Source organism: Homarus americanus, unplaced genomic scaffold (assembly GCF_018991925.1).
Source record: "Homarus americanus isolate GMGI-L3 unplaced genomic scaffold, GMGI_Hamer_2.0 scaffold594, whole genome shotgun sequence".
Taxonomy (NCBI): domain Eukaryota; kingdom Metazoa; phylum Arthropoda; class Malacostraca; order Decapoda; family Nephropidae; genus Homarus; species Homarus americanus.
This window is the reverse complement of record NW_024717891.1, coordinates 51,491-110,000: the sequence shown is the minus strand read 5'-3', so window position 1 is coordinate 110,000 and position 58,510 is coordinate 51,491. Positions and strand designations below refer to the sequence as shown.

Genomic DNA, 58,510 nt, shown 5'->3' with positions numbered 1-58,510 from the left:
TCGTGTTTCTCCCGGGCACGGCTTGCTGACCTGCCAGATAGCCCCCAGTCCTAACAGGCCCCAGTACTAACAGACCCCATTGATAATAGACCCCAGTACTAACAGATCCCATTACTAACAGGACCCATTACCAACAGGCCCCGGTCCTAATAGACCCCAGTCCTAACAGGCCCCAATGCCCACAGGCCCCAGTCCTAATAGTCCCCAGTCCCTAACAGGCCCCAGTACTAACAGGCCCCAGTCCTAATAGACCCCAGTCCTAACAGACCCCAACCTCACCAAAATAGACCCCAGTCCTAACAGACCCCAACTTCATCAAAATAGACCCCAGTACTAACAGATCCCATTACTAACAGGACCCATGCCAACAGGCCCCGGTCCTAATAGACCCCAGTCCTAACAGGCCCCACATCTTAGGACCTAAAATGTAAAATGTGCCTATTTCACCGAAAACCTGCAAGGTGACTTTATTGTAACTGTGTGTGTGTGTGTGTGTGTGTGTGTGCGGGTTTTTCCTACAGGCTGTGTGTGTGTGTGGACGGCTTGTGTACATGTGCGTTGATTAGTATTCTGTGTGAGTGTGTAAGTGTGTGAGTGTGACAGACAGATAGACAGATGAGTCAACAGTTCAGTAAACATTATCCACCTCTCGATATTGAACTGCTCTTGATGGAGGTGTCAATTCACCCCCAGTGTTTACCTCCTCTCTACAGCGCTATAACCTTTGACCTCTGACCTCTGAACCCTAAAAGTTGAGGACCTTGAGGGGTCATTGTGGTGAGTATATAAGAACATCGAAAAATAATATCCACTGTTTAATATCTAACCATTTAAAAATCTGGGCATTTTTTCGACCACTCTACTCCCGGAATCCATTAACTTGACCTACTACGACACTACGAAGGCCACTACAAGGGGGGGGCCACTGTGTTGGAGAGCCTGCGTCAGGAGGTGAACCTACAGGGTGAAGGTGTGGAGACAATTACATCGTCAGACTGTGATTACATTTCCCTTGTTGACACCACTGTAGATTAAAATGTCTTTGTTGTCATTGTAACTAAAACAAAAACAATATCACCACTGTCATAAAAATCTTCATCGTGGTGACAATAGTATAAAACTGTATGTATATCATAGTCAAGACGCTAGAAATTATTTTTACCTTCACTGAGTTGAAATATAAAAACCTTTCGTTGCCCTTCTGAAAGTTTGCTGAGGGCCAAGGGAGGGATATTCCACACTGCGGCGAGGCGAGTGAAAAGCCTACGGTCTGAAGCGACTATCCAGACCTGTCCTCCAGCTAGGTAGAGTAAAAACTGCTGTAGGATCAAACACGGGGTGATGGTGGGTTGGGGGAGGGAGGGAGGAGGAGGGAGTGAATGTGGAAGGGGAGGGAGGAGAGAGGGTGGGTGGGAGGGGAGGGAGGGAGAGGGAGGGAAGGAGGGGCAGGAAGGGAGAGTGGAGAGAAAAGGAGAAGAGGAGGGAACGAAGGAAGGCCCGTTGCTGGCCCCTCTGTCTCTCAGTCATCACGGTAGTGGATCCCAAGGGCTTTCGACGGCCAAGTTGGGTAAAGACAAGATAATACCCGGAGATCCAAACGTTCACACGACAGGAATTCTCCCCAATATATGGATGTTAGATTGGTAGGCAGGTGGGTGGGTGGACGGTAGGTGGGTGAGTGTGTGGTTGGGTGAGTAGGTGGATGATGGGTTGGTCGGTAGGTTCGGGTAGGCAGGTGGGTAGGTGGACGGTAGGTGAGTGAGTGTGTGGTTGGGTGAGTAGGTGGATGATGGGTTGGTCGGTAGGTTCGGATAGGCAGGTGGATAGGTGCAGGACGGAATCAATCTTTGCACCAGGCGAATCCTTCCCTCTAAAATTGGCTGTTTTATCGGAATCAAAGTCGACACTGAGGTAACAAAACGTATACCTATATCATACAATGTTACCTAGGTATCATGAACCTTCAAGCTGTAATATATAACTTTGTGTCTCTTGTAGCATTCTGTAGATGGTACTATTATATATGTTAAGTTCAGTATTACATAAACTGTAGATGTGCAGTGGGCGAGTGGCTATAGAGCTCACCTCTGTCATACTTGGTTCGTACTCAGGTCATCTCAATCAGCCACAGCTGTAGATGGGTTGCTGCTAACTTTACTAGTTGGGGAAGTGGTGGCCATACTATACACTGCTCACCACACACGGTCCCCCTGTGTGCCGAGGCAGTACCAAATTCAGTGTGTTGTATCTCACCCTGTCTCCTAACGGGTTTGTCAGTCAGGCATGTGGACCTGCAGCTGAGTGTGAGTAACAACAACAACAACAACAATAATATCAACAAATACGGAGATACAAACTTCAATGCATTTTCACATATAATATTACCTACAGTCTTGACATGTAAAGTAATGAGCAAATATTTAAACCAGACTTAGCAGCCTCGTCTCACACTACCCTATCTCTCTCGGGTAAACCTTTCATGTTGACTGGCAAAGCTTCTTGAGCTGGAGAGAAGAAGCTTATCTGTGGAGTAAGATATCTGCAAAAGTTGTCATGTGGTGTTTGCGGGGCTGCACACATGTCAGTGGGTGGGGTGGGGTGGGGTGGGAGTAGAGGTGGTGGGGAATTGGGGTAGATTTATGGGGGAGGTAGGATAGTATTCAAAGTCAGGGGAGGAGAGAGAGAGAGAGAGAGAGAGATAGGGAATGAGATATAGAGATAAACAGAGAGGTTTGTGTGTGTGTTAGAATACTGTCAATGATGCGGGTGAAGACGAAAAAGAGGAAGAGGAGGAGAGGAAAGAGGATAAAAAACAGGAACCTGCGAAATGAGGTAGGAGGAGGAAGAGGAGGAGGAGGAGGAGGAGGTGGTGGAGGAACAGGAAGAGGAGGAAGCCGAAGGAGGAAACAGAAGGAGGGGGCAGAAGGAAGACCCTCATCACTGTTCTTCCCAATTCCTTCAGTCTCTCGTTTTCTTTCCTACCTCTCCTCTGCATGGACTGATATTATTTCAAGGTTAGTGCTAGAGCCAATCAGGACAGCCATTGATCAGAACAGGAGCCTATCAGAACAACTACCTATTAAGACTAGGATTCATTAGGACAGAAGGCTCTCTGACCATCGGCTATTCTCTCTCCCTCTTGACTAGCAGTTCAACTTTATCGAGCTGTTTCACTCCCCTGTTCATCATCATTAAACGCTCACTCGCCCTCTCACGGCCAATTAGCCCTGCTGTGGTTGGCTGAAGGCGACGACCTGCTGTGGTTGGCTGAAGGCGACGACCTGCTGTGGTTGGCTGAAGGCGACGACCTGCTGTGGTTGGCTGAAGGCGACGACCTGCTGTGGTTGGCGGCGACGACCTGCTGTGGTTGGCTGAAAGGCGACGACCTGCTGTGGTTGGCTGAAGGCGACGACTTGCTGTGGTTGGCTGGGCGACGACCTGCTGTGGTTGGCTGAAGAGACGACCTGCTGTGGTTGGCTGAAGGCGACGACCTGCTGTGGTTGGCTGAAGGAGACGACCTGCTGTGGTTGGCTGAAGGGAAGGACCTGCTGTGATTGGCTGAAGGAGACGATCTGCTGTGGTTGGCTGAATGCGACGCCCTGCTGTGGTTGGCTAAAGGCGACGACCTGCTGTGGTTGGCTGAAGGCGACGACCTGCTGTGGTTGCTCATTGCTCTGGTGGTATAACTACATATGATTGTAAGGCTGAGTCGTTGATATTACTGCTTAACTCTGTATCTCTACCTGATTCACTGTATAACTGAATCACTTACTCACTGAAACCACCGTACCACTGACTCCCTGAATCACCACACCATTATCTCATCATCACCATCTTTCATTTCCTGTTACGACTATTAAAGACGCTGCTACACTCATGAACGTGGTTGGACTTTAATGTAAATTATCTCAAGGAGGAAGATCAAAGCAACTTGAAAGAGAAAGCCAGGAAGAGACAATCACAGGCAAGACGAGAGACAGAGAGAGAGACGGTAAGGGATTAAAGCAGTTTCCTTTAGTCCCCAATGATTATATTTAGCCAAAGAGACTCTACCACCAGGGGCTCCTCCGTCCTGCACACGATCACAGGACAAACACACGAAGGTTGATTGGAATTTCTTGCTCATTATGTTGGTTCTTTTTGACAACATCTAATTAGAATAAATCAATACACGTTATTGGTTGGTTATATTGATTTTATATTGTATAAGGTGAGTTACTCGGCTACACACACACACACACACATAGACACACACACACACACACACACACACACACACACACACACACACACACACACACACACACACACACACACACACACACACACACACACACACACACACACACACACACACACACTACATTAAACAATACATTGATTTTTTTCTTAATTATTTAGTTGAAAGAAGATTATAAGATTCAACTTAGAAAAAAATAGTAATTACATGTTAAAGTTATTGTTAATTCGTTGGTTTAAAATGACTATTATTCTGTTGGTGTTATTTTCTTCTTATTTAGATTAAGAAGATAACACGATCCCGACACGAGGAAAGTAAACATAATCTTAAATGGATCTTGGATTAGAATATTATCATTAAAAGATAAAGATACGGCTGATTTTGTTTCTTAAAAAGCTGAATGAATATTTTCTCTGCTTCCCAAGTTGCACCAGTGACCATTTAACCCCCTTCCCACACTCACTCTCCTTCCCTCCCTCCTTTTCTCCTTCCTACCTTTCCTCCCTCTCACTTCCTCCACCTCTTCTCCCTTGCTCCCTCTCTAACCCCCATCTTGAATCTTTCCTCCTTCCACCCCCTCTTCCTTCCCCTACTCCCTCCCTCCCTGCCTCCCTCTCCCCCTCTCTCCCTCACACCCTACCTCCCTCCCTACCTCCCTACCTCCTTACCTCACCACAAAGACACTCTCCCAACACCCTTTACAGCCCTCGTAATTGAATAGAAATATAATCATGATCCCTGAATAAGCTATACGCATTCACTACTGTTATTTTCTCTCCATATTTATTTGTATGTGTCCTCGTCTTTGATAACACTCAGCGACTCGTTCATGGTAGGAGGTGGTGGTGGCCATTTAGAGTTCTCGTTCCTACTTTAATCTAACCGCCGGGGGTGGGGGGAAGGAGCCATTGTTGTGTGCTAAGCGAGAAACACAAGCGGGTTATCATCACCACCTTGCACTACTCCCCGACGCCAGATAAGGCACGGGTTCGGGGAGGCTTTATGTGCCTGTGTGTTCTGTTTTGTTTTAACTTTCGTATGCTGAGAGGCTGTATGGCTCTATGTATGAGAGAAGGTGGTATCCTTTCTAGTTCTTAGATGCTGTGTGGAAGTGATTGTTTGTTTTAAAGTATAAATAAGCATCAAGAACTTAGCCAGCTGTATTGTACTCGTTCTCTCTCTCTCTCTCTCTCTCTCTCTCTCTCTCTCTCTCTCTTGTCGATATTGTTTCTCTGCATCCTCTCTGCCAAGGCTGAAACGAACTATATACTGACAATTTACGATGTTGTTTTCTATCTTCCTGTCCTGAGAAAGTTTCTTATTTTGCTTTCTTTTTTGTAGTTTCTTTTTTTACTTTAAAAAAAAATTATTTGACTTTCTATTTCCGTTTTTTCCTTGTCCTTTTTCTTTTTGCTTTCTCTTCTCTGGGATTTTTTATTTGTTCTTTTTTCTTTCTCTGGTATAGCCTTTTTGCTTTCACTTTTGCCTTCTCTATCTCCTTTTATCCTCTTTTCTGTTCGCTTTCTCTTCGCTTTCGTACCAATATTCATAGTCAGGTTTGTATATGCGTAACAATCACTCACCAGGATCGAAAAACAATATTCACACTTTCTAACCTCAATTTTCTTTTCCTTTCTTACACACACAAATACTTTCTTTTTTTTCTCTTTTCTTGGGTTTTGTTTCGTCTGTTTTGTTTTCGTAGAGATGCTGAGCTCGTCAATATTTCTTCTCTGTTCTGTGCTGCCACCGGGTGAGAGGAACCGGAAGTAAGTACTCGACATTTACAGCGCCATTTCCTTCCGTCTCTCTCTCTCTCCTCTCACGAATTCTTGTCATTAAAGTCTTCTTCCTTCTTTTAGTGTACTGTATCTTATCCCCTGCCGCGAAAGACAAAGTTCCCGGGGGATATACAGTACAGTACCTGCTGATGATGTCTGTCAATCCGTAGCCAAAATATTCGGCTTCCGTTCGATCTATTTCCATAATTTTTTTGGGATGATTTTGGTATCCGGAACGTATTTATGATATGGTCTTGCTAGAGTTTGATAGTTACCCGTGAGTTACTCGTGAGTTACCCGTGAGTAACCCTCTCAGTTACCCGTGAGTTACCCGTGAGTTACCTCTGAGTTACCAGTGAATTTCCTTTGTGTTTTAGCCCTGAGTTACATGACAAGACAACACAAGACAACACAACACAACACAACACAACACAACACAACACAACACAACACAACGCTTCGTGTGTTAGTGAATTATGTTCATTTCCTCAACATAAAAGAAGAACAATTTAATTCATGGCTCCAAATCACGACAATTACTTCATTATATAATACTTATTTTTTATCAATTTTCTCTATCATCTTTAAAACAAATATTCTTTCATTACATATCATTACACTTTTCTACATTACTTCGTTCCTTTAATAATTCTCCTTATTTTCTTTCTTTCTTTCTTTCTTTCTTTCTTTCTTTCTTTCTTTCTTTCTTTCTTTCTTTCTTTCTTTAAAAAAACATCACATTCTATTTATTTTTTCCCATGATTATCTTTTGTTGCTGTTAAAAAAAAAATCCGTGGACAATAAAATAAATTTCCTTTCCTAATAAAACTTTCATTTTTTCACTGCTGCTGCTTTCATAAATAATCATAATTACTGTATTACATTGTCAATGAAAGTAGTTGTTAGATGTAATTCAATAGACTTTTCTTTAAACTTACTCTTAATTTTACCTTAGTTGTTGTGGTATAAAGTAGTTGTTAGATGTAATTCAATAGACTTTTCTTTAAACTTACTCTTAATTTTACCTTAGTTGTTGTGGTATAAGCGACCACCACCTCGTCAACACTACCGCTGGGGTAAACAATTGATGGGAAGATTTTGTTTTATGATTATACACCTCAGAGCTCATTTACAAGATTTAGATATATAAACCTCAAGAATCATTTACAATTCTTATGATTTTTTTTACCACAAGAGAATTTATTTACAATATTTTTATACACTTATGCTCACTACCTTGTCATAGTTGATCCTATGGTTAAGTTTGAGGGAGGAGAAGGATGGCGGGTGGGAGAGGAAGAGGGAAGGAGGGAGGGGAAGGAAGATGGAAGGCAGGAGGAGGAGGAAGAAGAGGGAAGGGGGGAAGGGATGAGTGAAGAGAGTAAGTAAATAACGTGAAGAAAGCAGGGAGGTGAGGGAGGGAGGCAGAAAGGAAGTGAGGGGAGGTGAAGGTCATATATTTACACTGTGAAGGTCGCCTCACCCACACACCGTGAAGGTCGCCTCAACACACCCTGAAGGTCGCCTCACCCACACACCCTGAAGGTCGCCTCACCCCACACCTGAAGGTCGCCTCACCCCACACCCTGAGAGTCGCCCTCACCCACACACACACACCCTGAAGGTCGCCTCCACCCCACACACACCCTGAAGGTCCGCCTCACCCCACACACCCTGAGTCGCCTCACCCCACACACCCTGAGTCCGCCCCCTCCCACCCCACACACCCCTGAAGGTCGCCTCCTCCCCACACCCTGAAGGTCACCCTCCACCCCACACACCCTGAAGGTCGCCTCACCCCACCCCCGCCTCACCCACCCCTGAGTCGCCTCACCCCACACACCCCTGAAGGTCGCCTCACCCACACACACCTAGTCCCCTCACCCCACACCTGAAGGTCTTCCTCCCACCCACACACCCTGAAGGTCGCCTCCCACCCACCACACACCCTGAAGGTCGCCTCACCCCACACACCCTGAAGGTCGCCTCACCCACACACCCTGAAGGTCGCCTCACCCACACACCCTGAAGGTCGCCTCACCCACACACCCTGAAGGTCGCCTCACCCACACACCCTGAAGGTCGCCTCACCCACCCTCATGTTAACTCACATATGATTCCTCGTCTCCATCTACCTATAGAGACTGTTGTCCCTATAGCCTTTAAATTGATATTATCGTAGGTCCCTCGCTCATAGGACACCTTTATTCCTTGAACTAATGTCATCACCTTTATCTCCCACACACACGCCCTTACATTACCCACTTGTTTTGTTTTCTCACCCCTCGTAAGCCGGGTTGTTATTATACTCTTTTAAAATAAGTAAACATAGTTCCTTCTCCTGCATATTCCATTTTCTTCCTTCTTTCTCTCCTTCCCTTCTAAAAGAAAACCATTAGCCTGGTGCTGATAGACTACCAGTGACGCACTCCACCTATAAGGGACTTAAACCTGCCACGTAAAGATGTCAAAAGGATTTATCATTTCTTAAATCTTCAAAGGCTCCCTCGTGAATTTTTTTCCTCTAATTGGAGGTGTTCAGTCCCCTTCACCTGTGTGGCATTTACAGGGGCTCCTCAGGTTTGGTGCAGTGTGGTAGCGCTGTGTTTGTTTACATTCGACAGAAGGAAACTCGCAATAGTAAACATAATGTGGAATCAAATTAAAACAATATTAAAACAGATATTTCATAGATAATGATTTGTGGAATGTTTATATAACGAGCCCCTGTAAACACACTAGTGAAGGGGAATGTACCTGCAACTGGCCCGCTTATACACGAGATTAACCGTTTTAAAATGAATTCCAAACAGCTCTGAGACTCCTCCACCACACCTGAACGTGCTCACTCATTCCCAATTACGAGAATAAAGAAATAGTGCAGGAATCTTTAGGACTGTGGCGCCTAGAGGATAGAAACAATTCACATAGGTGTTTCTTTTAGCCTGTCCATCACTAACGCTAACCTAACTTAACCTAACGCTAACCTAACCTAACTTAACCTAACGCTAACCTAACCTAACCTGTTAATGTTATCTTTATAAAATGTTTCTTCTTTCTGTGACTTTCTTTTACGTTCTCCACACACACACACACACACACACACACACACACACACACACACACACACAGAGCCTTACTTCAGCTTAGCCCACCCAATCTCCTCATTGTTGTTGTTGTTCATGTAATTGATGTTGTTGTTGTTGTTACATAAACTTAACGACAGCGGAACCAATCTCAATCTTCACCAATTAGAAAGTAATGGAGAAGTATGGGACGTTGTTGCTGCTATGTGGAGAGAGAGAGAGAGAGAGAGAGAGAGAGAGAGAGGCATTGGAGGTTGGGAAGGAGGAGGTCATCCCTAGAGGCTATAGGTCAGAGACTTCACACACCTGCTGCCACTCCTTCAGGTGATCCTTAAGGAGTTTCACCGCCCTACAATAACACAGTTCCTCCGCTCATACGTCTCCCATGTAGGTTAGGTTAAGTTTGGTTAGCGTTAAGTCAAGTTAATTTAGGCTAGATTAGGTTAGGTTTGGTTAGCGTTAAGTCAAGTCAATTTAGGTTAGATTAGATTAACCTGGTTATACGTCCTACACAACTGACCTCCTACACACCTGACCTACACACCTGAACTCCTTCCACAACTAACCTACACACCTGACCTTCTACACATCTGATCTACGTACCTGGTCTCCTACACACCTGACCCCCTACACACTTGGATTCCCACACACTTCACCTACACACATGTCCTCCTACACACCTGACCTTCCAACACAAACCAACACACCTGACTTCCTATACCTCCTACAACCCTGACCTCCTACACACACCTGACCTCCTAGGATGCGCTATAATGAGGGGTCGGGTCTTCGGCGCGGACGACTAAACAGAATCAATGACGGTACAACCTTGCCTCTCTCTTTCTCTCTCTCTCTCTCTCTCTCTCTCTCTCTCTCTCTCTCTCTCTCTCTGGCCAGGTAAGAAGGAATACGGGTGATAATGCCTTGGTAATGAGCCGTTGAGAGACGCTACACCACTTGCCACTCAGGACATGAGAGATGGTGGTAGTGGAGGATGGGAGATGAGGTGGGAGGGTACTGAAGGAGAGAGATATGGGAGAGAAGGTGGATACAATGGACGGAGGGAGGGAGAGAGAGAGAAGGAAAGAGAGGAAATGGAGGAAGAGGAATTTAGGAAGAGGGAAAGAAAGACAGATGGAGGGAGATAAAGAAAGATGGAGTTAGGCAGAAAAACAAGGAAGGAATGAAGGAAGGACAAAGCAAGAGAGAGGAAATATACAAACATGAAATAAACTCGAATAAAGAATAACTCATCCGAAAAATTAAAAAAAAAATTAACCCCAAAAATATGGACCATGATTCTCACTCCCAAGACTACGAGGTAAAAAAAAAAAAACTTTCATATTATCCAGACAGATTAAGAGTTCCCAAATATCGAAATATCCAGGGCATGAATTTTGTTTTTTATCACAAGTTCTGATTATCTTCAACTTCCTCTGCTGTTAAGATGACGGACGCCTTGGAAGCAGGGTTTCTAAAAATGTATTTCATTAGATTATGCTAATTTGTTAGTATATATTTTTCACCGAGAGAGTGTGTATACTTTCAAATATGTCTTTTACCGTTATACAAATTTCCTTAAAGGTCTCATCTAAGTGAGCTCTACGTTAGGTAATTCTTGATAATTTCTAATGAATCTTTGTATGATAATTTTTAATAATTCTTATATGAGGGTTATGTTAACTCTTGAATTATCGTTTAGCTCACCTCAATAATTCTATAAATAGCTTCGTGATGACTCCTGAATACACTCTAAATAATTACATCTATTTCTGTATTCCTGGATAGACTATTACAGTATACCTGAAGAGTTGAAGGTGTGTTACTGTATCCCGTCTACACTGTAATGGAGTACAATAAGGGAACACACTTACTTTATAAATAATCGCCCCAGGAAATGTGTCAGTGGAACCCCTCCCCCTCCTACTTCCTTCCCCTCCCCCATCCTCCCTCCCCCTCCCCCGCATCCCCCTCCCTCCATCCCCCCCTCCCTCCCTCCTTCCCCTCCTTTCCCCAGCCTTCCTCCTCCCCTCCCCCACATCCCCTCCTCCACCCCCCCCCTCCCCTCTTTCCCCACCTTTCCCCATCCTCCCTCACCTCCCCCTCCTCCTTCCCTCCCTCCCTCCCAAACCCGGGGTGCAGGGTTCATGTACGTTCACACCCACATATACACACACAGTACGTACACACACGTTGATACACACCCACATGCACACACGCATATATACAGTATATGCGCATACACACGCACGTTGATAAACAAGTATACTCTATACGTATTTGAGTCATTAAGAGCACTCACGCACACACACACCCACACGCACGCACACACACATACATACATACATACATACATACATACATACATACATACATACATACATACATACATACACACACAGACACATAAATTATTTTATTCACAATATCAACGTAAATGAACTCTAGTATTCATATAGTTAGTACGTAATATTACACAACTTTTACGACAGACTGTAATAGAAATATATCTAATAAAAAAATAATGTATTCATTGTAACAGAAATATGTCAATTATAGCAGTAATATATCCGTTATAACAGAATATATCCGTTTTAACAGAATAAATCCGTTAAAACAGAATATATCCGTAGTAACAATTTCCGTTATAACAGAATATATATCCGTTATAACAGAATATATATCCGTTAAAAACAAAGACAGAGAAAAGTACATTGGACACATAGAGGGAAGCAGCCACTCCTAGACGTATATATTGTTGTCAGGTAGGCGTTGAGCCACACCCACCTTATACACTATTCATGATAAGACCCATACAAAGTGTTTCCCTCGTTGGATATGCGGCTTTGAGACGTCCCCGAGGTGCTCGTCTATATGACACCTGTAATCCAATAATCCAATTCCATAGCATATTTATTTACTACTACTACTACTACTACTACTACTACTACTAGTCTATACTACTACTACTACTACTACTACTACTACTACTACTAGTCTATACTACTACTACTACTACTATACTACTACTTTTTTCTCTTTTTTTTTTAACGTTTCCTCCAGCCTCCCCCAATAGCCACACCTTCGCCTCCATTTTATTACCTTAAAATTAAATATCCTAATACATAAGTAGCTATCCTAGTTGTGTTGAATTAGTTGAGCTGCAGATCTATGCGGCATTCAGTGACTGTAGCCTCATAGTCAATATCTGCAACTGTTGTCGGCTTTGGGGCCGAAGCTCTAGTTCCCCTGAGGCAGAGAAAAGCCGACCGAAGGAGAGAGAAGGACAGTCGACATTTCATCCAGGCTGTAACATAACTTCTGGGCTGCTGCTTTTGTTCGGAGATCACCTCCTATGGAACGGTCTACCAGCCCAAACTATGGAATCAAGAACAGACCTGGGCTTCAAAATAACCATTGACAAAAATTATCAAAAACAATTGGGGATCCTACACAGACCACTGGCATCCTTCCCTCGGTATGACCACCTCTAGTGAGTGGCCTTTAGGTAACTCAGATAAGGTCAAGATATCCTTCTAAGTCTCTGCCTTCCCCTGACTCTCACCCATAATTTTATTCATGGATATCTCTACCATTATCCCTTCATTCTGTGTTATTTGACGGAAGAATTTAATTTTCCATAAGTATCCAGATTCCAGTAATCCTCTTATTGTTCTGACTGATCTCTGTTCTTGTCTCTTCACCTCTTCAAGTTCTCTCCTTTAATCTTTTTCCTCTTTCCTCCCCCGTCATCACGTCTTCCCGGTTTTCCTTTTACCTCTCTAACTTACCCTGAGTATCGGGTTTATCTCTGCAGTAACTTATCTTGTTAGTAATAGTTCGGTTCACTTCCTTATGACGGCACAACATGTTTTCTGATATGCAATTTGTACGTTAAAATCGCACACACACACTACTACTACTGTTTTGTTGTCACTCATAATCGAGTATGATAATCATCCAGCTATGACACAATGATATGACTTATTAGGGATGTCACCTTTGTTGGTGAGATCTGAGGTGACTGGAGAGGCTGATATGAGACCGGCAGGGTCGTCCACAGATGTTGTGCGTGTGGGGGGCTACATCTACTGTAGTGTGGGAAGGGCGGCAGCAGCGTCTTTCCTGCACGTTACGGTGTGGAGTGATCGTCTCCCAGGTGAGGGGTTCGATTTGGCACTTTTTCAGGTTTGTCTTAAGACTATCCTTATAGTATACCTTTTCCGTTGTCCGCCAACGTTAAGTTTACCATTTGTAAGGTGTTCATGGATAATGGTAACCTCGATGCTCCTACAGTTGGTGTCAGGAAGAATACTGGCAATTGTTCTCTTGTCTTCCAGCGAACTCGGAGGATGGAACGTAGACTACGTTGGTAAAAGTTTTCAAGTGCCTTGAGTTGCCTCCTGTATGTGACCCATGTCTCGCTGCCATACAGCAGAGTGGGGAGGACCACTGATCGAAATATGTGCGTGTGTGTGTGTGTGTGTTTGCGTATGTGGGGCGAGACCTTTCCTGTGGGGTATATAGTGCAACACTTCTGTATGCTTAGTAGTTTAGAAGTTTACCAGAAACAGACTTGTTCCCATAAAGACAAACAGTTTTATAGGCATCTGAGGCGGATCTAGGAATGCGGAAGGAAGTGGGGAAGATCTAGTGCACGGAAGCAGTGATTTATGTCAGGTAAACAGGAGGGGCTGGGAGGACCTAAAAGAATATGTTTTACTTCCACGTGTCAGATCTTTTGTACCTTCTGCTTTTATTGTAATACTGTACAGGGTGTTCCACAATTAGCACACCAAAGAAAAATTAATGTTCTATTTTTGTTTGTTGTTTTCTGTTTTCAGGCGAGGAAATCATAACAAATCAATTTAGATGCCAGAAAACGAAGATTCACTATAGTTCTTTTAGATCAAGGGTAATTAGTAAAACAAACACACATTAAGTCACTGTGTCGCTTGTCTCGTTCTGGTCAGTTTCCTATAGAAAGTACCTCCTGGATCTCGTCACTAGAGACAGGAAAACAACTCTCCTCAATGTCTGCGTGTGTGATGGTACGTATAAATGTGAACAAGATAAGCAATACGACTTTACTGTACATAACAATTAAACATATGGTACTATAAGTATTGATGTATAACTTATATCTGAGATCAAAATAGAAAAAAATATATATATAAGTTAAACATAATGCTGTAAACTGGTGTAGATTCGGAATGTGAAGAATATTAATGGGTGGGAGGTTCCATTGCAAGGGGGGTTTGATCGCAAGGGGGGTTTGATCATAAAGGGGGTTCGATTATAAAGGGGTTCGACTATAAGAGGGCTCGATCATGAGGTGTTTCGATAATAAAGGCCTCGATTATAAGGTGTCCGATCGTAAAAGGAGGTTCGATTATAAAGGGGTTCGACTATAAGAGAGTTCGATCATAAAGGGGTTCGATTATAAGGTGTTTAGATAATAAGGGGGATTCGATTATAAAGGGGAGTTCCAATACACCTTGCCCCCATCTTCCTATATACCTGAGCTCCCTCCCTCCCCCTTAGGATATAAACAATATAATATAATCAAAGGCAAAAGTTTTTATTTATATTAGTCGCTTCCACAAAACATTACTACCTCCACATCAAGCTGCCCTTCCTCTTTCTAAGCATCTTAAGTCTTGAAACACAACAAACCCAAGACAGAGACATAAATCACATCATACTATTACTTCAATTTCAACAGCAAATATTTACGGATCACAATAATGAGTGTTCACGTGTTCAGAGGAAGAGGGACGTGTTTATACTCTGTGAATATATCCATGCCGACAGAATTTCACGTCTTCTAGTAACTCACACACAGTAAATCCACTCTAGTCTGCCCTCTTGTTCTCTCTGTCTATCCCTCCACGACAATAAACTCCACGACTCTGACAGGTCCATGCGTCTCGGTCCTAATATTTATTCTCCTACACTTGGTGCTGAAGAGGGGGTCGACAGACATGGAGGATGGAGGCGTGCAAATATGTTGTAGTGATGCGCTTTTGTTCAGAGTGGTGCGTTTCTGTTTTGTTACGTCGTGTCTATACTTCTGATGTTGTTTTTATGCGATTTATTATTATTATTATTATTATTATTATTATTATTCTCGAGGGTTGCTGAACTGATCGCTGTCTTTATTGGTAAATATGGTGCGTGGACCGGGACAGTACACACACACACACACACACACTCAGACAAACATACAACCACACACACACACACACACACACACACACTACTGACTCACCTACATATGCATGGGCGCACACAAACACACATATTCACTCGACCGCAGGTATAAATTGGGTTCCACATACTTACTAAACCGTATCCAAACTGCTCGTGAATCCATGAGTAAAAGATCATATCACGCTTAACACTGTTGAGGTTATCACTAGTGGTTAACGAACTCCTTCACCGTGACAGAATCTAGAGAGAACTTACTGAACCATAAAATCATCCTGACATTAATAAGAGAAAACACAGATTATCGACCTCTTTTGACCTCTTGTTGTGATATAGTGACTAAGTTTGGTTAAAATTTGTTGTCATTGGTCCGAGTTACCGTATTGACAACATTCGGATGATAGGATGGACGCATGGATGAAGAAAATCACTATCCACATTCTTACCTCCCTTAACCAAGACCTGCAGGAGTCAAAACTGATACAGTGTCCCCTAAGAAATGCCTTAACTCGTTTTCTGTCATGCCTTTGTGAACGATAATAGAATCGAGAAAATTATTCACTATACTGCTCGTAAACCAAGAGAAAAATACAGGAAAGGGGGAAATGGATTGGACATATCCTCTGGACGACCGGAATGCTGGGATAAAAATGGTATTAGAATGGGGTGACTAAATTGACATAGGAGAAGAGGAGTCATGATAATCGATTAGATGATGAATGGTAAAGACGGCAGAGTGCACAGGATTTCAGGAGGAGATGGGGATTAGAACAGAAATGTTGGGGATTCGAACAGAAAAGTTTGGGATTCGAATAGAAATGTTGGGGATTCGAACAGAAAAGTTGAGGATTCGAACAGAAAAGTTTGGGATTCGAATAGAAAAGTTGGGGATTCGAACAGAAAAGTTGAGGATTCGAACAGAAAAGTTTGGGATTCGAACAGAAAAGTTGAGGATTCGAACAGAAAAGTTTGGGATTCGAACAGAAAAGTTGGGGATTCGAACAGAAAAGTTGGGGATTCGAACAGGGAAGCTTTAGACCTAAACAAAAGAGAACTGGCAGTCTGAATGGAAAATAAGTCAAGATTAAACGGAATAAATGTGGATTTGAATAAAAAATATACATAGTATATTTGAATAGTAAAATGTTGAGGATTCCCATACAATAAAGCATAAGATTCAAACAGAAACAGATTAAGTTTGACTAGGTTAGGTTAGGTTAATTTAAATATTAATAAGCTGGGGGATTACCTTCATATAATCCAAAATAACTGTGTCTAATTTCCTTTTTCATTACCTAAACCTGATTAAAATTTATTAATATATCGCTAATTTTTTTGTGTATATTTTTGTTCTCGTTATATTTTTTTACAATCAAGTTATCTGAATTTTTCATATCATTTAAAAGCAAAACTCAATTATTTTTGTTATGTTGCAGTTACTCGGAAACATTTAATTTATTTCTCTATTGAATTGTTTGTTGATTTTTATTGGGTTTATTTATTTTTTTTTATTTTTTTAATACCCAGTGAAATATATTTTAGTTTAATATAACAGTTACAGTTCCAGATTGGTTAGGTTAGGTTAAGTTAGGTTAGGTTAGGTTAGGTTAGGTTAGGTTAGGTTAGGTTAGGTTAGGTTAGGTTAGGTTAGGTTAGGTTAGGTTAATAATAATAAAATATCATCCCAAAAAATAGGGGTTTTTTTTACGGCGTGACATTAAAACTTACTATTACCATCGTGTATGTGATTACTTAACTCCCGTACTGAGCTATATACTGTAGTTACTGTACTATGACGTGAGTGATATACTGTAGGCTGTAGCGGAAGAGAAGCCAATACCGGGTCACTATGAGTCACTTCTATTCCCACCGTCGCCTCTCACAATCCCCTCCCACCCCCCTCACATCTGATCCTCCCCTCCCACCCCCCTCACATCTGATCCTCCTCTCCCGTCCATCACACATCTTTACCTCATCTCCCTTCTCCCTAAACGCCTCTCATCTTTCCCTTCCCTTTCCACACACTTCTCCCCCTCCCTTCCGAGCCCCTTTCCTCTCCCCTACCTCTTCGACTCTCACCCTTTCATCCCCCTTCCCTCAATTCCTCTCCCCCTCCCCTCTCCCCACTCCTCCTAACCTCTCCTCCTCCCCCACGCATCTCTCGCTCCTCCATCACACCTGCTCACAACAGATGCGGGCTGACCCAGAAACCTCACCTGTCTAATATTACCTGTTACAAAAATATTACCTTAATTAGTGTTCCCATAATCCTTTAAAACCTTTGCTGATAACGATCTTTAACTCAAATTATATGAATTAAGTGAAATGCGATAACGAAATGACTCGTCTATTAGTTCCGTGAGTCAATCAGGGTAGAAACAGACAAGCCATACTGGTGGGTGAGATGAGTAGAGTAGCCCAGGGCGGTGTCGAGTTAGTTACGGTGTGACTCGTGTAATAGAAGCACCTTTAGGTTATCGTCGTAGCCTCCTCCTCCTCCTCTCCCTCTACAGTACTTCACCACAGAGTTATTCCACCTGGCTTCCTGTGTGCTGTTATGACGAAGATACAGGAAGAGAGATGAAGAATGTTTATGATCGTTAAGCATTAGTGTTAGTCGGTGGTCGGTGGTGACGGAGGCGTGAGTGAACAGGACAAGCTTAGTGGATATGTAAAATATTAATTCGTGTAATTTACCCGACAAAATTGAAGCTTTATCGGGAATATTTTAAGCTGAACACCAGAGAGCAGCTACAAGAACAGTTAATATTACGTAGAAATTTATGTGGATAATATAGAAGATATATAAACTATCAAACCGTTTTTAAAACAACTCAGCTCCAAGGTTCAATGTCAAGATGAAACTTTTGCCGTAATAATAAGAAAAAGACTACTTCCAGAACATGCAATAGTGTTCCAGTGTCTTACTAATGACTTCCTGTGTTCTTGGAGAGAAAAAAAAAAGTCCCCTTGTGCTTCGTCCCTTCTACCACCACCCCTACCCTACCTCCCATCACCCCCAGCCCACCCCCTTATACCTCAACCCCTCCCCCACACTTCCCCACACCACCCCCCATAAAATTCATATCTTCCGAGATTATGTGTAATGACCTTCGTGGAACAATGTACAATCTGCAGATAAAATCACGTACTGGTGAGCTGAAGTGGCAGAAGGCAGTAATTACATGGAGAAACTTCCCCCTCTCTTATACATGGAAACAGACTTCCTACACATGACTGCCTTGCCTGCTTGCCTGTCTGTCTGCTTGCCCGCCTTTCCTGCTTGTCTGCTTGCCTGCCTCCCTGACACGGAAAGAAGATGATAATGACAATATCGTGAGGAGGTATATTCGTGGCAGTGTATTGTGATTTACGTGACATTTCGGTTCGTGACAGACGCTGTATCCCGTCATGACTCACTAACCTTATTGCAACACCGACAACGACAGAAAATTATATGAACTGGAACCGTGTAATGAACTCAGTAATAAGAGGGACGACTGAGGTGAATATTGAGGTCACAGACAATATATGACTGAAAAAAAATATATAAAAATTTTTTTGGTTCATGTCTAGTGTTGGTGATTATCATATGACAATTAAGAGTGTGGCAGTGGTAATATATAGTCTTTAATGACCTAATTGTAAAGGACTGACTGTAACCGTGTTATTAACCACTGTAAAGTCACAATTAACAACCCCTCTTTTTTCATGAATTACTATTTTGTAGTTCAGGTTACAACCATTACAACCTGGGATATAATAACACTACCACAACTACCACTACTACAACTACTACCAATCCCTTACCCACCACTATCACCACATCTGCTGACCCAAGATAGTCTACTTATTTTAGATACAAATTTATCTCCAAATCCTTAAATATCAAAGAAACGCCTCTTATATTATTCTCAACCTCGCATATTCATTAAGGCAACATAATCATGAATATCACCACCACCACCACCACTAGCACCACCACCATGGCTACTAACACCACCTTCGCCCCTAACACCACCACCACCAACCTCTCCTCCATGATCACCGAGAATCGCATTTCGTCGCCTCAGGAGGAAACGCGATATAACACCTTGAAAATAGAGATACGACCTTTGGACCCCTTCGAGCACTGGTCTGAAGGAGGCGATGTAGAGGACTGGGAGGTCGTCGGCTACTCCATTGTGATTCCTGCTATCTGTGGTATCGGGATTATCGCCAACGCCCTCAGTCTGGTCGTCCTCCTGAAGGGCGCTGACCGTCTGAAGGAGTCGCTGTATATATATCTAAAAGGCAAGATGTTTACACTTTTATCTCCCCCTCTTGAGTACGTAAACAACATCCCCAGAGTACAGTGAAATAGGTCAGTAAGATATCTTTATACCCCCTCAGTACGGTAGCTTAACCACAAGAGTACCAAGAGTATACTCATGGAGTTAAGTAATCGTACTCAAGGAGAAAAATTTTCATATTTTGGGGTCAAGTTATGATACTCAGAGGGTTAACTCATCGTATTTAAGGGTGAAGTGTGTGTGGAGGAGGTGTGATGAAGTGTGTGAAGTGTGTGGAAGAGTGTGATGAAGTATAATGAAGTATGTGGACAATACACCTAACCTTTGTCTCTCTCTCTCTCTCTCTCTCTCTCTCTCTCTCTCTCTCTCTCTCTCTCTCTCTCTCTCTCTCTCTCTCTCTTTATATATCTGTCTTTCTGTCTATCCTTCTGTTTTTTTTCTCCGTCTCTCTATCTACTACCTGTCTATCTATAACTCTATCTATCTAGTGTCCAGGTAATTTTGACCGCAACTGTACACAACAAACGGATAATTTACCTTTAATATAACAAAAGAAAGAACCTTAGTGGCATTAAGACTGAACAGGTGTGTGGTCTTAACAAGGGGAAGTTACCATAAGACCATTGGAAGTGGTGTGAGGGTAAGGTGACAACGGATGAGGGAAGGGAATGGAAAAATATAAGGGGAGAGAATGAGGAAGAAAAGGGGAGACTCAACACCCGTCTGTCTGTCTGTCTGTTTGTTTGTTTCTATGTCTGCGTCTGTCTGTCTGTGTGTCTGTCTGTTTCTATGTCTGTGTGTGTGTCTGTTTGTCTGTCTGTCTCTCTGTCTGTCTCTCTGTCTGTCTGTGTTTTGATGTCTGGGAGAATTAGTAGTGGTGTCTGGGAGGGCTAGGGGGGGGGGGGGGCAGACAAAGGAGATGAGGGGGCCAGGATACCGGAACTTAACGACTGCGGCAGGGAATTAGTTGTGCTGATTGGATACTGTCAAGAAAGTCTGGAACTATGGTGATAATGGTGATGGTGATGGTAGTGGTGATGATGATGATGATGATGATGATGATGATGATATTAGCTAGATTTCTTTTTTTTTTGGGGGGGGGAGGAATGTTTATTGTTATATTCCTAATACAATAACTAGATTGTATGCACTAGCGAAGAAAGTTACAGGGGTTAGGTTAGGTTAGGTTAGGTTAGGTTAGGTTAGGATAATATGGATGACATTCATTCTATATTACACAGATTAATAATAATAAACCCTGCTGTATACAGTTAGTTGGTACACCCAGTCGTGTTGTGTGTACTGTACACTCTCCCCGGACACTGGACGCCTCTCTCTGAGCGCCCTGATGGATAACACTGTCAAGTGGGGGGAATTAAACTGGTGTCTCATGTACTGTTAATGCCGGGAGGCGACTCTTGGGAGGAAGACCGAGGCGAGCGAGAAGTCTGAAGCAATGTACTGTACCTCCTGTTCCTCTTCCTCCGCCTCCTCTTCCTGTTCCTGCTCCTCCTACTTCTGTTCTTCCTCCTCCTCCTCCTCTTCCTACTCCTCTTCCTTTTCCTCCTCTTCCTACTCCTCTTCCTTTTCCTCCTCCTCCTACTCCTCTTCCTTTTCCTCCTCCTCCTACTCCTCTTCCTTTTCCTCCCCCTCTTCTTCCTCTTCTTCCTCCTCCTCCTCCTCCTCCTCTTAACCTGGAAACTAATGCTCCATTGTGTATTTCTTCTTCTCCTTCATCTATGTCTATATCCTTTTTAACTAGTAATTAACGCTTCTTTGTTCTCTTTGCTACACACACTTTTATTGATCCTCTCCTTTGTCCGTGTCTCTATACCTACACACCTCTTATCTTGCAGCACAGTTCTTTGTCTCTCTCTCGGTAATTAGCTAGACACTGTTGACTCGGTGTAAATTTATATGTTCTTCATTTGGTTGTTTGATCGTGTGTACCCTTTTGGAGGTCACGTCTATCTTCTCTGTTTATCTACACACACACACACACACACACACACACCTTTATAATCGACATGCTAACCCCAATGCACCTCTAGGTTGCTTTTCCTACCTCTTCACCCCCTCTCTCCCTCCCTACCTCTCTCCTTCCCTCTCTACCTCCCTAATGATACCTCTCTTGATCCCCCCCCCCTTATTCCTTCCCTAATGACCTCACCCTTAATCCCTCTCCCTCTCTCCCTCACAAGCACCACCAAATCCCTCGAGGCTCACAGTAGGCACACAAGCAAGCACGACTGATACAGCTTAGAGAATTCCCAGAAATTCTTGCTTTGATTTTTGTTTTTTGTCTTTGTAATTAAATATACTCACCTAATTGGTTCTTTTAAGCTACGTCACATAGATGGAGTCTCACAGGTTCGTAAGTTGAAATTTCCTCGTAAATGGAGATACGATGATATACCAAATTGGTTCACTTAAGCTACGATACAAAGATGGATTCTCAAAAATTCGTAAATTGGATTTTTTTTTCTCTTCATGTAGATGGAGATGTTAAAAGGTACTTAACCATCTAGAGCACAAAGATAAGGTATACAAAATGGCGTAATAATGACACTGAGACTATACCCTAACTAGATACGATGACTCAGCTTCAGTTTATGGCTCAATATCAACCTGAAGAGTCTTTGAGGCGCCAGAACTAACTACGACCAGCAGCCTTGACCTCCTCACCTGATGGCCCTCACTGTAGGAAACTTAACCAGCATTTTTTATCGCTTTATCGCTTTTATCTTTTTTTTATGAACCAAGAAGAGAGAGAGAGAGAGAAAATGTTTAGCTAATGCGTCATCCAAAGTGGGTAAGGAGGATAGGAGGAAGAAGAAGGAGGAGGAGGAGGAGGAGGAGGAGGAGGAGGAGGAGGAAGAAGACGATGAAGAAAGAGCAGGAAGACGAAGAAAGAAGAAGTATTACGAAGAAAACCCTCCTTGATGGGTCGTCGTCAACGCTCGCTGCATACACTGAGAACCTCTTGAGGGTGGAAATGTGCTCACCTGATGCGTTTGCTCATTAGTAGAAATATCAACTTTTGTTTTTTTCATTCATTTAGGATAGCGAGATATCCTATAGGAGGAGGTGGTGTTGCATTGGAGGAGGGGGGGGGGAAGTTTGTGGGTTAGGTTAGGGGAGGTGGGGGGGGAGGGGAGAGCCTATTCAATCACATTCTTAAAGTCAAGGGAAAGGGGGAGGGAAAGCAACCTCATCCTCACCTCCGTTTTCCATCTCTACAGCAAAGGGGAAGGGGGGTAGATATAACCTCCCTCCCCCTTCTCCCCCTTACAATAATAGGGAGGAGGTTAAAGACAGAAGGGAGTAAAGAGGAAACGACAGCTTGGGGGTCGTTACAATATCACGTCGTCCCAGATTGTATATAAAAGCGATAACATCTAGAAATTTTTGTTGTGTTGTGAGAGATGCCATTCTTTATGACCAATGGATTCCAGATATCTTTGTTTGTTTTTCTTTTCACTTCGTTCGTTCTGCCTAATTACCTTAACAAAACACTTTATTTATGTTTTGACTTTATTAATTTGTTTTTTATTATTATTGTTGGGATTTATTATTATTATCATTATTATTATTATTATTTTATTTTTATTTATTTGTTATTTTTATTATTATTATTATTATTATTATTATTATTATTATTATTATTTTGTTAATACCTCGCAGAAAATATTAACATATTTATTCACAAAAAAGATATTAACCTAACCTAACCTAACCTTACAATGAACAATATAACATTCAACATATTAATGTCCCTTTAGTATGATGAAAATTAATTATATTCCTGTAAAAAAATAAAAATAAATATATATATGATGCTTCCCAGTGAGAGTGAACAGGTAATATAATAATACTCGTTAATTACTGAGAGTGAGTGTAAACCTGTGACATTATTATACCTGGAGTGGTATTATAACATTATGCTCTCTTGTGTTTTATTAATTATCAACTTTTTTTATTTTATCGTTTATATCTTCATTTTTTTTAGTTTAAGGTTTGATAGGATTAAATAGTGATGATTTTATCCAATATCCATCCATCTATCTACTTATGTACCTGCTTACCTGCTTGCCTACCTACCTACCTGCTTGCCTGCCTGTCTGTCTGTCTGTCAAAAATGTCTTAACACACTTCCTCTTGCTCGAGTCGACGAATGTTTATTGACTTGTGCCACTACCCCTTCCTGCCACTACCCCTTCCTGCCACTACCCCTTCCTGCCACTTCACCCCTTCCCCACTTCACTCATCCTTCCCAATGCTCCCTTCCCTGCCACTGGTCCCTCTCACACACCCCCCTTCCTACCACTACCCCCTTCCCAACACTACCCCCCTTCCTGCCACCATTCCCCTTCCTGCCACTTCACTCCCCCTCTCCTGCCACTACCCCTTCCCTGCCACTAATACCCCCTTCCTCACACTACTCCCTCTTCCCTGCCACTCATTCTCTTCCTGCCACTACCCCTTCCTGCCACTATTCCCTTCCTTGTCACTACCCCTTCCTCCCTGCCACTACTTCCCTTCACTACCCCTTCCAGCCACTACCCCCTACTACACGTTTCACTCTCGCCATTACCTACTGCCCTTAGACAGGTGTTATCCCAATACTCAGAAAACTCAACGCTTAAGGGAAGGAACTTAAAAGCCTAAGTTTGTATATTTGAGGACTAGATAATGGTGGTGGCAGGATGGTGATGGTGTGGTGTGATAATGGTGGTGGTGGGGTGATGATGAGATGGTGGGGGTGGGGGGGATGGTGGTGATGGTGATGGTGATGGTGGGGGATGGTGATGCAGGTAGTGGTGATGGTGGTGGTGGGTGGGGGGATGGTGATGGTGGTGGTAGTGGTGGTGGGTGAGCTGAATAAGGTTGTCTCAGTAAAATGTATAACACCAAACTCTTGATTAACCAAATTTTTATGGAGATCGTGAGGATAATTGTGAGGTCTCCTACACGTGTGCTGTGTGGTGTGGTGTGGTGTGGTGTGGTGTGGTGTGGTGTGGGCATTATCACCGCAGACACTGGCATTACGGTATTTAAGGCCAAGCTAAACACCGATAGTTGACTGAACCCGCATGTGAACCCAGTCCCGAGCACGAATTCGAAATTAATCCAAACCCGAACCTGGAATCAAACCCAAATCTCTCACACAAAAGCCAATGACTGGTTAGGTTAGGTTAGGTTAGATTAGGTTAGGTTAGGATTTACTAAGGGTAGGTTAGGTTAAAGTGTGTTATGTTAAAGATAAGTTAAGGTAAGCTATGTTAGAAGTAAGTTAGGTTAGGTCAGGTTAGTTTATGGTGGGTTATGTTAGAGTTACGTTAGATTACGTTAGATTATACATGGTTAAACTCCTAGTATGGTATTGAGTAAGTCTTTGATAATATACCTTTATACCTGATGGCTTATTAGGGGAAATACAGCTACAAAACTTCCCTCACTGCACTTGACATTTTTCAATTCCCAAACTGAAAGGTCAGGTACCCATTTATAACTTGAGTGGACTGATGGTACCCTGGACGTGAACCAATGACCCTTACTCCAGGAAACGAGAGGTTTAACCACTCGGCCACCGCAAGCCATTACTGTAATAACCCAATTTCAACAGCAGTAAAGTTAGAAATCATGAAATTTGGAGATATTGAATTTATTGCATGGTATATATATATATCTGTTGTGGGAGCGATATGATTCTGAGTGTATGTAGTCTCTCAGGTAACTCTCAGGTAACTCTCAGTTAACTCGAGTAATTCTAAGAAACTCTCAAGTAACTTAGGTAACTCGGGTAATTCTTAATTAATTTTCAGGTAACTCTTAAATAACTTGGTTTTAACTTCCATTTTTTTTCTTCTGTTTTCTCTTTCTCTACCATTTCTTATTACTTTTTCTCACCTTTTTCTTCTTTTTTCCATTCTCCTCCTTTTCCCCTTATTCCTCTTTCTTTCTCCTTCCTCTTCCTTTTTCCCTTCTTCCTCTTACATTTCTCTTTCGTCCTCTTCCTATTCCCATCTTCTTCTTGCCTTTCCCATTCTTCCTCTTCCTATTCCCATCTTCTTCTCTTTCTCCTTCTTCCTCTTCCATATCCCTTCATTCTCTACCATTTCCCATTTCCCCTTCTGCATTTACTACTTCCTTAACATTCACCTTTTCTCTTTCATTTCCCTCTTCTTCATCTTCCTTTTCCCATCTTTCTTCTTCAGCTTCCTTATCCCTTTCCCACTTCCGGTTCAATATCTCGGGTCATAAATAGCATGAGGCGAAACGACCTCCCAAAACTCTTAGAAATGACCCATCCATTACCACGAGGGAACATCCTAGAGTGAGGAATTCTTCGACAAATTTATTCCAAGAGGCAGTGAGCGCAGCCAAAGCCTTTAAGTCTTCTCACAACCCCACAGCATGTAGACTCGATTTGAAGGTTCGTACTTTCCATATCAGGTTCGTAAACTCGATTTCAGGGTCGTGCAGTGGATTTTTAGCTTCGTAAACTCGATTTTAGTGTCGTGTTTTGGATTTTAGCTTTGTAAACTAGATTTCTGGGTCGTGTACTAGATTTTAATTTCGTAAACTTGATTTCAGAGCCATGTGCTGTATTTTAGCTTCGTAAACTCGATTTCAGGGTCGTGTACTGGATTTTAACTTCGTAAACTCGATTTCAGGGTCGTATACTAGTTCTCTGTAACAATTATTCACTGATAACAGATTTTTGTCGTTATTATCTATTTTATCCCACCATCACTTATCAAATAGTTCTTTGTTATGACTTTTATTGTCCAGTCTTGGTACAGAAAGACACGGGAGTACTCGACGGCACTTGTGAAGCTTCGTATACTGTAGAGTTGCACTGAATAACACCCTTCTCATATCTATCCTCAGCCAGAGATTGAACCCAGGACGTAATGGTGAGAGATTCCCGAGTCACTGCTTGTTTTGAACGGTTAACCTCTGACACCGATTCACTGAAATGTGTTTGTGATTCCCTTTATAACATTAATTATATGTTATTTTATTATTTTTATATTATATATGTGTTTATTTGATGTGATTGGAGGAGTAAATTAAAGATTGAGTTAAGACCTTAGTAAAAAAATATATATTAAGCATCCATTGTTATTCTCTCTCTCTCTCTCAACTCTGTTCCTTAGTATGTGTCTTATCACTGTGTCTCCTCCATCCTCCTGTCATAAAAACTCAACAACTCTTTAACCCTTTATGATAGTCCTTGCGTTAAGGAGCTGACCACGCCACCATGTTAACCTCTCCCTCCCTACCTCCTTCCCTGTCTCCCTCCTTCTCTCCCTCCCTCCCCCCCTCCTTCCCTCCCTCCCCCCACTAGGATAATACAAATCTCTAGCTTTAATTAACAGATATAATCACTAATGCATGCAAGGTGAAGACACAGATACAGGTGGAGGAGAGATTTCAGAACGACACATTGTAAAAAAAAAACTATACTTTTTGTAATAAATTTTGTATTTATTGTGTTACGTTATTTTGTGTAAAGTATGAGGACAGTATGTATTATAAAACCACTATATGTATACGGTAACATATGTATACTATAACACCTAAGGGTCAGTATACATAACAAAGCCTCATCATCCAGTAACTCGTTTTAAAGTTACGTTGTAATTTCAATTTCCCAATAAATAAACACAATGTTGACCTCAGTCTTTATAGAATGAGGATAAACTCTGAATGGTTCTCAAGCCACAAGGATACCAGGGTCAGTTTGGGGGTCCTGGAGGGCTCTCAAGGGTAGGGGGGGGGGACAGAAGGGGTGAGAGGGGGGGGAGGAAAGGTGTCTTGAAGGGCTCTCAGCGGTATGAGGGGAGAATTGTTACTATGACATCGAGGGTTAGAGGGGAGACAGAGGTGTGAGGGGTCTTTTTTTTATTAGAGGGTTCTGTCAACGTGTGGAGTTCATCTCGGTGTAAAAATCCAATGAGGGTAAATTTTAATGTATGTCTTATGATTCGTCTTCATTTATTGGGTTGTTTTATTTTCACGGTCATCTGCAGGTGGAAGTGACAGCTGTTTATAGTGTTGTGGCTGGGTACTATACGAAGGGGTAGATATTGTTTACTATAGTGGCTCGAAATTGATGGTTATGAATCAGATTTATAGTACTTATACACACACACACACACACACACACACACACACACACACACTACAACTGGATACGAACCAGAGACTCTTAGAACAGGAGGATAGTGATGCATCCACTCGGCCGACACAACCTGTAAATATATAGCACTAGTTAATAAAGAACTGAAGCTCGTCATACCGTTTAAAGTCAACAGGTACAGGAGGTTCTTGAGACGACTTCCACCAGACACTTGTGGTGGAGGGCAACATTCCTGAGGGGGACGATGGTGGCTGTTGGAAAGGCTGAGGAATTGGGTCGAGGTTATTCAGCGACATCCACGTATAAGGAACCAAGGTTTTTCAACGGCATTCTTGGCAAGTCCAGCACGGCGAGGATTCCGACGAAATTTTGGATGTGCAACACCTGAGGAATATAAATATGAGGGGAAGAACCTTTTGGCCTTGGAGCTGAGGGTCACAGGTAGGGTGGAGGGGGGGGGGGACTGTAGGTTAGAGTGTTAACTTAAGTGACTGTTAAATTATACTCTGTTATCGTTAAATATATTTCTGATCTATATTTATAGGTAGAAATATATATCATTATCTGTCCACTAAGTTAATGTATTTCTTTATTATTATTATTATTATTATTATTATTATTATTATTATTATTATTATAATTATTATTATTATTATTATTATTATTATTATTATTATTATTATTGGTCTTTCATCTAAATATTCATGTATAGAATTGTTAAATAAAAACGAAAAATGACTTTATTATGATGTCTTGAAATATATCATTGGCTGGAATTTAATACTGAAATACTTGCATGTGTGTGTGTGTGTGTGTGTGTGTGTGTGTGTGTGTGTGTGTGTGTGTGCGACTCCAGACTCTAATTTCATCAGATTTTCTTCAGCGCCTCGTCCAACTCTGCCTGACCGCTCCCTGTTATCAGCGCCCTGTAAAAAAATAAACCCAATATCTTGAGTATTTTTACCTTCCTCTCCACATACCCTGCAGGTGATGGCGCTGGTCTTGTTAGATACACGGACGAAGGCATTGAGGTTAACACTGAGGCATTAAGGTTAACACTGAGGATTAAGGTTAACACTGAGTATTGAGGTTAACACTAAGGGCATTAAGGTTAACACTGAGGGATTAAAGGTTAACACTGAGGGATTAAGGTTAACACTGAGGGATTAAGGTTAACACTGAGGGATTAAGGTTAACACTGAGGCATTGAGGTTAACACTGAGGGATTAAGGTTAACACTGAGGGATTAAGGTTAACACTGAGGCATTGAGGTTAACACTGAGGCATTGAGGTTAACACTGAGGGATTAAGGTTAACACTGAGGCATTGAGGTTAACACTGAGGCATTAAGGTTAAGAGGCATTAAAGTGTGTATATCGTCGTAGGCCTGAAGACTAACAAAGCTACACCGTGTAGTGGAAGAGGGTGTCTCCAATAGCTCCTGACAGTTCCCGTTCTCTCTCTCTTCCCCAAACTCTTTCGTCTCCCACTTCCCAGTTCTTTCCCTCCCGCGTGAAGGAAGCTCACAAACGTCCAACCAATCCCTCAGAAACAAAAGGAAAACCAATCAGACTCACTCGACCAGCGTTCAATTGCTCTAACCTAAGTGAATGACAATATCCCACGAGATTACTTGTCAGTGCCTATAACTTCTCACACACCAGACTAGTAGTGTACAATACATACATCAGGTGTAGAAGATATAAAACAAGAAGGAAAGAAAGTTTATTCATGTCGTTCTTAGAATATGTACAGATAATTTTGTGAATTGTTGAGACATTTGTATCAGCGATATCTAACCGTCACGTTATCACTACCAAAGATATGGCTATATAGAAGATATCATTTCATCATATTCTACCCAACTATAATATTCTATTGACCTCTTGACAGCAGTGTTGTCTGCGGCGGATCTGGTGACGGTGGTGCTGATACTGCTAAGTGGTCTGGCCAGGGGAGTGTGGAGCAGTTCTTTCGCCTGGAAGTGTTTCGACGCCTTTGTCCACCTGCCTGTCGGTGAGTACTGACCACCTCCCTCCTTGCCTCGGAGTTTCGTGAGAGAGAGAGAGAGAGAGAGAGAGAGAGAGAGAGAGAATATCTCCTTCCTGTGTTTCTGTTGGGTTTCTGTTTCCGTTTGAGCGCTTCCTGTTGTCCACGAAAGAGTTCTACCGGTCTCCGTTATGGCTTACGGTTTATGTTTGGTCTCTTCCAGTCATACTAAGGTCCTTCGGATATCTTCATTAGGTTACGTAAGAGCTTTCTAATGCTACTTGGGTTCCATAATTTACTGTAAATATTTTCTAGTGTTTAGTTAGACTCTGTGACTTCATGCTTTAATTGTGTTCTATTTTCCTTTCTACTGTACTTGAAGCTTCTTGTAGCGGCACGTGAGTCTAATGACGTTGTTAATTTGAGTCTCCTTCTTCCAGTGTTGCATGAGCTTATTTCGTACTGCTGTAATTGTTACTTTGAATGTTTTTGCAGTGTTACCTGGGTCTAATTCTTGTAGCTGTTACTTTTTTGTACCAATACGTAGGTCTCTAGGATGACTTCCCTCTCTACTTATTGTCTTTAAAGTCTCTACGTAACACTTGTCAAGGTTCCACTTGTTATGTAAACCTCCACTTCCTCCTTCCTCTTCCTCTTCCTTCTCTTCCTCTATCTTCTCTTCTTATCCCACCTCTTCCCCTATCTCCTCTTCCCCTACCTTCTCTTCCCCTACCTCTTCTTCCCCTCCATCCTCTTCCCCTACCTCCTCTTCCCCTCCACCCTCTTCCCCTTCCTTCTCTTCCCCTCCCTCTTCTTCCCCTTCCCCACTATAAAGGATTCATTCAGTATGATGGTGGTGAGCCAAACATAATTGCCAGCCCTCACAAGTAGCTGGAGTATAGACTGGGCTGATGGTCGTACACAGAGACCATCAGCATGACAGGGAATTAACAGTTCTCTTACCAGTTTAAGATTGGCGTGATCCCTGACGAAAGAGAATGAAGTAATGAGGAAAACAAACATATTTACTGAACCTTGTGGTAAATTATCAACAAAACATTTCCCAGAATTACGTATCATACCTTAAGCAATGTTTATTTTCTTGTTTTTTTTTTATTCTTTTATCAGACTGCTGCCACAAGGTGATACAAAGTCATTTCTATAAACAGTATATGTGTTGTGTAAATGAGTTGGTAAAGTTGACATAGTGGTTTGTAGACATATACAAGTTAGAGTTGAGAGTTGCAACGGGCACAGTGGCCGACTTAACTGAGGGGTCACCCGTTATGGTCTGATGTGTTGTCTATATAACTGAGTCTTTGTCTCCTGAATGTTTGTGTTTATCCCTTGTATATAAATGTGATATTTACTCGTTAAATATTCCCCTACCCTCCCTCCATCGTTCCCTCTCTCCCTCGCTCCCTCCTCCCCTCCCTCGCTTTCTCCATCCTCCTTCCCTTCCTTGCTCCCTCCATTCCTCCATCGCTTCCTTTCCCCCTCGCTCCCTCTCTCCCTCCCTCCCTCCCTCGCTCCCTCGCTCCCTCGCTCCCTCACACTTAATCTCCCTCGCTCACCTCTGCACATACACACAGTGAGGTAGGAAGCAGCTACCATCGCACCAGCCAAAGTGATGATGATAAGTGATGTTGACTCACTCTTGACGCTGCTGTCACCCAAACATCTGGAGTCTCCGTCAGATCACTGAACCGGGTCCTAAAGTCAACTCAGCTTCACCCCTCTAACGGAACCTGGCGCTGGAGGTGTGTGTGTGTGTGTGAGTGTGTGTGTGTGTGTGTGTGTGTGTGTGTGTGTGTGTGTGTGTGGCCGCCTTCAGTAGTGACGAGGGTAATGGTGTCTCGCTGCTGCCTCTCCTTACTCATCACGCTTTCCTCGCCTCTCAACGCCATTATGTGTCATTGACCTTTAATGGTGTGTGTGTGTGTATGTGTCAACTACCTGTATATTGAGGTTAATGATTATTATATTATGGTGAATGTTGTCTGTGTGAGTATGAGAAATGATGGTTATAGTTTGTTATTTGAGGTGTGTGTGTGTGTCGCCACTATTGCTAATACTTCTACCACAATCTCCACTTCTGCTGCTACTACTACTACTACTACTACTACTACTACTACTACTATTACTACTACTACTACTACTACTACTACTACTACTACTACTACTACTACTACCACCAGGGGGAGCATCCACGACAGTATCCATAGCGACGCTGGTGGCCGTGACGGTGGAGAGAGTAGCCATTATCAGGACCCCCTTCCTCTCCCGCACCCTCTGCACCGCCTCCGTCGCCCACAAGACCTGCCTGCTGGTGCTCTTAGGCTCTGTGGTGTTCAACGTACCTTATTGCTTCACCTTCACCGTCGCTCCTGGACACCTGGCCTATAGTGACTTTGCTAGTTCCAGGTGAGATGTGTGTGTGTGTGTGTGTGTGTGTGTGTGTGTGTGTGTGTTTTAATGCACTTGTTTGTGTTTTTTATGTATATTCTGCATGTTTATCTCTCTCTCTCTCTTCTTCCCTCCCTCTCTCTCTTCTTCCCTCCCTCTCTCCCCGCTTCCCTTCTTTTCCCTGACACACACACACACACACACTGGAGACGGATATGAACCTCGTGACCAGAAAGTTTACCTTCAGCCCCCACACGTCAGCTTATGAATACTAAATCGTTGTCCCTTCGCTTTCTAATACTGCCCGAACCACTTTCTCTGTGCTTTCATATAACTTTCTTTATTTTATTCTGCTTTTATATTTTTATCATGTACCTTTCTTTGTTTCTTTGTGATTTTGTTATTGCTTTGACTTAGCTGTATTTGTTTGTGCTTTCTTATGACTTTCTTTTTTCATCTGTGGTTTCTTTATGCTTTCACATAACTTTATTTATTGTTTGTGTTTTCTCATTGCTTTCTAGGGGGGGAATTTTTGTTTTTTATTCCTCTCTACTTTCTAATCATTTTCTCTTCATTTCTCTTAATTCGTCTGTACTTTCTATAGTTTTATTATAATTTCTTTCACATTTTCATGCATTCTTATCATTTTCTTTCGATTTATTTCTGGGAATTTGTATTCAGAGAGGTGAGAATTGGTCTATTTATTTCTCTTTCTCCAGCATAGGAAATATTAGGCACACTGTATAGGTAGGGAGTTAGTGTGCTACATCTCTTGTCCAGGAAAAAATTCTCTCTCTTAACTACTTCATCCATAACGCTGATCTCTTCCTCCTCCACCTTCAGGTACTACACCGTACACAACTGGGTGCGTCTAGTAGTGTTGGGTCTTGTCCCTGCCGTCACCCTACTGCTGGGGAACCTCCTCCTCCTACACGCTCTCTGGTGCCCTCGTCGAGACTCCCTCCCTCCCAGGCCTCTCGTCTCCTGCACTGTGAGTCTTTTGGGGTGGATGGATGGATGGATGGATGGTTGGATGGATGGATGGATGAGATTTCTTGCTTCGTGAGTCACAGTGGATGGATGGATGGATGATTGGATGAATGAATGAATGAATAAATGAATGGATTCTCTTCCCCTTCACCCACTAATACCCTTCTTCCCCTAGTACACGAACACAACCCTCCTCCCCTCCTTCACTACAGCACCTCCCCTTGCAGGACCAGCGGCGCCTCTCGTGGGTGTTGGTGGGGATGATCTGCAGCTTCCTGGTGGGGGAGTTCCCTACCCATGTGGCTTCAAGAGCTTCAGCTACCTCCCTTCTCTTCCCTGGCCAGCCGCAGTACCTCTACACCCAAGGCTTCAGGTCAGAGCTTCAAATCGGGTCTTCAACTCAGGTTTCAGGAGGAGCAGTTACTCTGAGTGGTGTAGGCTTCAGGTCAGGGGTTCAGATCAGGGCTTCAGATCAGGGCTGCAGGTCAGGGTTTTATCTCAAGTTTCAAGAGGAGCAGTTAGACTCTGATTGGTGTAAGCTTCATGTCAAGCTTCAGGAGGTCATCAGGTCAAGGCTTCAGGTAGACTAAAGAATTTCAGGGGTTCAGGATGGCGACCTGTGTAAGTGCTTCTGAAAAAATATCAAGGTTTTGGCAGATGTAGCGGTCCTGAAAGGCAACAAGACTCAGACGAAAATCAAGAGGACCCTTCAGGACAACCACCTTCAGGAGAAATAGAACTTCAGGCAGAGTAATAATAAGACTAATTCATTTTAGATGGGTCCCGTACAGTCACTCAAAAAACTATCTGTACTTGGGGTGATCAATGAATCCCAGAATGAACACTGTGACTCCTGTTGTCTCGGTAAGGTTGTCAAAATCCTTCGCCCGTTGTGTCATATATTTTCAACACAATTTTGTATAGATAGTTTTTTGGGGGCAACAAATACATGAGCTACCCTTTATAGAAGTTATAATATACAGAACGAGAATGTATAATGCATAATGTATAATGTAAAATGTATGAAGTGTTAATGAGCGTCAGTGATTGATGGATGGTCTCGCATTTTTCATTCTAGGAACAAAAAAAACGATTTCATTCACTGGAAATACGTCTGGCTCAGTTTGGTGGGTCGATGTTTTGCCCCGGGAGAGAGATAATGTTTTTTGTTTTTTTTACTGTGGCTGTGGAGGGGTGATATATACTCTCTCTCTCTCTCTCTCTCTCTCTCTCTCTCTCTCTCTCTCTCTCTCTCTCTCTCTCTCTCAATTTTATCTTTTTCTTTCTTTCTTTCTCTCTTAATCTTTCTTTTTCTCTCTCTCTCTCTCTCTCTCTTAATCTATCTTTCTTTCTTTCTTTCTTTCTCTCTTTTTCGGTACGTCGTTTCTTTTTCCTGACAATAATAACATTTCCATTTTCATTCAAATTACACTGCAGCCATCACCATTGCCACTATCATCGTTACCGCCAGCCAGCTACGTTTTTTGCCAGACACATCATCATCATCATCATCATCATCATCATCATCATCATCATCATCATCATTTATAACACAACCACAACTACCGCTATGGCAATAACGAGACTATTTGTCTTCTCATTTTCAGCACAACCACCACTACCAACACCACTACTACCAGCGTCTAAAAGTTATCACCACCATTACCACTATCACCACAATCACCACCCCGATAACTATCACTACCACCATCAATATTACTACTACCTCCACCACCATCATCACCGCCACTACCATCACCACCACTACCACCACTACCACCATAATCACCACAACAACCATCATTACATCAATAATCATCAACTTCTCGTACTTCTTACTACTTTTTCTTAGGATTTTCACCATTCTTTTTTAATACTTTCCCACATAACTCACAGGATCTTTACTTTACTCACAGAATCTTCACTTTACTCACAGGATCTTCACATAACTCACAGAATCTTCACTTTATTCACAGGATCTTCACATAACTCACAGGATCTTCACATAACTCACAGAATCTTCACTTTACTCACAGGATCTTCACATAACTCACAGGATCTTCACTTTACTCACAGGATCTTCACTTTACTCACAGGATCTTCACTTTACTCACACAGGATCTTCACTTTACTCACAGGATCTTCACTCTTTACTCACAGGATCTTCACTTTTACTCACAGAATCTTCATACTCTTTACTCACAGGATCTTCACTTTACTCACAGGATCTTTCACTTCACTCTCACAGGATCTTCATCACTTTTACTCTCACAGAATCTTCACTCTTTACTCACAGGATCTTCACTTTACTCAAGGTGATCTTCACTCTACTCACAGGATCTTCACTTTTACCACAGGATCTTCACTTCAATTAGTTGGTGATCTTCTCACATAACTCACAGAATCTTCACTTTACTCTGCCAGGATCTTCAAGCTGGTGGTGATAACGCTAATGAGTATCCACTACTCCTGTAACTTTTCATTGTGCACTCAACAAGCGTTGCCCAGGAGCTGGCCAGCTAGAATCTCCCTGACCTCTGCTGGTAGGTATGTGGGGGAGACAGGGGTAAGGAGAGAGAGAGAGAGAGGAGCGAGGAGAGAGAAAGAGAGAGAGAGAGAGAGAGAGAGAGAGAGAGAGAGAACGAGAGAGAGAGAGCGAGAGAGAGAAAGAGAGAGAAAGAGGAGGGAGATGGGTAAATTAAATCTCAACATACCATTCTCTGTCTTATGATGTCATTAGTATAGCGATTCTCTCCCTTACCACTTGATCACCAAGAGAGAAATTCTTATAGGAAACACTGAACGGCACTAGACCTCCCTCCAACACCTCCCCCCCCACTAACCTCAATTTCTTTCCTCTGAATCACCCTCTCTCTAACACCCCCCACCCTCCTAGGCATTCCCATTATTTCCTCATTTCCTCCCTTCTTCCACACCCACCTCGTTCTCTTTTTACTTCTTTCTTCCCTCCTTACTTATCATCTCCCTTCTCCTCCCCCCTCCTTCCTTAAGAAAAACAGTACAATTAGAATCCATCAGAGTCTGAGAGAGAGAAAGAGAGAGAGAGAGAGAGAGAGAGATAGAGAGAGAGGAGAGGGAGGAGACACATTACACACGATAAAAAATATCATGTTAACTTTGAACTCTGATGTAATGTTATTTTTTTCTTTATAATTTATTTGTGATAATTGCTCACAGGATAGATACCAATCTTTTAAAAATGTCCATAACTCGAAAAAAATTATATAATATTGATAAAAAGTCTTATAAAATGTTTACTAATTATTTAATAGTTTGTTATTGATTAAGTCCAGCCAACATTTAATTGCGTGATGACAGTGAGTGAACTGACCTTATCTTAAATTACTCTCGTCAACCTAATATTGAACTTATGATACGTCTCCCCTCTCTCTCTCTCTCTCTCTCTCTCTCTCTCTCTCTCAACTGCTTCTAATAACTTATTTGCCCTTTCCTCCCCGTCTCCCCTGACCATTCCTCCCCACATCCCTCCCCATTTTTTTCTGTTCCTTCCTACATGCCTCTTCATTTTTCCTTCTCTCACAGCAGCCATCCTTCCTCTCATCCTACCTCTCCTCCATTTCCTCTTTCTACGCTTCCTCTCACCTTGCCTCCTCCCCTTCTCTTCCTCCTCCTCCACACACCTTTCACCATTTTTCCCCTCTCCTCACCGTTCACCATCTCCCATTGTCACTTCCTCTTCCACCCTTTCCCAATAGCTTTCTCCCTCTCCCCTTCCTTTCTCCCCTTCCCCTCTCCCTCATCCCTCACGACACCATCACCCCTTCCCCTTCCAACACTCTTCATCATATCCTCCTCTCACCTCATCCACTCCCCACATCCTTCACCATCTCCCATCTCCTCCTCCTTTCCCCCCTTCACCATCTTCCCCTCCTCCCCCTTACCATTTCCCCTCCTTTAACTTCTCTCTTCTCACCACGATACACAAAGACCTTCGTTCTCTTATCTCCATGCAGGTGTGTCTCCTGGGCTACACCACCGGTCTCCAGAGTAACTCCTCTCCAACGTGACTCTCGTGAACCACCTCCTTCACCGCCTCCTTCACTAGGCGTAGGAACCACCGCAGTTAATATCACCTACACCACTGCTACTACCTCCTTCGCCCATTACCACCTCCAGGATGATGATAGGAAGCCGTCGCCACAACCACCATCCTCAGAAATAACAACCACAACTACTACCAACATCACTACCACCCCCTCCACCCCAAAGACACAACAATCACAAATACTAGCATCACCAACTACCACCACTAACCTTAGGACAACTACAAACAAACCCCTGATTGCTGACATGCATGAATTATGATTATTGATGACATTCCCGACACGTTATTGAAGTGTGCTGACGGAGACGGTGGCTGACGGTGTTGGTGGAGACATCTATGTAGGAGAGAGAGAGAGAGAGAGAGAGAGAGAGAGAGAGAGAGAGAGAGGCCACAGGTGTATTGCGAGGTGTAACAACTAAGTGAAATTAAAACAAAAACAAGATCGAAGCCAAAGTAGTACATATTAACCCCTGAGAACACGTCAACTACAACTAGCCAAAATTAACCTTGATAAATAAGTCAAGGTCACTCATCTTCAAACTCATCATCCCAGAGGTTGATGAGATGAAGCCGTGATGTGAATTTGAGGAGATTCTGTCTCTTAACTTGGTGACAGACAGACTGACAGACAAGTTGACAGACTGGTGGATATGTTTATTGAGAAAATACCCGTCAATTTGATATTTCAGCTGACGAATAGAATTAATTTTTATTCGTACACTCTTATACAGAAATAAAGAAAATCTCTCTTTCTCTCTCTCTCTCTCCAGACACCTAAGAAACTGTAAATCACATTAAAACACAAAGAACCACAGTATGTTATGATACAAATTACAAACATAAGAAAAAAATAAACAAACCCTAAAGAGATGAATGGATAAATGACTAAAATCCCCACACTGGAAAAAAAATCCCCACAATGAGAAAAAAAAATCCCTACACTGAGAAAAAAATCCCCACCCTGGAAAAAAAAAATCCCTACCCTAAGAAAAAAAAAAACTTCCCCGAAAGAAAAAGTAATCACCCTTACATTAGATTAACTTAACATTGAAGATTGAGGACGTATGGTTTTTACCCTCTCATCCCATAAAAAAAAGTTAGGATAAACATAACTACAATATATCATAATAAACAAAACACAAAAAATATGCTTCATAATTCTGAGTCTAGGATGGTTCTTGGAGTCTCTTCTCGTGCTGGAGACAATGTGCTGGGGGGCTAAACTCTCCAGTAATACTCGTCCACCCTCACTACCACCATCACCCTTAGTGTTATAATCGAGTTTGTCTGTCCTGGCCAGCTGGTACACAGAGTCGACCTCCTCCTTCTCTTTCTTCTCTCTCCTCCTCCTCCTCTTTCTTCTTTTCCTCCTCCTCTTTCTCCCCCTCCTCCTCTGTCGCCTCCATTATCCGACGCCCTTTTTCTTCCTCCTCCTCCTATTCTTCCTCTTCTCTTAAGTGGTGTCTCTGCTCTCACAAAGACACAAATCAATCATACACAACATGGCTTTTCCGATGTCAAATTGGTATACCTTGCTGTAATGTGATGTGATGTGATGTGATGTGATGTGATGTGATGTGATGTGATGTGATGTGATGTGATGTGATGTGATGTGATGTGATGTGATGTACGGCTAGCCTCCAAGATCTAGGCACGTGACATTACAGGCAAAATAATGAAGTAGATTAACAACCGGCTCGAAAACAGGGTGGTAATAAATGGAGCAAAATCTGAATGGAAGAAAGTTACCAGTGGAGTACCATAAGGCTCTGCCCTGGGTCCCACTTTGTTTGTGATTGACGTTAATGATGAAAATATATGAGCCACGTTGTCAAGTTTGCGGACGACACGAGGATGTTTGGGAAGGAGGCAAGGCGACACTTTCCTAGTTACTGTTGATTAAGGAACAAAATCTAAGCGTTACGGTAAATTAATCAGTGTCTGGTGTGGTGCGGGTACTAACATAAGAGGGTAGTATGGTGCGGGTACTAACATAAGAGGGTAGTGTGGTGCCGGTACTAACATAAGAGGGTAGTGTGGTGCCGGTACTAACATAAGAGGGTAGTGCGGTGCGGGTACTAACATAAGAGGGTAGTGTGGTGCGGGTACTAACATGAGAGGGTAGTATGGTGCAGGTACTAACATAAAGAGGGTAGTGTGGTGCGGGTACTAACATAAGAGGGTAGTGTGGTGCTGGTACTAACATCAGAGGGTAGTGGGTACTAACATGGTAGTGTGGTGCGGGTACCTAACATCAGGTGTCAGTATGGTGCAGGTACTAACATGAGGGTAGTATAGTGCAGGTACTAACATAAGAGGGTAGTGTGGTGCGGGTACAACATCAGAGGGTAGTGTGGTGCGGGTACTAACATCAGAGCGTGGTGTGGGCCGGGCCTCTCAGTGTCTCGTCTGGGCTGTGTTATTGCTTCAGGACTCAAGTATTCAATCCACAGCCTCTCCCGAGATCCCTGAACCTTGCTACTGGGGGGTTCATCAATTTCTACTCTCTCTCTCTCTCTCTCTCTCTCTCTCTCTCTCTCTCTCTCTCAGAAATCAGTGTTGCCAGCTAGGGTTTGCATATAACTACAGCCATCCTATTTATTCTGTCTTGTCACACTAATTCAATTTTCTCAGTGACAAATGTATATAAATTACCCCCGTGGGATGGAAGGAATTAATTCAATTTTATCAATGTATCTCTTGTGTTCATAATTTGCATATTCGTGAAGGGAGATAGATAGAGGAGGGTGACCGATAGAGAAATAGACAAAAATGGATAAAAATAGAGAGAAAGGGATAGAGAGAGAGAGAGAGAGAGAGAGAGAGAGAGAGAGAGAGAATTCCATTGTTAAAGCCTAATTGGATAACAGCCTAAAGGAAAAAACACGCATAAACCTATTTTTTTTTTATTCTCTCTATATTACTCATTTCATTTATGTAGCGAGTATTACCACACTCTTATAACACAACTACTAATCTGTTCATTAAGTGGATACAAGATACAGCCAATGTTTTAAGAGAATACAGTCCTAGTAATTCGGTTCCCCTGTAGTGTAAATCTCCTGAAATAATTTGTTGAGGTAAAAAAAAAAATAATCAATAAAAATAACTATTATATAAAAAGATAATCTATATTTACGTAAAAAAAATAAATCAAAGTAACATTTAAGAACACAGTGTCAATATTAAAAGGGATATTTATTGAACATTATTGAAAGTGATTGAAGTTATTTATTGTTAGTATAAAGTCCATCTAGTTATGTGGCTTCTATCTATCATTAAAAGCTTTCAATCTTAAACTACTTCTTGTCGTTATTGTTACCCAGAAGACATTAAACTTTCTTCAGTCGTGCTCATCATTCTTCTGTCTTCAAAGTTAACATTCATATCGAAACATTGGTACGTAACTGAAGGGAGTGATATGCGTGGGGAGTAAAATAACCGGGAGTGATATGAGTGGGGAGTAAAATAGCCTGGAGTGAAAATACTGGGAGTCTAATTACCAGTCAATCCCATAATCCACCCAGCTGTAAATGAGTACCTAATTTTACGGCTGGCTGGCTGGCTGTCTGGCTGTCTGTCGAGAGCAGTGCCGGCCCTGTACTTGAATACATGAAGTCTAATACAGTGGTTTTGACCCTGAGGTACAATGAAGGTACACTCCCACCAAAATGTATCGGTGCATGGTGAGATCGACGTGTTCCGAAACGATACGTATACACTGTGATATGTCGGGAAGGTTGGTAAGTGTATCCTCATAACCACCCCCCCCCCTCCACTAAGTGTTGCCATATGGCTGACAATCAGGGCTGCCAACATACAGCTGGAACAACTCGCCTTTCCCAATACCTATCGTCACTGGTCTCAAATTGTTCACACTACAGTACGCACCGATACTTTTTGTTGCGAGTGTACGTTTACCTCGCTAGGGAGAGCGGGGTACAGGAGATGCATTTCGAGGGGTCAGAAATACATTGAGTGTAAACAGAATTTGTCATATGTACCATTATTTGATGACATAGATAAACATAGACATTGGCTGAATCACACTGACTCTATCAGCTACAATACATCGACCAGAGAAAAAAAAGTTAAGAACCACTTTAATATATATTACTTACATATGGAATTTTGTTTAAGTCAAGTGTTACGCTTGAGAATATTAACTGTTTTATAAATCAAAATTAAGTCTTATCTACGTGGACAGTTAGCTTGTTCCTTTAAAACTGAGATATATAAACACATCCATTTCTCTCTGGTTTTATTCGTGTAAGGTATAGTGATGTGTTACGATGTCCTACGAGTGAAGTTTACTGTATTATATATTTTTATTTCTTTACGACTCTCGTCCATTACATTTAGGTGAAGCTGAGAAGTTTGTTGACTAAGTGCAGTACTGTGGCAGGGTGTATCATGGTAGCTACTGTAGGTGTATCATGGTAGCTACTCTAGGTGTATCATGGTAGCTACTGTAGGTGTATCATGGTAGCTACTGTAGGGTGTATCGTGGTACCTGCCTGCCTGCCTGCCTTACACAACACCGGATGTGGACATGCATGAATGACTCTTATCATTCATCATTAATAACGCTTTTACATTCATGATGAAAGATATCTCAAAACTATATATGCCCATGGAGTTTATCGTTATATTCTCTGTCATATACTTCAACAGTTTGTGAATACTTAAAATACATATATATAACATAAAGTCGTATAGGAGCTACGTCTCTGAATTACTATAACGAAGACAAAGAAATATACTCATACATACATACACTATATAAATAATCATAACTAGAATATAAACGTCAATAAACTAAATTATGAATGTTAATATAAAAAATGCCCCGAAATATACTGACCAGACATCCTGCTTTAAATGTTCTCATTTTTTAGGGACGGCGACCTTAACCCAGGTACGGTTTTTACTTATTATTGTTTTGTGTTTTCATTGTTTTTTTATTGGAAACGTTAGAGTAAAAGTAAATATCCTTCATATTAATATTTTATTGGAACGGTATGGCGTCATTCTCATCATGCACTACTAAGTTGAATTATAGTCATGGCGGTAGAGATGATGACCCAATCCTAACTAACCTAACCAAACTATCCCAATCTAATTAATCTAACTTATTTACCTTAAATTATGTAACTTAACCTAACCAAACCCAACTAAAGAAGAAGCCTAAGAGAGTTAATTTAGATTAGTTAGGTTCTTGTTTGATATAAATAATTTAGTGTCATAATCCCACAGTCCGCCATTGAAGGTCTTGTCAATAAGATCAAACTCGATCATTTTTTCGTATATTTTTAACCTGGTTTTTACAATAACAAATAATAATTCGTAATTCCCTGAAAAAAATAGGGAAGAGAATAAATATTAAATTGACGGTAAATTAATATAATTTTATCCGTATATAACTATTTTTTTTATTAGTGAATTTATGAATACAGCTGTTGGCTCTTTTTTCACAACATTCTATCCTCCTGATGCTCATATCTTTCATAATTCAGGTAATGTTTACATAAATCACATCTTTTGGAATGTATAAACAATGATGTAGGCTATTAATGATGTATGTTGAATTTTGTTAAGGTATCATGAGATATGTGGTGTCTCCATTCCGTGCCTAGGAATGACAGGAGTATTCTAGTGGTGATTGTCCTACGGTGTATGTTTTTGTTTAATTTATCCCTGGCAGCTGCGGGTGTTGAGAAAGTAGGGTACAGCTTTAGTGCTCTCTCTCTCTCTCTCTCTCTCTCTCTCTCTCTCTCTCTCTCTCTCTCTCTCTCTTATATACAGTATGTATATAACCTTAATATAGTTTACTAAAATTTCTATAGAATCTGGTTCCTATAGTCTATAACCACGAACACTACATCTGGTACAGTTAGGTTAGGTTAGGTTAGGTTATTATAAAGAGAAAGCCTTCACAAGTTACCAAAGTCATCCACACAAGAGTGACACTAGTGGTGATATTTTCAAATTTCAAGATAAAAACCTCTCTCTCTCTCTCTCCTCACGTTCATCTCTGAGACATAAATTCTCATATAGGAGATGTAATGTTGCTTATACTGGGTAAGACTTCACGAAATCTTTCCCTTCTCATAGATAAACATAAAGGGATTTTCCTCAAGACAAGTAGAAATTTAAATATAGCAATGAATTACCATAGTTTACACGCTTGAAGAACTTTCTTGTTGAGGGACACAGGTCAACAACCACAACACTGACCTGAAATCAACAAAATGAAGTTTAAGTTATTTGTTAACCTAAGATTATTATTTTTTTTTATTCACACATGAGATATAGATGAAGTTTTTTTCTTTATTCGTTACTTAGATTAATCACTAAGGTCTGGTCTTCCTTCCTCGTCTCTGTTTATCACCCCGAGGCTTCATCTCCCATATTAATATATATACAGGTAAGGAAAAACCATCTGATGATTAGAGACCCGCCAGTTTATTTCACCTTCAGATTAACCACCCTAATACTAATCCCAGGGAGCGTTCATCATCAGTTAAATAAGCTAGAGGGGGGGGGGAGGGGAGTTAATCCTCAGGTGATGAATAAGAGAGACCTGACCATACTAACACAGGTAAGGCTAATAATAACAGGTAATCCTACAGAAGCCAAAGAAATCATTATTACGGTATAAACTAAGTGACTTTTTCCTCATGTTACAGCAAAAGAAGTACTGATTGGCGGGGAACACCTGATTAACGAGAAGACCTGGTTGACGGGAAGACTTAAATGGCGGGAAGATATGATAAGCGTGTAGAGTAGAACTTTAATTTAGTCCCGAGCGACAAGTTACCAGATATCACTTTTACCTAACACCTCTCTGGTACTGTATAACCCCACACTCTCTACCTCACAACTCACCTAAGTTCCTCCCTCGAGCCTCATTTACCCTCACCACCCACACACACACATTACTTCCCTGTACTCTATTACCTCACTTCCTCGTCGTAGCCAGTAGGTAGAGAGTGACACTGATGGTAAACTGACTCCTGGAGGCGGGGTTCCTCTTGTCGTTCCTTATTGTAAAGTAGATCATTATGGCAACGACTATAGGGTTTCATTGCATAGAAAATCCTCCTAACTGAGATTTTTACGCTCCACAGCACCTAGCCATCTACTACACGCCCCCGCAGCGCCTAGCCATCTTCCATACGCTCCACAGCACCTAGCCATCTCCCATACCCCTCACAGCACCTAGCCATCCCCCTACACGCGTCACAGCACCTAGCCATCTCCCACATGCCCCGCAGCGCCTAGCCATCTCCCATACGCTCCACAGCACCTAGCCATCTCCCATACCCCTCACAGCACCTAGCCACCTCTCCACAGCACCTAGCCGTCTCCCATACCCCTAACACCACCTGGCCATCCCTCTACACGCGTCACAGCACCTAATCATCTCCCTACACGCTCCAAAAATGCAGAGAATCTGGGTGAGTAGTACACGCATGATATTGGTTCATCTTTGCCCTCCTCCCTCTCCAGGCTGATCAACAAGTCATCTTAATTGTTTTTGTCACTAGTTCCTTTTCTCTTAACTTTATCTGTATTTTTCTGGGTTTTTTTTTAATATTTCATCATTATATTTTGTTTTTTTAGGTGTTTTAAATGGTATTAGTTATATGGGTCGTTTTATTCGTTAAAGTGGACTGGTTAATGTAGAGTGTGGTTAACGAAGGAGAAATGGGATGAAGGTTAAAGTTCTGTACAAAGATTAAGAACAATTTATGATCAAATGATGGTCGGGGGAATAACTGTGTGTAATTTATAGGTGATTTTATAACGTGTTCTCTATAATTATTAGAGTGTGACGCGCATTATACCTCTCGACTTTCTGACGTGTTATATTACTCCATATAACCGGTTCATTCTGGCGTTAGAACACACACACACACACACACACACACACACACACACACACACACACACATGCGCGCTAGGCTGGGTGATGGACACACACGCACACGTGCATGTGTGAGGGGGGTATGTCTCACAGGGGCGTGGTGGATACACTCACATACTGTATTTTTTTCACAAAGGTTCTAAATTATGATAAAATTTCCACCATTTTTTCCCAGGATAGAGACACTACAGTTTTTTTGTTTTTTCTTTCGTAAAATATAAAAACTTGGCATCAGTAAGGAACTTAATACAAGAACAATATCAGTATGGAGCCACTTAGTGTGTTCCTTTGAGTCTTTTTGATCTTCATCGTCTTGTCCCGGCTAGAAAATTGCAGCCACTTACTCCCTGTCGTGGAAGAGCCGTGACACCTGCTGTCCACCTCCCACCATTTTCATAAGTCTAGTGTGTTCCTCCTCCCCCTCCTCCTCCCCCTCCTCCTCCTCTTCTCCTCCTCCTCTCCTCCCTCCCCTCCTCCTCCTCCCCTCCTCCTCCTCATTATCATCTTCTCTCACTTCTCACGCCTCGCCCCCGCTCATTACAGGTTCTATTTTTAAGACATATTGCTTCTCACATCAGAGGCAAAGAAAAATTCGTCTTCTTTAGCTCATGGTCTTGACTACGTATTTTCCCACCAGGTAAAAACACTTTTACACACCTGAGGAACCTAATTAATGCAGCGTCGTTTATTATAGCTTCCAACTTTAATGGCTACTAGTGAATACATACTTATAGACGATAGATTACTGTAAATATTGATTGTGAAGTTCTCGGAGCAAACACTCATAAATCCCCCTTCATATCGTATCGTGGTGATGGTGTTCCTCCATTCATAAACGCGAGGTGTTTGCAGTCAGTCTGTCAGTAAACACGGAGGCAGACGACGCAGGAGGGTAGCAATAGACTTGTTTACGCCCGTCGTTCATGGCATATCACCCGTGACTCTTGCAGATCATCTAGGTGAGCGTGTCCCCTCACCAAGTCTTGGTAATAAAGCCAAATCGACGTAAAAAAAAAATTAATTCTGGTTGGCTTCTACACTAGAGCCATCACCGTCGATTATGATTTAACTGAAGTATGCTCGACCGACTATTTTCCAATTGCAGTGAGTGAGTGAGTGAGTGAGTGAGGGCGTGAGTGAGGGCGTGTAGCCGGGTTGTTGACATTGAAGGTGTGGATAATGCGATATCTGTGCCTCATCTCCACTCTTGAGTCACTTGATAGTATTGGTGATGTGGGTGATGGGATATCTCTCTTTCTTCTTATTCAACTCACTAGCAATTAAATTTATTCCATTCCTAAATTTAATAGTGATGGATTAACATTAAGAAGAGAAGAAAGGGAAATACAAAGAGTGAAGCTTGAGAACTGTAAAGAGAAGCAGGTCAGACTCAAGACAAGAAACAGGAACACTACACACACACACACACACGCACACACACACACACACCCACACACACACACACACACACACACACACACACACACACACACACACACACGCGCGCACACACACACACACACACACACACTTCCTCATCTTTGTAACTCGTCCAATTTGTGGCGGTCTCGGGTGAGTCATGTACTGTACAGCCAGAAAGTCTACGAGGTTGACAATGAAGTTCTCAAGGTCTTGTAAACTGTCATAACTAATGCCAATGTAGTAAGACCTGAAAACTCGTGAGAACACCATCTGTGGACTCTTTTAAGTGCTCTTTCAGTTATATCTAGAGGTCAGTGTATATCCCGTATCTGTTTGTCCTGAGAAGTGAATGACCGCCCGACCGTCTAATCAACTGACGAGTGACGAAGACTAAGCATAAACACAGGTGATTGGTTAGCTCATTCGTCCTTGTTAAATATATAATGAATTAGAATCACGAGGTAATATTCTTCCTTAATATTTCTCCTAATATTAGACACTCTGATAATTATATTAACATCAACTTCTCCATTCTAAAACACGCCCACAAGACCCGTCACAACAACAACCGCACCAAGCACGTCAGTAGTGTCCTCTAGTGACAGTCACCCAAACCACGAATCTCATGAATAGAATACTCACATGGTACAGTTGAAGACGTTGTTAAAAATCCCCGAGGTGTTGTGGTTTTGGGTGTGTTAAGGAACCAAGGAAATTTCTGTCATGTAATTACTGTGGTCGAGGTTTTTACAGTGGTTGTGTGAGAAGTGGAGATAGTGACTACAACATTATAATGATATAATCTGCTGTACACTGTTGGCATTACCTTGGTTGTCACACGCGGCTGTTGCAGACCTTCAGAATAAGAAAACTTCCAACTCCGAAATAACAGGAGATGGATCCAAGTCGGCAAGTATATAAAAAAAAGTTGAAATTATTATTATTCTCAAAGCTGGGGAAGAAATTGTAAGAACAGGGGAATTACTCGACTGAAATTACGCTCTGGTTATGACAGGAACTTAAGAAGTAGGTGTGAGGGGAGTGAGATCAGAGGAGCCAATACAAGAGTTAAGGATCATCCTGGAGAGAGTGAAGTGGGTTAAGGTCAATACTGGTGAGCACTTCACATCGTCCTGAGTATAAGAACAATATTGTTGTGTATGAAGCCCTGAGAGACAGTCAGATGAGGCTGAAAACTAGAATATACATGACGATGGGTTTTCAGAGTATTTGTAGTGACATTTGTACAACAATTGTTCCATATAAAGAAAGATAAATCAAGAGACAACAGGGACGGAGGCAAGTGTAACCATGAGGAACACGGGGGATGTGTATGTAATATGTTTATTCTCGTTAAGAAGTTTAGAGCCAAAACATTATTGTAAATCTGAAGCTTCATGAACAAATTGCTCTGATTACCAACAGATGGGGCGCTGTTCCAAGTATTTTTTGGTGTATGTGCGTGTGTGAGTACATGTAGGTTTACATGTGTGCACGTGTGTGTGTAAACAGACTAGATCATATCAGTTATATTTGCACCTGTGAATTTTATTGTCTGTCGCTTAACGGTCGGGGCACGATGACTGGTCAAATGGACCTTAGTTCTCATAGGCCCAAACGAACCATAACAATCAGAACTATACACCGGGTCTAATGAGCCTCACCCTAAACTAATCACTAGAATTGCAGCTCAGTCCAAATGTGTCCCAATCTTGTTAAACTCTAGTGTTTAAGTTAAAATATAGAGGACCCTATACTATTAGGATTAGTGATCAATTTACCTACAACCACGAGAGAGGCAGACACAAATTTACTCAAGTTTACCATTAAATAAGTTGTCCGTAAATTTAGTTTTCTTCTTATCTCTTTAGGGGGAACTATACAGTTCTGTACGTGCTGTCTTGCCTTCACCTTTATCCTCTTCACCACTCATCGGCTCGTTAGCCGCTTGGGCGATCGGTTACGTCTCTATTACGCACTGTTGGCAAGTACTGGGCATGCACTGGCTCCTGAATGTATCTGAACCTGATCCAGTGCTTGGCATGGTAGTTTGCTTATACAGTACAATGATATAATATATATTTTAACAACCGGTATAATAGTAATATTATAAACTATAGGGGGAAGGCACACCTGGCTCCACCTCCAAAATTGACCTTAGAAATTATTTATTTTTTACAAACTCATGTTATACCAACCAGACGTGAATAGTCAGATATATAGGTAGATATTGAACTAAAGAGATAACAATCAGGCTCGCTGTGTTAAGCCACGGCAGCTGTTTCTACACCTACACTCACTTCCATCCACCTGTTGTCCTTCCACTGAACTTTTTCTCACCCCTGTCACTTGGGATTTATGTATGCAGGAAGTAGGTAGTTGGCCGCTACCAAACAGGGAGGTACTACCGCCTGGGAAGATATTGGAAGCATAATGTGTTGTCTAATGGTAGACCCTGCTGCCATAGGCATCACGAATATTGTGACCAATTCCCAGGTTGCTCATCTGACTTTCTGTCGCATTTACACACAATTGCAGGGTTCCAATTGTTTCTCTTACTTTGACAACACAACATACATATATATTGTTTCTTACTCTTTATTTATTTATTTTTTTTAATTTTCGTATTTATTATTATTATTATTATTATTATTATTATTATTATTATTATTATTATTATTATTATTATTATATATTATTATTATTATTATTAATATTATTATTATATATTCTCCTCAGGGCCCTGATGTGGGTCAGTAACCCAGCCCGGATGGCCAATGTGAAAAAATATATATATATATATATATATATATATATATATATATATATATATATATATATATATATATATATATATATATATATATAATTGCTTTAAATGTTGTTGAAATAGTGAAATTACTAACGTTGTAACTCGCTTAAAGAGAAGAAACAAAAGAGAAGAGAAAATGCGTGAAAGTAACGACCATTAAGGATGAAGTAAAACATTATTTATTGTAGTCCATTTTATTGCAGTAAATGAATCCATAACATTTTGACTTATAAAACACTACTATAGACATTGCCATTTTTAAAGGCCGATAATCAGCAGCTACCTGGCAGCGGGTTGAGGGAGACCTGAGGGTGGCGTCACGAGGCATGAATACTCACACCTCGTCTGTGTACCAGGAAACATTAAGTCACTGTTAGTTAAAACTGCGTGATTTTGTGTGGTGAAGGTTGGTAGTGGGAGTAGGCCTCGTAGGGGCTCTCTTTGTGCCCCAGGTGCACAGTGGGGTCGGGAGTGTAGGCGTGGGAGGGAGCGTGCATCATCTCCGGCAGGTGACCGATGGAGTCGTACAGGGCGAGAGAAGAGACCCGCGCCAGGTCGTGAGTGGACTGTGGGCGTGACAGTGGCCTCATTGGGGCCATGCAGATGGAGTCTCGTGCCGCTGCTCGCACCATCAGGTACGTCTTGGGTACAAAAATAGTCAACAAGATGACGGTAGGAGTAGCAGCCAGACCCAGACACACACAGGCCTCACTCCATTCGGGCGGTAAGAGCAAGTACAGTGTGGCCCACGCAACCCACACACTGGTGATCAGTAATGTGGCTATGAAGAAGAGCAAACCTTCGTGGTAGTTACGGCGGGAACGAATGATGAATGGAGATATGAAGAGCTGCATGGTGAGCAGGAACATGATGTAGGACTGAGCAATGATGAAGTGCAGACGCTCGCCAGAACAACTGTATAACACTCCTCCTGTAGGTGGCGTCTGGGAGAAGGAGTGTGGGGAGCACATCACCCACTGCTGCACCCCGAGGCCTGCCTGCACACTTATCATGAAGAAAAACAACGCCGTCTGGACGAGGCCGCTCACGTGACCAACCAGGCTGTCGGAGGAAAAAAGGCAACATAACATTCCTTCTATAGTTTTCCCATGACAGGCAAACGGTATCAATAACTCACCCAAAACATCTAGACGAACAGAAAACTCTAACGTAAGTAAACCTCCCGACAGACGCATGACCCCAACAACTCACCCGTCTGTGTCAGACGTAGCCAACATGAGTGACCGGGACAACATAATGGAGAAGACAAGAGCGTAGGCTAGACTGGTGGCGAAGGGACGCAGGCTGCAGGTCAGAGCGCTCGCTTCGAAGCTGTATGGCAGGATGGCTACATACAGCAAGATGCAGGCCATCAACAGCAAAAGAGAGAATCCTTGAGAACCCTCCGGTGCTTTTCCTCGGCAGGAACGGATCTGCTAAGATGAAAAATAGTTGGTAGAGTGAAACAACACAGTCCACGTAGATAGTGAAGAAAATATCACGATTTGTTACAATTACGTGATTTATAGTTTTAATATTTGTCCTTAAAATACTTAAGAGGCGACTTACTCTCAACCATATAACGTGATTTAAATTCCAAACAACAAGGTAGCATCTCCCTCTATATCTTACCCATATTGTTTACTAACACCACCAAGTGACAAAACTGTGCTACCTACCGCGATGAAGATGGCTATGGAGGTGGCCAGGAGGAAGCCAATGATGGCCATGGTGGCGCAGATGGTTACCCAGGACTCAGTACGCCACCTGAGATCGGCCAGGAAGGCGAAGCGCACGTTGAGACAGCGGCAAGAGAGGCAAGGGTGTTGAGGGGGTCGCTCCGGGCCCTCCAACACACTGTTGTCGAGGTCCAGCACACCCTCAGAAAAGTACCCGACCTGTGTGTGGCGGAGAGGGGCGGTGCTGGGTTAGGTGTGAGCTGGTCGTAAGGGCTAAATAGGGCTAATTATGGGGATTTGGGGGCTGATTATAAGGACTGGGGGATAAAGATATTATGGGGGTCATAGAGGACTGATTGTAGGGTCTCTGGGTGATTCATTTGTTGGGGCTGTAAAGGTAGTGGTTGTAGCACAATGAAATAAATTCCTATACTTATGTACACGTGTGTGTGTGTGTGTGTGTGTGTGTGTGTGTGTGTGTGCGAGTGCGAGGTGTCAATACTTTCGAGTTAGCCCGACTGCAAACCGAGGCAGACAAGCGCCAACGCCGGAAAAACGCTGCCACCGCCCCTCCCGCAGTAGATGGAGCCCTTCACATGTGCAACGAATGTGAACGACACTGCGGGTCCCGTATTGGCCTCTTTAGTCACCTCAAAACTCACCAACCAAGGTGACATCCCGAATAACTCATAACATTGCATCATAGCTGGATGATCGTCATACTCTATTCCGAGTGACAGCAAAGTAGTAGTAGTAGTAGTAGTGTGTCAGTGCATAGTATGAGAGAAAAATAGTACTGAAAGTAGTAGTAGTCATAGTAGCAATAGTAGCAGTAATGATAAAAGTAGAAACGGGGAGATTAGTAGAGAAATTAATAATAATAGTTGTAATCATAGTAGACCACGTTACAATAATTATTTTGTTTCAGAAAAGTCATCTAACATCAGCACCACCAGTCATCACAAACCTTGGTAAGTGTCAGCCTGTCAGCGCCGTCAGTAGGGGTCAGACGCAGCACCTGGTAGCGCGGCCTCTGTGCCTTGATGGATAGAGCCTCTATCACGTCGAGGCCGTCGTCGGCTGTGTGGTGGTCCGTGAACTGTACTGAGCTCGCATTGCTGCACCATCCTCCCTCCTCTCCACACGCCCCCAGCACCGCCCGACGAACACACGTACCCATCTGGAACACCGCCTCCACTATCTGCAGGAGACGAGAGGGAATACTGTATAGATAAGTGTCTGTTTATGGTTATATAACTGTATATAACTGTATGTTAATTATACAAAGGTACAGTACCTAATAGTTTATGTTAATGTTAAGTATACCAAGAACATCGCCTGACTCTCTCTCTCTATATGGCATGTTAATTTATACACCCCCATCTGAGTGACAAGAACACAGTAGAATATCAGATGAAAAACAAGAAAATTTTAACAAACGTCAAACATCAGTCAACAGCTGTATGCGGAAGCCTTACTATATTTCACTCTTCTGTGCTGAATACTTTTGTGCCTAATCCTTCAAACAAGCTTTGTTATGTATAGACAGATGAACATATACAATTTGTTCCGTCTCTTGCTTATGAAGTGGAGCATAAAAATTATTATTTGTCTTTAGTGTTACTAGTTAAACCGTATCGCCATTAATGTGTTATGAAAGATTTGATTGCTTCATAAGTTTCCAGACCAAAGGATGGAGACAGTTCCTCTATCAGTGTGTAATGATTATAATGACTTCAGGTACACGTGGGTGGCGGGGAAGTTCTGTGTGTTGGTCACCCGGGATCACACACACACACTACCTGGGGGGGGACTCATTACGTCCTCGTCAACACTTACTTCTCCTTTCCATCTTTTCTCTCTGCCTGTCTCTTATTCTTCAGTGCTTATTACTTCCTTCTGTGATCTTTCTTCCTATGGCATCTCGTACGTGGACTACAAATGACCAACACATTATACTCAAACCACCGAGTCGAATCCTTTCAAAATCATGTGAATCTGGCAGTTGTCTCGGAGGTCAGTGAGGACAACCTAGTCGGAACCTTGAATCTTGGAGGGGTTTTTTTTTTTTTTAGCTCACTTCTTTGCTGTCAGTCAGACTGTCAACACCTCTCATCAGTAATGCTGGTATAAAGAGAAGAAGTGCTGAGGAAGGTTTCTATTAGGTTAGGTTAGGTTGTGTCCAAATCGTTCATTCCAGGATTTTTTTTTCTTCAAGCCTTTCAGTTTCCTTCTCCTTATCTTGTGTAGCCAATAACCCTGACTCGGAACTCAACGCCATTACGATGATTACTGCCTCTCTCATCGACTTGAATTATCAGTCAGAAGAGCTTTTCAAATTCAAGATTACAAATTTCGAAGGAGATCTTGAATAGAATTAATTCACCTAAAAGTACGTCCCTAATTTTGATTACGTTTCCATTACTTTATTACCTGGTTTAGTCGTGAACAATTAAGAGGGCAAGAATCCATCCTTTATAATAGGTATCTAAGCCATATACCACTTTCCTCAGAATGGCTTTGGTGGCGCAGGTCCCTAACATCTCTCGTCACTTACACTGCCACCTCCCCCTCACCTGGTACACGGCGGGTTCCTCTACGTAGTTGTCTGGGGTGAAGTCCGGGTACAGAGTAGTGTCTGAGGAGGCCACAGTCAGGAAGTGCTCACCAAACTCTGGCACGGTCTGGCTCGCTCTCCTCAACGCCAGGAGCCCAGATGCTACTGAGTTGAGCCCTGGTGGATATAAACATCGTCAGGAGGAGGAGGAGGAGGAGGAAGAATAAGACGTATAGAAGAACAGATAAAGAGTAAAAACGAGAAAGAATATTATAGACATATCCCCACCACTTGTAAAACCAGCATAGTATCTTCAGAAAAAATCGTGCAGTCTAAACATTCAGTGGACACAATTCCACCTGTTTGCTTCTCTCACTCACCCTGGAAGAGCTCCTCCTGGATGGGTCCGGTGGGAGCGAGAACCCAGTGGAAGTCGGTGTAGTTGTGGGCGGCAGCGGCAGTGAGGGTAGCATGAAGGCGATCCTGAGGTCCAATGAGCACCACTCCTCCAGTCTCGCCCGTCTTCAGCACCTCCAGTAGTGAGTGGTACGCCTTCTGGTCACTGCCAACCCGACACCACACAAACAGATCGGTAAGTGATTGAATGTATGTGGTGACTTTTTGGTTAAGTAGTCCTTCAACATCATCAAACTAAAACTCTAGGTATCTGTAATTACTCCTGATATCAGGAAAAAAGACATTGTAAGCAAGTATAATAAACCCAACAGGTACTGAGTGTGTGGTGTTACCTGGTGGTGTGAGGTAGGATGGCTTCAGCTCCCACACAGACACGGAAGCTAGCAGCCAGGTGACCGAACTGTTGCAGCACCTGTAAAGCAGAAGGTTGGGTACGGCTCGAAGTTGTCTCGTCTCACTTCACCTACACAGGACGATCACTGCGTCAAGATCATCACCAACATCAACGTAGGCCTTCATATACTAGCATTATCAACCTGTTTCTCACCTGTGACTTATAGCACCTCCCAGGACGTCTGTTGGTGTATAATTACAGGTATTTACTGTCTAAATTGATCTTTAGTTGCCACTGATTTGGATTCGTAGGAAATTGAGATCATCACGAAAACTATCTTACACCTGTGAGCACCTGTAATTAATACTGACCTATAACTGTGAGCACCTGTAATTAATACTGACCTATAACTGTGAGCACCCGTAATTAATACTGACCTGTGACCTATTACCACAGTATCCATGAGGAGACACATGATCCTTACTGACCTGGAAGGAAGGAGCGGCGACGACCACGGAAGTCCAGTTTAGTCTGACCAGGAGTGGCATGAGAGCCTCTAGCTGGGGCTCCAAGTTCTCGGCCCCCACGCTGACGGAGGAAACACCCACATCCTGCAGAAGTGATGACACCCTCTTACTCCCACACATCCATCACTCTCTCAGGTACACATTAAGCCCCACTAACCTGACTAAGGAACTAAATGAATCGTCAGAGTAAATTCACAAAGAAATAGAGACGACCAAAGGCACAGGTGGTAGAGGGGGCAATTTTGCTTTAAAGACTAATTAAAGGGTGATGTGTGTGTGTGTGTGTGTGTGTGTGTGTGTTCAGACTCGAGTATCTCACCTGGAGGAAGGAGGAGAGCTGCGTGTGGTGAGGGTGTGTATGCAGGACACCCACGTGAGGCGCCTCCCGGCAGCTTGGGTGGTTGAGGTAGCCGCCCTCCACCACTGAGGTCACAGCCGCCCTCAGCGCTGCCTCCGGGCCTCCACATGTGTCGTAAATATTCACTCCTGTAGGAAGGTGTTAGCTGACTAATGCATCTTGTTAAGTAGTCATGATGTTTTTTATACCTGTGTGGCTGTGCTGAAAATTATTGTGGTATAATACACCTCTGCACAGTGTCCCGGTGGCCTGGGTACACCTTGACTTTCTATCTCGATATCACAATGCCTAAAGCAATATTTTCTCAAGATTCCCTGAACCTTTTCACCAACATAAAGTTTGTTTCTGGAATATTTATAACTTTAGCTAGAGACTCGGAAACAGATACGAGCAAAACAGTCATATTATCACTAATTTACACAACAAGAGGGAGTGTGTACTGACCGAGTGTGACGCCGGGAATGAAGGCCGTCTGGGCCATCTTGAGAGCTGTCCAGCGAGCAGCCTCCATCACCTGCACGCCAGCGGGGTTCACCAAGCCACACCGCCCACCCCCGTGCACGCCCACCAGACCTGTGTGCACATCCACCACACTATATGATGATTGACTACGTTACAAAAGACAGTTCTTACAGTATATTTAGGGCAGGATGAGCCAGGTAACAGCATACTGCTATTAGTCTTTGCAGTAGTGGTATAACCAGTCACAGGCATACAGAGCCAGGACTATAAAATTGGTTAATGAATTCGTATGACATTTTCGGGGATGACGACCACTAGCAGCTGAAGTGAGGAGTCTGACTCACCTGAACCATATTTGGATTCTTTAAAGATATGTTTCTAATTGCTCTGTAGTAAAGGGAGTTAGGCAGGTGATATATTTCAAAGTTTGGATTCCTTGAAGTAGTTTAATGAATTGTATCTGATATTGTCAAGAATGAAGACTACTGAAGCCCTAACTAAGGAAAGTGATTCATTATTAGTGTTTGTTATTATTCCCATCTATTGTTTAACTTTCCTCCCGCCAGACAGAAGACAAGAGTAAGTCATCAGCTCTCACCTGTGATGTACACGTCACTGGGGACGGAGGGATAAGTGCGCTGCTCAGGACAGGGTGTCTCCACAGAACCACCCCAGAAGGCAGCCGCTCCCCAAGGCATTACTACCACCAGCACCGCCACCACCACCACCAGGCGGCTACTCGGCCCCAGTCTCTCCTGCAGGTAAACACAATTGTCTTATTTTGAGGAATGTTTATTGACCTGGAAGTATCTCAACGCGGAAGAAAAACAGAGAGTAAGAGAAGGGAAAAGAGACGAGAGTTATGTTAAGGAAGGTAAATACGTAAGATATACAAAAACTGTTTACAGAGAGCTTAGTTACACTCATACTAGACATGGTCTTATTGTCTTAGTTTAAGTTTTCCGCTTTTTCGTTTCTTTTCGCGCCTTTTTTTGTAGTCTTTACGTCGAATATTTAAACGTTTTACCCTCAAACAGCTCATAAGCCAAGGTCTTCCTTTAGCATTCAACTGCTCACAAGTGTTTACCTTATTTAGTTGTACAGATAAAGGAACGACTTGCTTAAATAAAAATGAAAAAATTTATGCTCTTCCCCAAAAAGTACTTTAATATTGGTTACTTTAATTTACGAATAACTGTGTAAGGAAGACGGAACAGGTGGAGCTAATACTGACGTGATGCAGTTTACAGGTTCATGAGATTTTACAGAAAGGGAATTATGTAAAAGATTATTTATGTCATTTTGTATTTACTTTTTGACAGGAAAACTTACGACGAAAGAACACACACACACACACACACACACACATAAACCAGTTCATTAGGCAATAAATTATTTTTTACCTGTCTGTACTAAGCTGGCGTCCACACCATCATCTGACTGCTGCCTCTACCTGAGCTTAAGGTTTACTTGTTTGAGAACATATCCAACTCCTCCTGAAAGAGTCATAGCAGGAAGCAGGTGGTTCAAAGTTAGCGCCAGGCTTATTTTTGAACCTGTTATGTAGTGTTTGTATGTAAAGACGTTTGTACATTATGTGATCTTCTCAGCTCTATACACCTGAATATTTGTAGAGTTCTGAGTCGGCATCACACTAGTTGTTAAGACTATGACACTTTAATGTCTTCCTTATACACACAAAGTTTCCAAAAACAGTATTGTGGCAAGTGTGAATTGTGTGGCTTTGAATTCCACAGAAGCAGTAGTATTGTTTGTACATTTCTCTCTCCTACTGACGTGTTTGTGTGTGTTAGGTGGTAGGTGCAGTAGCGAGCTCTCAAGTCTCAACTCACTCTCTGAGAAGTTGTCCAAACAGTCAACTTGGTTTACCTCCTTTGATGGTGTATGAGATCCTTAGTTTGACCTGTGATGTGTAACTTCCTCTTAGTTCCTCTTCAACTAAAGCAGTTCGTCTTCTGCCAATACCCGACTAGACTAACTTACATGAGTATCAATGAACCCGATTTAGAGATTTTTGTTTACACACGCACACACACATTCACACACATCAGTTGATAGGTCCTTCACACTCAGGATAAAATTTTATTACGGTATAAAGTAGAAGCCAGTTATTACCTTCATGGCGACGGAGGCGGAGACCGGGTCTGGGGACGAATATCAATCTTGTCGGGATCACTTTTCTACGGGTCGTTTATTCACTTCGTTAACCACCACCACCACCTGTACCACACACTACACGATAACCTATTAACCACACTGAGTCCCTATCCAAAAGCAGCTCCTCAACATGAACACTTAACACGATAAAGAACTTAATATATCCAAAACACATTCGAGTTGGTCGTAATTTTTACCCAACACTTTTAAGTCGTTACTGATGATTTTGCTCATAATTTCACTGTGGTATAATAGTTCAGATAAATAATACCACTCTGCAATGAGGTTTGGGTGTTGGAGAAATGCTCAGGGGCAGTGCTGGTCACGTCTAGGTTAGGTTAGTGTGTGTGTGCGGGTGGAGGGAGAGACGGCCACAGGTCTACCTAACACGCTAAGTTGTAAGGTATCCCCCCACTACCCGCCCGCCCGCCTTACTTGGCTTCATCCCTAGCTCCAAATTTCATATACACTGTCCATAATGCGTTTATATTAACCTAACCTGGCAAAGTGACTTATACAAAAACAGACAGCTTGACACAGGTAGACGGTCAGTATTGTTGTCTTCAAGAGAAACTGTCTGGAATGAACTTAAGTACAGTATATA

The 58,510-nt window shown here is 42.4% G+C and overlaps 3 protein-coding genes across 3 annotated transcripts; 1 reads left to right on the top strand and 2 right to left on the bottom strand.

The window, feature by feature from the left end:
• Window positions 1-3,221: 3,221 nt before the first annotated feature.
• On the bottom strand, window positions 3,222-12,977 carry LOC121859051 (glutenin, low molecular weight subunit-like). Its single transcript, XM_042355709.1, has 3 exons — window positions 12,899-12,977; window positions 12,506-12,510; window positions 3,222-3,674 (listed from the first exon to the last, which is right to left on the bottom strand). Exons 1-3 carry the CDS (start codon window positions 12,975-12,977, stop codon window positions 3,222-3,224), a joined length of 537 nt encoding a protein of 178 aa, XP_042211643.1.
• Window positions 12,978-19,073: 6,096 nt separating this feature from the next.
• Window positions 19,074-35,518, top strand: LOC121859050. The gene is made up of 7 exons (XM_042355708.1): window positions 19,074-19,610; window positions 29,652-29,774; window positions 31,964-32,171; window positions 32,997-33,144; window positions 33,356-33,588; window positions 33,801-33,893; window positions 35,392-35,518. Exons 1-7 carry the CDS (start codon window positions 19,265-19,267, stop codon window positions 35,516-35,518), a joined length of 1,278 nt encoding a protein of 425 aa, XP_042211642.1. The 5' UTR covers window positions 19,074-19,264.
• Window positions 35,519-49,587: 14,069 nt separating this feature from the next.
• On the bottom strand, window positions 49,588-58,244 carry LOC121859047. Its single transcript, XM_042355706.1, has 12 exons — window positions 57,865-58,244; window positions 56,327-56,483; window positions 55,711-55,839; window positions 55,228-55,394; window positions 54,870-54,992; window positions 54,380-54,459; window positions 54,011-54,192; window positions 53,650-53,807; window positions 52,041-52,274; window positions 51,074-51,292; window positions 50,607-50,827; window positions 49,588-50,456 (listed from the first exon to the last, which is right to left on the bottom strand). The coding sequence occupies exons 1-12, from the start codon at window positions 57,868-57,870 to the stop codon at window positions 49,772-49,774; spliced, it is 2,361 nt and encodes a 786-aa protein (XP_042211640.1). The 5' UTR covers window positions 57,871-58,244; the 3' UTR covers window positions 49,588-49,771.
• Window positions 58,245-58,510: the final 266 nt, after the last annotated feature.

Excerpts from the sequence above, each read along its gene's own strand:
- LOC121859050 (XM_042355708.1), top strand. The coding sequence starts at position 19,265 with ATGAATATCACCACCACCACCACCACTAGCACCACCACCATGGCTACT. Across the intron at positions 19,611-29,651 it reads GCTGTATATATATCTAAAAG|CAGTGTTGTCTGCGGCGGAT; the intron begins GCAAGATGTTTA and ends ACCTCTTGACAG. Across the intron at positions 33,894-35,391 it reads GAAATAGAACTTCAGGCAGA|GATCTTCATCACTTTTACTC; the intron begins GTAATAATAAGA and ends TCACTCTCACAG.
- LOC121859051 (XM_042355709.1), bottom strand. The coding sequence starts at position 12,977 with ATGTTGTGCCGTCATAAGGAAGTGAACCGAACTATTACTAACAAGATA.
- LOC121859047 (XM_042355706.1), bottom strand. Across the intron at positions 52,275-53,649 it reads AGGAACCCGCCGTGTACCAG|ATAGTGGAGGCGGTGTTCCA; the intron begins GTGAGGGGGAGG and ends CGTCTCCTGCAG. Across the intron at positions 51,293-52,040 it reads ACAGGCTGACACTTACCAAG|GTCGGGTACTTTTCTGAGGG; the intron begins GTTTGTGATGAC and ends CGCCACACACAG.